The sequence below is a fragment of the Humulus lupulus genome, chromosome X, assembly GCF_963169125.1.
Source record: "Humulus lupulus chromosome X, drHumLupu1.1, whole genome shotgun sequence".
Lineage (NCBI taxonomy): Eukaryota > Viridiplantae > Streptophyta > Magnoliopsida > Rosales > Cannabaceae > Humulus > Humulus lupulus.
Genome location: NC_084802.1, coordinates 132948095 through 133020183, shown reverse-complemented (window position 1 = coordinate 133020183; position 72089 = coordinate 132948095). Strand labels below are relative to the sequence as shown.

Genomic DNA, 72089 nt, shown 5'->3' with positions numbered 1-72089 from the left:
CTTCCCAATTAGGTCCGAGTACTCCAGCAGCCTGGTCACGGGTGTTTAGGAAAATTCTTCGGAGTACCAGATCTCCAACGTTGAATTTTCTTTCACGTACTTTAGAGTTGAAATACCAGGCGACTATTTGCTGGTACGTAGCTACTCGGAGTTGGGCTTGTTCACGTTTCTCATCGATCATGTCTAGGGATTCCATCAATAGTTGGCTGTTAGAGCCTTGATCGTATGTTATTCTACGATGCGAAGGCGGATCTAACTCAACTGGAAACATAGCTTCATACCCATAAGCCAGGGAAAACGGGGTATGACCTGTTGCTGTTCGGTGGGAAGTTCTGTACGACCAAAGGACTTCAGGAAATTGTTTTGGCCATGCCCCCTTAGCTTCTTCAAGTCTTTTCTTCAGAGTATCCCTTAGCATTTTATTGACTACTTCAACTTGTCCATTTGCTTGAGGATGAGCAACTGGAGAAAAGCTCTTGATAATCCCTGTCGTTCGCAAAAATTCGTAAACAGATCGCTATCAAAATGCATGTCATTGTCTGAGACGATTTTCCTTGGCAATCCATAGCGACATATGATGTTTTTGACCACAAAGTCCAGCACTTTCTTGGTCATTATGGTTGCAAGTGGCTCGGCTTCGGCCCATTTAGTGAAGTAATCAACGGAAACTACAGCGTACTTGACGCCGCCCTTCCCAGTGGGCAAAGAGTCGATCAAATCTATACCCCAAACGGCAAACGGCCACAGACTTTGCATCTATTTAAGCTCATTAGGGGCTGCTCGTGGGATTTTGGAGAACCTCTGGCACTTGTCACACCTCCATACAAACTCCATTGAGTCTTCATTCATCCTTGGCCAGAAGTATCCTTGCCTCAGGATCTTTTTCGAAAAGCTTTGCCCACCAGCGTGGTCCCCGCAAAAGCCTTCGTGTACCTCTTTCATCAATTCTTTGGCCTTTTATTTTGAAATACACCTGAGGAGTGGCATTGAGTATCCCCTTGGTACAAGATTCCATCGATCAGGATATACCTAGCAGCCTCTAGCTGGAGGGTCCTAGCTTTGTTTTTGTCCGTTGGTAATACGCCTTGTGTCAGATACTCTATATATGGTGCCATCCATGTATTTGCCATCTGGATCACCATAGTGGTCTCCTCTGCTCGGATGCTTGGCACAGACAGCCGCTCAACTGGTACTATGTTCAGAGTATCAGCATCCTTCGCGCTTGCTAACTTGACCAAAGCATCAGCATTGGAATTCTGGTCATGAGGTACTTGCTAGAGCGTGTACTTGTTAAACTTAGCCGATAGATCTTTTGTTTTGTTTAAATAGGCAACCTTCTTTAAACCTCGTGCCTAGTACTCTCCCATGACTTGATTCACCACCAGCTAAGAATCACTGTAGATGTCGAGTACCTTTATATTCATCTCCCTGGCTAATCGTAACCCAACGAGCAATGCTTTATACTCGGCTTCGTTGTTAGAAGCAGTGAAGTCAAACCTGATTGCGCAGTGAAATCGATGCCCTTCAGGCGTTATCAATATCACTCGTGCTCCTGCGTGGCACTCGTTAGAAGAACCATCTGTAAATAATTTCCACGAGGGAGCTTTGTTTTGAGACTCAGGCTCTTCGGTCTGCTCGCTATCTATAAGTTTAGTGACCTCTGCAATAAAGTCAGCCAGGGCTTGCCCTTTTATCGCTGCTCGTGGAAAGTATGAGATATCGAACTGCCCAAGTTCAACTGCCCATTTTAACAATCTACCCGCAGCTTCTGGTTTTTGCAGAACTTGCCGTAGAGGCTGGTCAGTCAAAACCGTGATCGTGTGAGCTTGAAAGTAAGGCCGCAGCTTCCTTGAGGCCAAAATTAAGCAATAGGCTAACTTCTCAATTGGTGGATATCGCAACTCTGCTCCAATCAGCCTTTTGCTTACATAATAAACAGCCTTCTGCACGCCTTCTTCCTCCCTTACTAAAACAGCACTGGCAGCATATTCCGTGATTGCCAGGTAGATGAACAAAGTTTCCTTATCAACCAGTTTTGATAGGACTGGTGGTTGTGCCATATGAATCTTCAATGCTTGAAAAGCCTGCTCGCACTCCTCTGTCCATTCGAACTAAGTAGATTAAAAAATGGGACACATTTGTCGGTCGATTTGGAAATAAATCTACTGAGAGCAGCAATTCTACCGGTCAAGCTTTGAACATCCTTGATTTTTACTGGAGATTTCATATCGACTAGGGCCTTGATTTTCTTGGGATTGGCTTCGATTCCTCGTGAGTTCACTATGAATCCCAAGAACTTCCCTAATCCTACTCCGAAGGAGCACTTGAGGGGATTGAGCTTCATCTGATATTTATTCAAGACACTGAAGCATTCCTGCAAATCCTCGATGTGCCCTTCTGCCTTCTTCGACTTAACCAGCATGTCATCGACATATACTTCCATGTTTATACCGATCAGCTCCTTAAACATGTGGTTGACAAGTCGCTGGTAAGTCGCACCAGCGTTTTTCAAACCGAAAGGCATTACTTTGTAACATTAAAGCCCTGCATCAGTTCGAAAGCTAGTGTGATCCTCATCAGGAGGATGCATACTAATCTGATTATACCCGGAGTATGCATCCATAAAAGAGAGAATCTCATGCCCTGCAATGGCATCGACCAGTTGGTCGATCCTAGGGAGTGGGAAACAATCCTTGGGGCAGCCTTTATTAAGGTCTGTGAAATCCACGCATGTTCGCCATTTGCCATTCGGCTTGGGAACTAGCACGGGATTAGAGACCCACGATGGATAAAATCCCACCCAGATGAACCCATTCTCCTTCAGCTTCTTGACTTCTTCTTTTAAGGCCTTTGATCTATCTTTGTCGAGCAGGCTTCTTTTCTATTGCACCGGTGGAAAACTCTTCTCGATGTTCAGGACATGGCTAATGACTGCAGGGTCTATCCCAACCATATCTTTGTGCGACCATGCCAAGACTTCCTGGTTCCTCCTCAAAAACTCCACCAATGCTTGTTTTGTTGTTGTCTCTAAGTTTTTACCGACTTTCACAACCCTGGTCGAATTTTCTTCATCAAGTTGGACCTCTTCAAGGTCCTCGATGGGTCCTATTTCCTCCTCAAAATCCCTAAAGCGAGGATCCAAGTCTCTATCCTCACTTTGGGCAACGCCCTATTTGGTGACATTATCACCTGACTGGGCCTGAGCATCAACTGCCATTTGCAATTCTTTTCCGGGAACATCTCTCGACACACCTTTCTTTGCTTTGGTTATCGAGGCATTGTAGCACTCCCTTGCTTCCCGCTGATTTCCCAATATGCATCCTACCCCTGCGTCTATTGGGAATTTCATGGCAAGGTGCCATATTGAAGTGACGGCTCGTAGGTCGACCAGAATTGGCCTCCCAATTACAGCATTGTATGCCGAAGGACAATCAACTACTATGAAAGTAGTGAGTAATGTCCTCTTAGCAGGTGCAGTACCTGCTGTAACTGGAAGCCTAATCTACCCAGTTGGGGCGAGCCCTTCGCCGAAAAAACCATAGATGGTTTAGTTGCATGGCTCCAAGTCCTTGACGGACAACTTCATTCTCTCCAGTGAAGACTTGTATAGGATGTTGACCGAGCTTCCTGTGTTAACCAACACCCTCTTCACCATCATGTTGGCAATTTGCACGTCCACGACCAGCGGATCGGAGTGTGGGAATCGTACGTGCTGGGCATTGTCTTCAGAGAAGGTTATTAATTCCTCCTCTGTTCGAGCCTTCTTTGGTGCTTGATCCTCCACACTCATCATCTCGATGTCCTGGTCGTGGCGTAGGGTTCGAGCGTATTGTTCCCTTGCCTTCCCACTGTCCCCTGCAAGGTGTGGGCCTCCACAAATTGTGAGTAAAGTGCCTGCCACAGGAGCTGGTTGTAGGGGTGGGGAGTGTTGGCGTGCAGGCACCTGCTCGTTGCCACTTTGAGCCTCTCGGTGGGATCCTCCTGCGACTCACACATATCTCCTTAGATGTCCCTGCCTAATCAGGAACTTGATCTCATCTTTCAACTGGTTTCATTCGTTAGTATCGTTCCCGTAGTCATTGTGAAAACGACAGAACTTCATCGTATCTCTCTTGGAGATATCTTTCCTTATAGGTGCGGATCATTTGTAAGGCACTCTTGAGCTGGTTTCCTGGTAGACTTCCGCTCGGCTTTCGACAAAGGTCGTGTAGTTGGTGAATTTCGACTCGTATCGACTGTCTTTGGGGCATTTATTCTCAGAAGCTGAGGGTTCATTGTTCGCTTGTTTTCCACCGTTCCTACCATTACCATTCCCGTTGCCCTTGCCATTGCCATTGGGCTTTTCTGACCCGTTGGCGACCTTGGCGGGTTCTTCCTTTGGCCCCTTATCTTTTGTTGGTGATTTCCCTTCATTGGCAATCGCGTCCTCGAGCTTGATATATCTATCAGCTCGATCCAAAAACTCTTGGGTACTTCTAACTCCATTATTTCTGAGGCTACTCTAGAGGGGTGAATGGCGCCTAACCCCAGCAGTTAGGGCCATCATCTTGCTTTCATCACCCACTGTCTTAGCTCCAGCTGCTGCTCGCATGAAGCGTTGGACATATTCCTTTAAGGGCTCTCCCTCAATCTGGCGTATCTCGACCAGCTGGTTAGCCTCCGTGGGGTGTACACGACCCGTGTAGAATTGTCCGTAAAATTCCTTCACGAACATTTCCCTAGATACTATACTAGTAGGAGGGAACTTGAAGAACCACTCCTAGGCGATGTCAGACAGTGTCGCTGGGAAGATCCGGCAGCAAGCATCTTCCGACACTTTCTGTATATCCATTTGTATCTCAAACTTATTAACGTGAGATACTGGGTCTCCGTACCCATCAAAATTCGGCAATGTTGGCATTTTGAACTTACTGGGGGTTTCAGCCGCAGCAATCCTTTATACAAAGGGAGTGCCCCTCCTCCTATCGTACTCTATATGGGATGTTCGTCCCCCGACCAGCTGTTGTACTGCTTGGTTCAAAGCATCAATCTGAGCCTAAACCGCTTCTGGGACTGCTGGGGCAACCGGTGCTGGGGGAGCGTACTCGTCATGCCTTCACCGATGGTCATTGAGTACATCCCTTAAGTCATCATCCCTGCATCTCTGCTCGCTAACCCCTAACCGATCAAAGATGTTTTGTTGCCTGGGTTGCCCCCCAGCGTTCTGGCTAGCTGGCCTCTTATCCCTTGGTGGGGGGCTTCTGCCTCCACCTCTCTCCTCATTTCTCCGACCAACATTTCCTCTGTCGGAATCGGCCTCATTATAGTCATGGCCATCTCTAAACTATGGCTGACTACGACGTGACCGGCTGTTCACACTATTTCCTCCTCGGGCTGGCATTTCTCGAGCGTCGGGGGGAGGCCTGCGCTGGTCCTTGGGTCCCCGTGCATTGTTATGCCGTGGGGGGCCCCTGACCGCAGATCCTGACTCAGTGTTCCTTCTGTTGGCAGAAGGACGCTGTCCCCTACTCGGCAGATTTGGCTCTTCATCCCCTGGGCAATAGGGCTGCAGGGCGGCTGCCTGGCCCTATTCTGCCTCGGGCGTTGGGGATTACCCCGACTAGCCTAAGATGGAGGCTGCTACTCAGGATCCCTAGCTAGGACATCATCCTGAGCCACAGGTGGCTGCTCCGGCCTTTGAGGGCTTGCTGGCTAGAGCAGAGGGCTAGGATTGGGAGCCCTCTATGGCGGCACACTCGGCGGATGATCTGGCTGAGAGGCTGGCACAACTTGACTCCGAGCCAATTGGATGGCTGCTTCGAGAGTGGCCATGGCATCCCTCTGCCGATGGTCCATGTCCGCCTACCGCTCACTCAGCTCCTGGCGCTGACGTTCAATTTCCCTCTGCTGCATCGCCATTGTCTCCGCAGCATTCTCCTGATTGGCCCTCAGATTAGCCAACTCGTCCTGCAGCACTCCCAGTGTTGCCCTCAGTGTTTCAGAATCTAACTCCTCCTCTTCAAACTCTAAATGTGGTTCATTTTCAGCCACATTTGGGGGAGGAGGCTGGGATGATGCAGCGCCAGCGGTCTGTCCAGTCTTCTTGGATGTCTTCGCCATTAGATTTTCTCACAGTTTTTTATCAGCTCTCAATGGAAGCACCAGAATGTTGACCATCAATTTGGCCAACGACACAGAGTCAAATATACGACAGAAAATGAGATGACAATTAAGAGTTTAATCTAATGGAAAAGAATAAAACACCAACGATTTATAGTGGTTCGGCCCCAAAAATGGTAATGACCTACATCCACTTAGTGCTATTATTAATATTGAATTTCAAAGCCGTGATCAAAGAACTATGGTTCTTGAGTTTCACAAACCTTGGGAGAATTACAATGAAACGATGGATAATCGCACTATAGCTCTCTCTCTCTCTCAATATTCAAGAAAAAGATCCAGAGATCAAAATTCCCTTCCTTGAGCTATTTCATGCATATTTATAGGCTCAAGGAGGGTTACATGGGCCAATGGGCCTTAACTTTCCTTAATAACCATGTATCAAGGTAATAAAGAGGAAATATTCAATGCAATTATTATAGGATTACAATCTTAGAAGGAAATAAATCAAATTATACAACCAGCCTGGTCGTATCTAATAGTTAAGCCTGACGAAGCGATGTGCCTATGGTCGATAGTCGAACAGCACTTCCGCCACGTGTCAACCACGTGTGAGAAATCTTTGCCATGTCATCAGCAGCCGTTTTTTTGGGTAAACAACATTCATAAAAACTTTCCTTAAATAAATGTATTAACCAAATCACTATAGAATATCACTGCTTTATTACACATTTATATTCCCCTAGATTATTGTTTTAATTCACATCTTATATAATATTTGAATTAAACATACGATGAATGTATAAACAAGACACAAATCACTATTACATATTGTTTGGCTATTAGCAACACAACTCCATTGTTGTACTAGTAACCAACCTGAAAAGTAGTATAAAAAGTGAAGATCATAAGGTGCCACCAACTACGTAGTCCAATATCGAGAAAAGCAATAATTTTGGGTACCATTTGGTAGGTATGTAATGTTTCTATTACTTTTATTTTTTATTTTTCATCCAATCTAATACAAAAATTACAGACCTTACCCATTTTTTATATTTCTTGAAATTGGTTTTAATGATAACATTTGTTATATGAATAGTATATTACACTTTGATTGTTTGTTGTATATATTTTTATGGTTGTTGAATATGTTCTTTCACATAAATCCTATTTGTTATAGTGGCTACACCATCAAACTTATTTGGTGTCATTTTTAATTAGAATATGTTTATACAACAATATCGTTTGATACTCGATAGTTGAATAATTATAATGATATGTTTGTTTAAATTAGTAATGACATTTGATACTAGTAAGTATATAATTATAAAATATAATGTTATATACATCATTTCTACCTTGGTATAGTTTATTAGTTATGTGGTTTGATACTAGTAGGTATATAATTTTATGAAAATATATCATTAAGTATATAAATAAATTGATATATTTTTAAGTGTATAAAATGATTATGATTAAGGGTTTATCTTTATAGAAATAAGAGTAGTTATTTACATGATTTGATATTGATAACAATTATGTTTATTCAAGTCTTTTATTTGTTTTGTTGTGTATGACATGCAACTGATTTTGTATCAAGTTTTGTTAAGGGAAAGATTCCACCGTTTTTTTTGTTAGATACTTGAAAGTAGTATTTTAATAGAGTTCGATTAATAGAATTTTCTACAAGTGCTGAAATGATAGAGCATATGATTTGATTATAAGTTGGATACCAAGAAGTATATTTGTATATTACACACCAAAAAGAATATAATTTTAAATAAGAATGGAAATTATTAGCATATCCTTCAGTTGTAGATTGGATACCAAGAGGTATACTTGTGTATTTTATACCACCAACTATATAATTTTAAATAAGAATCTAAATTATTTTTTAGAATTTGTTTATGGATACCAAATAGTATATTTCAAGCTAGAACACTAATCATATTTATACTATGTTTGCAAGTATAATTATATTCTAACGTATGTTGTATTTATATTGAATTTGTAGGAACAAGGACATAATTATGATAGTTGTGTACTACAATGGTATTTGGGAGGATAAATTTAATTATATGGATTATGAAGTGACTGGAATATTGATCCCAAATGGTAGCACATATGAGATTCTAAGGAGTTCAGTTTGTGATACTTTGGAATTGGCCAATGAAATAGATAGATTGGACCTGCAATTTCAAATAAAAGATGGAATCCCGCCAATGACAATAAAGGATGACAAAGGCTTGCATTTCTACCTTGAGATGAAGCACAATACTTCTAACAACACAGCATTTCCCTTGCTAGTAACAACCTGCAAAAGTGCACCAGTCGATAACACATAAAAGCTCTTGTTTGGAAGCAGTAGCAAAAATGCTACCACCCAAGAAAAAGAGTGCGAAGAAATCGAACAATTACATTCATGGAGTAAAATGGAGAATAATATGGCAGATTACATGTTTGAGCAGGAGCAACTAGCTTTGACAAATAATAGTGAACTACACAACACAGGTTTGATCACAAATCCCCATGTTGAAAAAATTTCAATGAAACAAGTATTTCGTGACAAAAGTGTGGTGGTGGATGTAATGAATATATGTTCAATAAAGCACAACTATCAGCACAATATCAAGCATTCATCAAAAATAGATTATGTCTTAGTTTATTTGGATGATGAGTGTAAGTGGTACTTTCGTGCATCATCAGTGGGGAAAACAGATATGTTTAAAGCCAGAAGTTTCGAGGAGACACACACTTGCTCGTTAAGTATTATCTGTGATAATCATCGTCAAGCTACTAGTACTTTAGTGGGGAATATATTAAAGAGAAGACTTATGAACCCAAAAAATATTCTTACGCCAAATGGCATTGTTGATGACATGATGGATGATTACAGTGTATCAATTTCGTATCAAAAGGCATGGCGAGGGAAAGAAAAGACATTAGAACTATCAAGAGGAAGACCAGATGAGTCATACCAAATTCTACATTCATTCTTATTCATGCTACAACCAAAAAATCCACATCATAATTACAAATATATAAAAAAAAAGTAGTTCATGTTTGATGTTAATTGTTTATATATTAATAAACTACCAAAATGTATCCTTTTAATACAGGTACAATAACTGACCTTGTTACGGATAGTGAAAATAGATTCAAATATCTATTTTTTGCAATTGGCATCTCTATTGAAAATTGGCAGAATTGTACACCTATTGTTATTGTAGATGGGATGTTCTTAAAATCAATGTATGGTGGGACTTTGTTATCAGCAAGTTTACAAAATGCAAATAGAAAGATATTCCCCCTAGCATTTGCAATAGTCGATTCCGAAAATGATGCCTCATGGGAATGGTTCATGCGTAAATTGAAAGAATCTTATGTTGAGCGTGAAGGACAATGCATAATTTCTGATAGGCATGAGAGTATCCAAAAAGCAACATTGAAAGTATATCTAGGAATTATGCATGGTTATTGTTGTTACCACCTACTACAAAACATCAAGAAAAAATAAAAAAAGGTGGTGAAGAGCTCAAAAATGCATTAGAAAGTGCTAGTAAGGCTTATAATATGGATGAGTTTGAAAGATACATGTATGATCTCGACAGAGTAGATGGTAGAATAAGATCATATCTGGCAAATGAAGTTGGCTTTGAGAAATGGACAAGAATTTTTAGCCCAAACAAACGATTTTCAACATTAACATCTAATATTACAGAATCAATAAATTATGCACTCAAAAGGGAATTATCAGTATCACTTTTGGTGGAGTCCATTAGATGCCTGGTTCAAAAATGACATTGGGCAACCAAACACCTGGCATCATCAACATTCACACATCTATCATTTGAAGCAGAGGAATCATTGAAGTACAATCGAGAATGGTCATGCAAACTAAAGGTAACAAACTTTGTGATTATATTTTATTTATTTGTTTAATGATAAATATTACTAATTATTTTTTATTTTTTAAAAGGTTGAAACATCGAACATTGTTGTTTACACAGTTTATGATTAAAAAAAAATCATATATCGAAGACTTGGAAAACAAAACTTGTACCAATTCCAATATGATGAAATGACATGTTCACATGCAATGGCAGTCATTGGAAGAAGAAATCTAGATTGTTATGATTACTGCTCATATTATTACACGAAACAATCATATATCGCAGCATATGAGGGTTCCTCTTGGTGACATGTCACCATGAGAAGTACCATCAGATATTTTAGCAATTGATGTACTACCACCTGCCACTAAACGACCTCCAGGTAGACCAAGGAAACAACGATATCGAGGTACCCATGAGAAAAAAGATCAATATAAATGTGGGCGGTGTCTGGAAAAAGGCCACAACTGGAAAACATGCAAAAATCCACCTATCATGCATTCTAGGAATATGAAGAGAAAGAAAAGTTATACTTTCATCATTTTGTATTTTAATTCTATTTACATTCAATTTTGAGGTTTTCAGTTGACGATTTGAACGATACATTAAAAAATGGTTTCGTATTTGATTAAATTAATCTTTGATAGATAATGTTTAAAATTAAAATTTATTATTTGATAATTGAAATAAAGTGTCATATTACTACCACATGGTATATAATAAAAATGAGAACTATATATAATAAAACATGTAAATACAATCAAGTATAAAACATGACTACCAAAGAAAATCAAACCCCATAACAATGTATTACATTGTTACATTGTAATACCAAAGAAAATTATGTCACTATTACCATAACAATGTAATACTAATTCTTCGAAGGATATTGCTTCACCTTTTTTCATTGGCTGACTATGTATTATTTGGTCTACTGCTTGTCTGTTTTCCATTTGGGCTCTGGGGTGTATTCCAGGCCTATACATTCTTCGACGAAATAGTTGTCGGTCCATCTGTATTATAAATTAATCGAGATAATACATCAGCATAATAATTATCTTTTCCTTTAATATGCTCAATAGTAGGATTATATCCTTTAATAATAAAATTATTAAGGAATTTTGTCCATCTATTAGTCATTAGTTTTTTTATTATTTTGCCTCATTTTTTCATAGAAGCTTACTATTGCTTGACAATCTGTTCTAATAGTAAATTATTTTTTATTAATTAAATAAAGATTGAAAGCATCTAAAGAATATTCGATTGTCATTATTTCGGCATCAATACTAGTAATACTTTTTTCTTTATACTGTCCTAGAGCATTTCTTGATATTTCTTCAGTATCTTTATTAGAATATTTACTAGGCTTTTTCTTTAATACTACTCCCCATCCCTTATCACATCCATCTGTTTCTATTATTAAATAGTCAGTTATTAATGGAAGGGATAATTTTTGTAAGGTTTTTACTACTTCTTTGATTTTCTTTACTAGTTTAATATCTTCAATATTGAAGTGTCTTTGACCATTAAGTTTGGTTTTATTATATAATGGCCCTAGTAATTTTGATAAATTCTTAATAAATGGACGGGCATAATTTAATAATCCAAGAAATTGCTGAATACTTTTTAAATCTTCAAACTTTTCAGGGAAATCTAGTATCTTTTTACTAATATGATCATGTAATATTATTTTCCCTTTTCCTATTTCGGATCCTAGAAATGTTATAAATTCTTTTCCTAATTCCATTTTCTTTTTGCTAATGATTAAACCATACTGTTCAAAAAAAATTTAAAACTTGCTTTAAATGATACTCATGTTCCTTATAATCTTTGCTAAATACTAGAATATCGTCAATGTATACTAAACAATAATTTAATTCATAAAATATTTTATCCATTCTTCTTTGAAATATTACTGGGGCATTTTTAAGTCCCATTGGCATTACTAACCATTCAAATAGTCCTTGTGGGCAGACAAAGGTTGTCCAGGGAATACTAGCTTCTGCCATCTTTATTTGGTAGAAGCCTGATTTTAAGTCAAATTTACTAAAAACTCTACAACCTTGTATTTTATTTATTAAAACATCTTTATCAGGAATATTATAAGAGTCGTCTTCAGTATTATCATTTAATCTTTTATAATTTATTACCATTCTACTTTTTCCTCTAACTATTTCACTATGGTTTCTTACTAGAAAAGCAGGACTCCTATGTGGTGAGTCATTATGTCTAATAAATTTATTTTTTAATAATTCGTCAATATGATCTTTAAAATGTTCTGTGTTTATAGGATTAAATTTTAGTGCTTGACTAGTTATTTTATAATCTGGATATTTTATTAATAATTTACATATTGGATTATCATTTTGTTTTAAATTTTTCATACTGTTTCTGATATTTCCTTGTTTTTGTAGTTTATATATTAAATGTTCTATATCGTTACTAAATATTAATTCGTATAATTCTTTTCATGTTATTACTTCTCTATCTAGTTTTATTTCTTTTATTATATCTACTAATTCATTTTCTTCTATATTTTCTTCTATTAAATTTTTACATGATCCTAATATTTTACAGTTACATTGGGTGTTTTCTAAATTACTAGGATAGCCACCACGCTTCCGCAGCAACTCTGATTGAATGGGTATAATACTAGCCATTTTATAAATATTAACATAGTCTTTAGTAATATTAATGCCTCCGTTTTGTTTTAATATAAAATCTAATCCTATAATAATATCTATATTATTCATTTTTAAGTCTCTGAGCCATACTTGGCCTGATTGATATTCGTTGCTATAATCATTACAATTTGTAAAGAATCTAAATTTACAAGTGTCAAGATAATATTTATATTCAAAAGTATTTGTATCCATTTGTTGGGCTATTCTTGGTGTACTAGATGTTTTCCAATATTTTCTAGGTATTAGTATCAATTTGTTAGTATTACATTGTTTCAATTTTTAAAAAGAATAGAAGTGCAGTTTATATTAATTTTTAATAATATAAAATTAATTTATGAAAACAGATACAAATAATATAATTAAAAAATATTTCTTACATGATAACAATAGTAAAGATTCTTCTAATAACTGTCATACTTATCATATTTCTAGTCAAGATTGTGAGATAAATAAGTTAGCTAAATCTCAAAATCTTATACAAGATAAGATCTATTATATTATAAGAATATTAAAAAGAAATTTTTTAAAGATTAATAAAACTATTAAACCTAGTCTTAAAGAACAAGAGTTTCAAAATAAAATATTAGATAATATAGACTATATTAAAAAACAAATAACTAATACAAATAATAAAATAGAAATTTTTTTAATAAATATTGAAAATTTTCCTAGTAAGAAAGAAATAAAAGATTTATTAGAATACGTTAACAAACAACCTAAAATAGTAGAAATAGAGACTAAACAATTAATAATAGATCAATATCTCTTATTTAAAAAGAATATAAAAGAATTAAAGACACACGTAGAAAATATTCGTAATATAGTTCTTTCTTAATTCATGCTTTATTTATGTCTTTCAATAACCCTGATTATATTGATGCATATAATCTAGTTAAAGATTTTGATGATAATAGAAATTTAGACGGCTTCAGTTCTTCTGCTACGTCTGGTCAAGATAAAGCTAGAAACCATCAACTTAATACTATAATTGAATTATTAATAAAATTGCATGAAAAAATAGATAAAATAAGTGAAAGAATAAATAGACAAGAACCACAAAAAAATAATAAAATTGAAATTGACATAGATCAGCTAGTAAAGCAGGTTAGTAAATTAAAAATTGAGAAAAACGTGGTAATAAAACATAAAAAAGTATTTAGTAATAAATTTGAAAGATATGTCGAACAAATCAAGCCAGCCAAGCCAGACACAAGTAAATAGTCATTTTAGTAATCTAAGGAATAGTAGATCCTTAAATACAAGATTTACTGGCATTTTAGATCGAATAACCAGTAATAATAACCAATAAATATTATCTTTAGATGAAGTAATAGATATTAATGAATCCTATGATAGATTTGCACAAGAAACATTAGTATTAAATAATGCCCGACAATTATACTATACTGGAAGATGGCAGCCTAATAGAGGCCTTTTCAGTCATCAAAGAGAAATACCAATAATAGTCAATGATAACAACTATCAAAATTTACAGATAATCCCTAACGAAACTATTATAAACCTCATAAAAGAAGACAAATATAAATATATTCATCAAGGTTTGTATATAATAGGAATAAAAGGACTAGTAAGGAAAAAATTAGGAGCAAAAGTTTTATTAATATTATATGATGAAAGTATAGAAGATGATAGAAAAAGTATTATCTCTATGATGGAAGTAGACATGAATAATAATTATGGATTATTCTTTGTAACTCCAGACTTTTTGATGATGATTAAAGATATGGGAAGTATTAAACTAAGAATTCAAAGTAGAGGATACGGAAATATAGACCGAGAAAACCTCATAATATGTACAGGATTTCAAGGAAAATTAATACATAATACTAGCATAAGATTTAATTTTAAAATAGAAAAAGTAATAGAAACCCTTCAAAGTAAAGGAATAAAAATGATAAAACCTCCCGAATACTCTTCACAACTATTAGAAGGAATAGAATGGGACGTAAAATTAAAAGAAAATATAAGTGTTCCCACCAATGGAAGTATCTATCAAAATAATAATAGACTTAGTATTTCTTTTTCAGATTATGGAGAACAAAGTAACAAAGAATTAGAAGAAGATGAAAAAGATAATATGGATAAAAATATAGATGAATTTAAAAATCAAATATTAAACATCAGAGAAAAATTGAAAAATGAAAATATTACAGAAGAAAATAATACTGAAGTATCTGATATTTCATATCAAAAAGATTTTATGGAGAATAGTTCAGGAGAAAGTAGTATGACTAATGCAAATAGTAATTTATTTTTAAGACCCCATACTAGAACAATTGAACCATTAAGCGGAGGAAATTTCCCTAGACAACATGTATATCCTTATAGTTACCAAGGAGAACCTAAGTATAAAAGTAGAGGTCAGAGAGAACCAGGAGATTTAAGTATAAATTGGAATAATAATAAACAATTAAATATAACAAATATTGACCCCCAACTATGGAATTCAGTAATAATGAGTTGGAAGGCAGAAATAATAAGAGAATATATAAAAAATGAGCATAATCACACTGGAGAAGAAATGTATGCTTATTTAGAAAATTATTTAGGAGAAACAGTAAAAGCACATTGGGAGAGGTATAAAGCTCAGTACCCTAATGAAATAAAAGAATTGATTGATTTAGGAAATAATCTTTATAATTTGGTTAATAAAATACATCTTTTAATAACAGGAGAAGATCCTAATAGTGGATTATTAAGTGTTCAACAAGATGCTATGAAAAAACTAGAACAAATATATATTAGGGATTGGAAATATATTAAAGTTTACATTAATGATTTTGTAAAATTAGGAAGTATTTCAAGAAACGCTATTAATAGTGAATTAGGAGACAAAATGCTAATAAAATTACCTGGAGCTTTAGGAACAGAAATAGTAAACTCATGGAATAATAACATGGCACACACTAGAAATACAGCGATGGATAGCTTAAGTATTAGAGGAAATTTTATCCTAAAATATTTAGTAGATAAATGTACTTTTATCCAAATACAAAAACAATTAAAAGGAGACAATTTTAGTTTTTATAGTAATATATTTACTCCACAACAATATGGAATAAAAGATAGAGAGTATAAACCAAGACATAATAAAAAATATAAAGGGAATAAAAAGTACTATCAATTAAGAAGAAGTAATGCTAAAAGACCCTTTCTTCAAAAAGGTAGACATGTAAGAAGATATAATGATAAAAGAGATTATCGAAATAAAATAACATGTTTTTCTTGTGGAGAGATAGGACACGTATCTACTAGTTGCAGAAAGAAAAATAATAATTTCAGTAGAGAAGCAATGCTAGTAGAATAATTTAATATGGATTTCCTTAATGTTAAAGACGATATGTCTGATACAGAAAGTATTTATAGTATAGAAGAAATAGACCTAGACCAAATTATAGAAGAACAAAATAATAGTTTAGATGAAGAAGAATACCCAGTTAATATAAATCCAGAATATGAAATATTAAATGAATTTATGGATATTGGAGAATGTATACATAACTGGGAAATAAATAAGGGAAGCTTAGGAAGAGCGTGTAGTAATTGTAAATTCTACCCCAGCTATAATAAAAGAGCAAAATGTAGTAACTGTTTTGAAGAAATGTGCATTAAGTGTATTAATAATTTATATCAAACTAATATAGGAGAAATTAGTCAAGTAAATAAAATTAATAGAAATTTAGTAATAGAAGAAAGAATTAGAACACATGAAAATAGAGTAGCACTATTAGAAGAAGAGATAATAAATTATCAACATATTAATAATGCCATAAATAATCAAGAAGAACAAACTGAACTAATAGATGCTATACCTTTAGTTTGTAATTTTAGTAATCTATACAGTCTAAAAATAAAAGGATTATTCATCCATAAAGATATAAAAATAGAAATAATCTATTTTATTGACACAGGATGTAGTTCCGTAGTAATGGATAGTACACTAATACCTAAAAAATATTGGAAAACATCTAGTACACCAAGAATAGCCCAACAAATGGATACAAATACTTTTGAATATAAATATTATCTTGACACTTGTAAATTTAGATTCTTTACAAATTGTAATGATTATAGCAACGAATATCAATCATGTCAAGTATGGCTCAGAGACTTAAAAATGAATAATATAGATATTATTATAGGATTAGATTTTCTATTAAAACAAAACGGAGGCATTAATATTACTAAAGTCTATGTTAATATTTATAAAATGGCTAGTATTATACCCATTCAATCAGAGTTGCTACGGAAGCGTTGTGGCTATCCTAGTAATTTAGAAAACACCCAATGTAACTGTAAAATATTAGGATCATGTAAAAATTTAATAGAAGAAAATATAGAAGAAAATGAATTAGTAGATATAATAAAAGAAATAAAACTAGATAGAGAAGTAATAATAGGAAAAGAATTATACGAATTAATATTTAGTAACGATATAGAACATTTAATATATAAACTACAAAAACAAGGAAATATCGGAGACAGTATGAAAAATTTAAAACAAAATAATAATCCAATATGTAAATTATTAATAAAAAATCCAGATTATAAAATAACTGATCAAGCACTAAAATTTAATCCTATAGACATAGAAGATTTTAAAGATCATATTAGCGAATTATTAAAAAATAAATTTATTAGACATAATGACTCACCACATAGGAGTCCTGCTTTTCTAGTAAGAAACCATAGTGAAATAGTTAGAGGAAAAAGTAGAATGGTAATAAATTATAAAAGATTAAATGATAATACTGAAGACGACTCTTATAATATTCCTGATAAAGATGTTTTAATAAATAAAATACAAGGTTGTAGAGTTTTTAGTAAATTTGACTTAAAATCAGACTTCTACCAAATAAAGATGGCAGAAGCTAGTATTCCCTGGACAGCCTTTGTCTGCCCACAAGGACTATTTGAATGGTTAGTAATGTCAATGGGACTTAAAAATGCCCCAGTAATATTTCAGAGAAGAATGGATAAAATATTTTATGAATTAAATTATTGTTTAGTATATATTGACGATATTCTAGTATTTAGCAAAGATTATAAGGAACATGAGTATCATTTAAAACAAGCTTTTAAAAAATTTGAACAGTATGGTTTAATTATTAGCAAAAATAAAATGGAATTAGGAAAAGAATATATAAAATTTCTAGGATCCGAAATAGAAAAAGGGAAAATAATATTACAAGATCATATTAGTAAAAAGATACTAGATTTCCCTGAAAAGTTTGAAGATTTAAAAAGTATTCAGCAATTTCTTGGATTATTAAATTATGCCCGTCCATATATTAAGAATTTATCAAAATTACTAGGGCTATTATATAATAAAACCAAACTTAATGGTCAAAGACACTTCAATATTGAAGATATTAAACTAGTAAAGAAAATCAAAGAAGTAGTAAAACCCTTACAAAAATTATCCCTTCCATTAATAACTGACTATTTAATAATAGAAATAGATGGATGTGATAAGGGATGGGGAGCAGTATTAAAGAAAATGCCTAGTAAATATTCTAATAAAGATACTGAAGAAATATCAAGATATGCTTCAGGACAGTATAAAGAAAAAAGTATTACTAGTATTGATGCCGAAATAATGGCAATCGAATATTCTTTAGATGCTTTCAATCTTTATTTAATTAATAAAAAAGAATTTACTATTAGAACAGATTGTTAAGCAATAGTAAGCTTCTATGAAAAAATGAGGCAAAATAATAAAAAACTAATGACTAATAGATGGACAAAATTCCTTAATAATTTTATTATTAAAGGATATAATCCTACTATTGAGCATATTAATGGAAAAGATAATTATTATGCTGATGTATTATCTCGATTAATTTATAATACAGATGGACCGACAACCATTTCGTCCAAGAATGTATAGGCTTGGAATACACCCCAGAGCCCAAATGGCAAACAGACAAGCAGTAGACCAAATAATACATAGTCAGCCAATGGAGAAAGGTGAAGCAATATCCTTCAGAGAATTAGTATTACATTGTTATGGTAATAGTGAAACCAAATATATCCCTCACAAAGCAATTAGTAAAGAACAACAATGTTTATTAGATAATCTTCATCACGCCTATCTATTTAATAATCCTAGATATTTCCAGGCAGTATTAAAAAACCTAGTAGAATACTTCCAAAGTATGAAAAATTATGATTATTATTTAGTATTTCGAGGGAAAAAACCAGGATTATATAAGTCATGGCAATCAGTAGCCGAAATAGTAGATAAATTTAATAATGCCCTTTGGAAAGGCCAAGTAAATTATGAAGAAGCTACTAAAGCTGCTATTATGTATTGGGGTCTCAATTATTATGATGAGACAAAAGATAAGGGGAAAGAAAAAGTAATTGAATTAAATTTCCCCAATTGTTTTATTATAATAAAACAATAATAGAGAAAGAATTAGTAAACAAAAATCAAAAGAAGAAAATGAAGCCTGCTGGGACCAAATTACTAGTCTTAAGCTTCAAGTGGATGCCTTTTGACATCAGCTTCAGCAGCAAAGCACTACATCTACCGCCAATCAAGTAACCATGTCCACTAAAGACATACAACTTCTTGTCAATAAAGCTGTCGAAGAAAAAATGGAGGAGTGGAATAGTCAATTTGATGGGACATATGATGCAGAAGACTCCGTCGACCGACTTGGACTTGAAGACCCTACTATGGGAAGCACTACAATTTAAAGTCTGATTTAAAGATAAGATGCTCTTTTCACAAAGACGAAAGGTAGCCGCCCATGTGCTACGCATCTTAACTTTTCAGATAAAACAAAATCCCATTAATACTTAACATTATCATCTTATCCTCATTTTAATAAAATAATAGAGGATACCTTTTTATTTCGGTATAAATAAGCTAAGGAGTCTGGCTTGTAGACTCACTTCTTTTCTTTTTAAATCTTATTCTCTAAACTCAGAGAAACCCCTAAATCTTGAAAACCATCAAACTTAGCTTTCTCTTCTATTGTATAATATTTTATAAGTTTATTAACAAAATGGGTTACCATTGCTAAAACACCTTGCGATAGTAGAAGGGGAAGGTGAATCTTTTTTCAGAAATTTCAAGTTTTCTCAAAGATCTTCTATCAGGTATTTAAATTATTTCAAAAGGATAAAAGCATTGGTTATTGCATATAATAGGATCTAGGCATTGTTTCATTAAACTTGTTTATGCCATTGATAGGCTTGTTAAAAGTTGTGTTGAAGTTCACCCTAGATATGAATATGCATAGATACGTCACCTTTTATATGAGAAAATAATAAATTTACATGATAAGAAGATTTTTCAGGAGAATTGCAGTTTCGGTAAAAATATTCCATCCACATTCTACTATCATATGAATATAAAGTTTATTCTCAAAACCTAAGTCTTTTTCATATCTATAAGAACAACTATTTTTATAATCAATTATAAACTATATATAAGAAGTTATTATAAACTAAAAATACCGGGAATCTATGAACGTACCTAGAGACATAGAAAAATATACCAATAAACTCTGTCAACTCAGTATAGATAGTAATAATATAGATATATTCATAAATGAACTAAAAGAAAGCTTAGATAATCAGTTTGATAATTTATCACAAAATATAGTAAACGCTTTTGACGAACATCATATCCAGTTATTAAACGAAGAATATAATATTAGCTATAAATTTATATCTGGTCAAATAACTTTATTAGAAAGTATTAAAAGTGACTTTTTCAAAAGTAGAAATCAGACAGCCATAAATATTACTGATTATTAACCTACAATAACTAACATCTTATATATACAACGTATTCAGCTACTAACATTATATTATAACATAACATTTATTATATCCTACTATATTTGACATTTGTAATTATATTTACTTGATTCATCTACTAACATAATATAATAACATAACATTTATTACAAGCCTACTATATTTGACATTTGTAAGTATATAATATATATGTTATCCCAAAAATTTGAAAAGAATGACGTGGCAATAAAATTGACACATGGCATGACTCAACGAGGTGATCTGGCTTAATAATGGCCCAATATGTCACTTAAGGAATTGGACAGATAGCCAAGCCAAATACGCCCGATCGAAGAGAATATTTGGACTGGGGGTTGCTTAGCTCAGACCTCAGTTTGAAGACCCTTGTAACAAAATTGGAGCCAAGTCCAAGAAGTTGAAGGGGAGGATTGAAGTTTGGTTCAAAGTATAAAAGCAATAGGTCCGAACGGACCTAAGCTTAGGGGACCTCTTGTTAAGCTTGGCTCGAATGAGTTCAAAGAGAATGACCAAGGCTCAAGTTTTACTCAAGGGGAAGGCCACATAGTGGCCGATCGGGTATGATGTGGAAGAGTTGCACTTGGGCTTGAATGAGGTGAGGAGGAAAAGTATACCTCGGACCACTTTGGTCCGAGGAGAAGGAAGTGATGTCCGATCGGACATGATGCGTATGAGGTACCTTGGACCATTTTGGTCCAAGGAGAGGACTATGTTCGATCGAGCATACTCATAAGAGGTACCTTGGACCATTTTGGTCCAAGGAGAAGTAGATGGTGGCTCGGACCACCTTGGTCCGAGGAGAAAAGTCCAATGCCCGATCGAGTATTGGTTAAACAAAGAAGGCTCGGACCATTTTGGTCCGAGGAGAGGAGTCGTGCCCGATCGGAGGTACCCATAGGAGAGCTACCTTGGGTCATTTGGATCCAAGGTGATGATATATAAAAGAAGGCTCGGACCGTGTTGGTCCGAGGAGAAGAAGAATGTGTCCGATCGGGCATGGTGCTTTTGGAGTACCTTGGACCATTTTGGTCCAAGGAGATGTAGACGGTGGCTCGGACCACCTTGATCCGAAGAGAAAGGACCAAGGTCCGATCGGACCTTGTTTGAACGAAGGAGGCTCGGACCATTTAGGTCCGAGGAGAGGGGCATTGTGCCCGATCGCACAAGACGCCTGAAAGAGTGCTTTGGACCATTTTGGTCCGAGGAGATGCTAGGAAGAAGATGGCTCGGACCACCTTGATCCGAGGAGAAAAATGCAAGGTCCGATCGGACCTTGATTGAAGGAGTCAAATAGGGTGGTTTGAACCACCTTAAGCCAAAGAAGACAACCATTGTGTCCGATCGGACACAATGAAGGAGTATACCTCGAATGTGCCCGAGGTAAGAAGCAAAGTAAGTACCCTCGGACGACCTTAGTCCGAGGAGAGCCAAATGTACCTGACCTTTGGTCCGATGAGAGCCATGCACATACCACCTTTGACCTACGTAAAGCTTGAATAGTAGTCAACATGCATGAGAAACTACGTCAAACTGCCCGAAACTACTTCAGTGAGAATTGGTCCAAGCATCCGGGAATCTTTCAATCCTCACTTGAATTTAGGGATCAGTTATATTTTGAATGTTTATTTTGTAATACAAATATTAGGTAAATAATGGAATATCCCTATCTAAAGGGGATATCAGTTGAGAATCCCAGGTCTATAAATAGAGACTTGGGAGGATCGTAAAGGGACTTTTGGCAAAATCAAGAGTGAACTTGTGTTCTAGAGAGAGAAAGTGTTTTCCCTGAGAGAACCCCTTTTTGTATTCTGAAATATTTCACACTGAAGAAACTCAGTTGACACGGTTCATCTGATCTTGAGTGTGATTACATAATAAAATCTCTAAGTGGATTAGGCTATTACCGATCATCGGGGCTGAACCACTATAAAATCTCGCGTTATTTACTTTCATTGATAAAAACTTTCTGTTGTCGTTTATAATTCTCTTGAAGGTTTGTCGTAGTTGACGTTCTTATGTCGTTGGCTAAATTTACAGTCAACATTTTGGTGCTTTCATTGAGAGCCTGAAGAGAAGACAGACAGTCCCTGAGGCATTATGGCGCCTAAGAACACCACCGCGGCCTCCAAGAGGGTAAGCACCTCCAAGGAGCATGCTAGATCAGAGAATCCCAGCGTTCAAGATCGTGAGAATGAGCCTAGAGTTGTGCTCGAGGATGCAGTTCCAGAAGTAGAGGAGCTCCAGGAGATTATGAGCGCACTCCAAGAGGAGCTAGCTCAGTTCAATGCTAGGCAGGAGGCCTTTGCTGAGGAAATGGCCAAGCAGAGGCAAGAGATGGATGCTAGGAGCGAGGAGATCCGTCGACAGCAGGAGGAGGCCGACAGGCGACATCGCGAAGCTGCGCTTGCTCTGGAGGCAGCTACGCAATTGACCCGAGCCAATGCTCAAGCTGCGCCTGGGGTGATACCCACTCCAGAAGCAAGGACCACAGAGGCTGGTCATAAGAAAGCTGATAGACCAAGAAGGGGTGGTGGTAACCCACCTGGTCATGAGGAGGAGGGAGTACGATCGCGCACTGCCTCTACCCAAAGGGGGAATTCTAAGACCCCCTCAAGGAGCCACAGATCAGAGACTTCCAGGTCAGGGAGTCATAAGTCTGGCAGTAAGAAAACACCTTCTGAGCAGGGGCACAACAAAGCCCCTCGTGGCAAGGAAACTTCACACTTCAAAGATGGACATGGGCGTGTTGAAGGTGACAGTTACCACACCAACCAGTCGAAGGAGAAGAATAATAACCGACGAGGAGGAGATGATCAACCAGCTCAAACGGGGAAGCCACCACGGCATCCCAACCAGCGTAATGGCAAGGAGCACGCTCCACCTAATAGGCCCTCCGAAAAGACTCGGAGTACGGTGTTCGACCGGTTGGGGAAGAACACTGCTCAGAAGGACCTAAGGGATGTCATTGATGACAGAAGGAGGACCGCTCCGGTCGAAGGGCAGGAGCCAATCCGTCCTACCAGTCGAGTAGAAATACTCGACGTGGATACGCCGGATAGGAGTGCCCGACCAAGCGGTCCCGAAGGTGCATCCCCAGCAGTGGCCCCAGCCATCCAAGCCCAGCTTGATGCTTTGACGGCGGCAGTACAAAGTTTATCCAAACAACCAGTTATTGATCCGGTAGACCACAGAAGTGGTAGCCCTTTTTGTGCTAGAATAAGAGCAGCCCAACCCCCAAGGAAATACAAAGCGCCGGTATTGCCAGTTTATACAGAAAAGGCAGACCCGGTGAGACACGTTGGAAAGTTCGAAGATCAGATGGAGCTGCTTGGGGTGAGTGATGACTACCGCTGCAGAGTCTTCCCCACCACCTTGTCAAACACTGCCCAGGAGTGGTACTGGAAGTTCAAACCCGACTCCATTACCTCTTGGGAGAGCTTTAGGAAGGAGTTCTGCAGGCAGTTCAGTACTGCCCGAACCCCTCCTGTTTATGCCAACCACTTGGTGGATATTAGGCAGGGTAAGGATGAGTCTCTCAAGAACTACATTCAAAGGTTTATGAGAGAAGCCAATCGGGCTACCGCTGTTGGAGATGAAGGGAAGATGGTTGCAATCTCCTCGAGTATTATTTATCGAAGTCCTTTGTGGGACAGCATTCACCGCCATCCGATTTCAACTTTACAATAGTTCTTGGACCGTGCAGATAAGTACATGAAGTTGGATGATGCCATTGAGAAAGGAGAGAACGGGTTGAACAACCCAAGTGGATCGGAGGATACTCCAAAGGATAGCGGAAATGATCAAGGCGGTAGTAAGAAACGTGGGAATAACGGGTCTGACCGCCGCAGTGAGAAAAAAGCTAAGTCTGGGTCGAATGACAAACCTACGAAGTATGAACCTCGATTCACCAATTACACCACTCTTTCGGCAACCCGAGCGGAGATCTATCTAGCCAGCCATCAGGAGGTCCCTTACCGGAGACCCCCTCCAATCAAAAAGGAAATGAGTAAGAGGGATAAGAACAAGTTCTGTCGTTTCCATGGAGACTATGGTCACGACACGAATGAGTGTAATCACCTTAAGGATGAGATAGAGTTTCTCCTCCGGTCGGGGAAACTAAAAAAGTATAAGGCAGAGAAGACCCAGGGAGAGGGAAGCAACAATAATCCTGGGTTCAAGCGGAAACGGTCCCCACCTTTGCAACCTAAACCTGTGGACTTCACACTAGATACAATATGTGGAGGACCACATCTTGCTGGGGATAGCAACAAGGCGAGGGAGAGGTATGCTCGTACCCTTCGTCATGAGTTGGAGGCAACGTCCAATCCGAGGTTATGACGGTGGAGGAGAGACCATCAAAGAACCCAAGGTATGAAAGTGAGTCCCTCACTTTCACTGAGGAGGATGCTAAACACGTGAGGTATCCTCACAATGACCCTCTTGTAGTGACAGTTCAAATCGCTAACATGAAGGTGAAAAGATGTCTGGTTGATACGGGAAGCTCCGTAAACATTATTTATAAGTCCTCTTTTGACAAAATGAAGCTATCCATCAATGACTTGAAGCCATGCTCTCACGTCATTTATGGGTTTACTGGAGAGGGACTATCACCAGCTGGGACAATAAAGTTACCAGTCACCACGGGGGAAGCCCCCAAGCATGAAACCGTGATGACTGAGTTCTTGATTGTTGACTGCCCGTCTGCCTACAATGTGGTTATTGGTCGACCGTTACTCACCAACTTGCATGCGGTAGTTTCAATTTGGCACCTCTCTATGAAGTTCCCGACCAGCGCTGGCATAGGTTGCGTCCAAGGAGACCAAAGGGAAGCTAGGGAGTGTTATAATGCCTCCATAGCTAAGGCAAAGAAAGGTGCCAAGGAAAACAACATGATTGTATGCGTTGAAAGAGAGGAGATGGATGAGATGGATGTAGACCATAATCTTGTAACAATGAACGATGAAGAAATGTTGAAGGAGTGTGGCCAGGAGAGCACTCCTAGTTTGAAAGAGCAGAAGACCTCATCAGGTGATGAAGTCACCAAATAGGGCGTTGCCCAAAGCGAGGGAAGAGATATTGATCCTCGCTTTGGGGATTATGAGAGTGATGTGGGACCGTCCGAGGAGTTAGAGGAGGTCCCTATAGATGAGAATGACCCGACAAGAGGGGTCAAGATTGGGAAGAAGTTGAAAGCTGAGGTGAGAGTACAGCTGATAGAGTTCTTGCGAAGGAATCAAGATGTCTTCTCCTGGTCTCACAAGGATATGGTGGGTATCTCACCAACTGTGATCAGCCACGTGCTCAACATGGATGAGAGGTATCCAGCGGTACAGCAGAAGAGGAGGTTGCTTGACAAGGATCGAGCAAAGGCTCTTAAGGAGGAGGTAGAGCGATTGAAGGAGAACGGGTTTATTAGAGAGGCATACTACCCAGCTTGGGTTTCAAACCCAGTCTTGGTGCCTAAACCCAATGGAAAGTGGAGGACTTGTGTAGATTTTACAGATCTAAACAAAGCGTGCCCGAAGGATTGTTTTCCTTTACCAAGAATAGACCAGTTGGTGGATGCAACCTCTGGTCACGAGACCTTGTCCTTCATGGACGCATATTCAGGATACAACCAAATCAGCAGGCATCCTCCTGATGAAGAGCATACCAGCTTCCGAACGGATATAGGACTCTATTGCTATAGAGTGATGCCCTTCGGGTTAAAGAATGCAGGAGCTACCTACCAGCGCTTGGTGAATGGCATGTTTCGTGACTTAATCGGCAAGAGCATGGAGGTATACGTAGATTATATGCTGGTGAAGTCGAAGGAAGCTGGGGGGCACGCGGGAGACTTAGAGGAGTGCTTTGCAATCTTGAGGAAGTATAACATGAAGTTAAACCCCCTCAAGTGTTCATTTGGAGTGGGTTCTGGGAAATTCCTTGGGTTTATTGTCAACTCCCGAGGAATAGAGGCAAACCCAGAGAAGATCAAGGCTCTCATAGAGATGAAGTCTCCGACAAGAATTAAGGAGGTGCAAAGCTTGACTGGGCGGATTGCGGCTCTAAGCAGGTTCGTTTCAAAATCAACGGACAAGTGCGTCCCGTTTTTTAACCTGCTTAAAGGAGGCAAGAAGTTCGAGTGGACCGCAGAGTGTGAACAAGCTTTCCAAGCGATAAAGGAACATTTGGCTCAACCTCCTGTTCTTTCTAAGCCAGTTGATGGAGAGGACCTATTTATATATCTAGCAGTCACGGAACACGCTGTTAGTACTGCCTTAGTACATGAGGAGGATAAGGTGCAGCACCCAGTGTATTACGTTAGCAAACGTTTGATAGGAGCGGAGTCCCGATATCCCATGATTGAGAAGTTGGCTTACTGCTTGGTACTTGCATCACGAAAGTTGAGGCCGTATTTCCAAGCACACCCCATCAAGGTCCTCACTGACCAGCCTCTTCGCCAAGTTTTGCAAAAGCCAGAGTCGTCTGGTCGGCTACTTAAATGGGCGGTTGAGCTAGGCCAGTTTGAAATCAAGTACCAACCAAGGACTGCTATTAAAGGTCAAGCCTTGGCAGATTTCATAGCTGAGTGTACCGGAATCGTTGAGGTCCCTGACCAGCAGGAGAATGTTACTGGGTTAAAAGAAGAACCCCCTGCTTGGCAACTTTTCGTTGATGGATCATCAAACGAGCACCATTCAGGAGCTGGGATTATACTAGTCACACCAGAGAAGCACCGAATTCATTGTGCACTGAGATTCGGATTCAATGGTTCTAATAACAAAGCGGAGTATGAGGCCCTCTTAGCAGGCTTGCGATTAGCTAAAGATGTGCGTGCCCGATCGGTGGAGATAAACAGTGATTCTCAATTGGTGGTTTATCAAGTATTGGGGGAGTATCAGGCAAGGGGCCTACGCATGGTGGCATACTTAAACAAAACTAAAGATTTGCTAGCCCAGTTCGAGGAATATACCATCAAACTAGTACCAAGGGAGCAGAATTCCAATGTTGATGCTCTAGCAAAGCTTGCAAGTGCGAAAGATGCCGAAACACTGAATATAGTTCCAGTAGAGTACTTGGCAGAGCCAAGCATTGATAGACAAGAGGCCATGCCGATTACAATAGTCGACACCTGGATGACTCCCATCATTGCTTACCTTGAACAAGGGACACTCCCAGATGGTCGTAATGAAGCAAGGAAAGTTATGAGGCAAGCTGCTAGATACACCATGGTGGATGGAGTGTTATATAGGAGAGGATACTCCTTACCTCTCCTCAGGTGCATAACTCCCGACCAGTCAAAAAATTTATTAGCTGAGGTGCATGAGGGGTTTTGTGGAGATCATGCTGGGGGGCAGAGTCTATCTAAAAAGATCTTAAGGCAAGGATTTTTCTGGCCTACTATGAACGAGGACTCTATGGAATATGTGAAAAGGTGTGACAAGTGCCAAAGATTTTCTAAAGTACCCAGAGCACCCCCAAATCTTTTGAAGCAAATGCAAAGTCCGTGGCCTTTTGCAGTGTGGGGCATTGATCTGATCGGAAAGTTACCCAAAGGAAAGGGAGGAGTGCAGTTTGCAGTGGTCGCGGTAGATTATTTTACTAAATGGACTGAAACCGAGCCATTAGCCACGATCACATCGAAGAAAGTATTAGACTTTGTAGTTAAAAACATAATATGTCGTTATGGTCTACCTAAGAAAATAGTGTCTGACAATGGCACTCAGTTTGATAGCGACATATTTACCGATTTTTGCACTCGACATGGCATCACCAAAAGTTTCTCCTCGGTTTCCCATCCTCAAGCCAATGGGCAGGTTGAAGCAGTGAACAAAACATTGAAGGACACTTTAAAGAAGCGCCTGGAGCAAGCTAAGGGTGCTTGGGCAGATGAGTTACCAGAGGTCCTTTGGTCATATAGGACTACCGCTCGGACGGCAACTGGCCATACCCCATTCTCTTTAGCATATGGGTATGAAGCCATGTTACCTGTGGAGATAGACCCACCCTCTCATAGAAGGACCGTTTACAACCAAGAGGAGAACCATCAGTTGTTGGCAGAATCATTGGACTTCCTCGAAGAGATGAGAGAGGAAGCAAGCCTCAGAGTAGCAGCTCATCAGCAAAAAGTGGCACGCTACTTCAATTCCAGAGTACGGGACCGAAAGTTCCAGGTTGGAGATTTGGTCCTAAGGAAGGTATTTGTTAGAGACCCAGCAGCTGGTGTGCTAGGACCAAACTGGGAAGGACCGTATCAAATTGAACAAGTCTTACCGCCCGGCACTTACAAGCTTGCTCGGTTGAATGGGGAGCTGATCAGAAACTACTGGAATGGCGAGCACTTGAGAAAATATTATCAATAAATACTACTTGCAGAGTAGTAGCTTTGTATCAAGTGCTTAACTTGTTATTTAAGTTTTTGTTTGTGAACTAGTTATTTGCTACCCAGTCACATTATTTTGAACAATGTTAATTTGTTTGGAACTCGTTGTTAAACACGTTATGTCATTTATTATTACGATTAATAAAAGAGACCACGCGCAGCGTGGTCGCACCTTGCTACAAACTTTGCATATGTGTTGATTATTTTCGCTTGGCAGTGTTCAACTGTCATAATGATTTAAACAAAACAGGTCTTCTAAAAACTAAGTGTAAATATATACTGGACAGTGTTCAACTGGTCATATCATAACATGAAGGACCAACGTTTAAATAATATTTTGTAGTGGTCAACTACTGATATATGTTCGTATATTTTATGTGTTTCACGAGTAGTAACTACTCGAACAAATTCGATCAAGTAGTAAGTGATCAAGGATTTATCAACCCTCAATCACTTGGGGGGCCCATAGGGTATACTGGTATGTATTTCAACACAGGCAATAAGAGCACGAGCAAATATGTTTGTTTTTGGGCTGACTTGTAAGTTTAGAAGTCTAAAATAGCCGTTAAGCTAACTTGTTTTACAAAGCTTAAGTAACTTAGAATTTTTCAAATTTTAAGTTAGAAACTGATATTCGTGTAATAAGAAATTTATGCTCATAAAAAGTTAGAGCAATAAGAGCATGAGGAAGTATATTTAGTGTGAACTTATGGAATGGTAAAAATTTCTAAGTTAAAAAACTAAATTCTCATGTGAAACTAAAGGCATCTAAAAACTTTGCTATGCACAATAAAAACTTAAAAGTTTGAAATTGTCAACAAGGAAAGAGTAAAGTGCTAAATGTCAAAATAGCTCACTAGTTCGAGCAACAAAATACAAAGTAAAGTAGACTGTGATGAACTGCGAGAGGGAGTCACAGGCGAGCTCCTCTAGAGGGTTGATCGACTCCCTCCTCTGCATCAGCTGCTCCTCTCGCTCGAAATGATATAGCAGAGCAGGCGGGGGTGAGTGCAGGAGGATTGGCAGCTTCTTCAGCGGCCCTTGCTTCACATCTGGCAAGATCCTCTGCCTGGGCCTCCTTGGAGAAACAATCAAGATTAAGAGGCTTGTTCAGCTTCCAGACCTTATAAAAGCAGTCAAAACTGGCCTCCTCAAAGCGAATCAAGTCAAGCTCTTTTTCTTGCCTCAGCTCTTCGTTCTCGCTGATCAACCTCTCATTGTCTCGAACTAACTCTTTAATATCGAGGGATTGCTTCTCTAATTGAGTTGTCAAGGAAGCATTGTTTTGAGCCTGCTTTTTGAGAGACTCGTCCCGTTCAGCTACAGTTCTCTCTGCTTGCTCCAGCTTGGACTTGGCCTCCACCAGTTGATCGTCCTGCACCTTGATCAACTCCCTGTAGTCTACGGCTCGAAGCTGAGCATGACCAATGGTGACAAGTGACTGCATGGAAGACAAAAGGTTAGTACAAGTAAAAATACTAATAACAAAGTATCTCAAGAAAAAATGCTTACCTTCATCAATTGAGCGAGTCCTCTCTTCAAGACAACTTCGACACTAAGTCGAGGGTAGGAGTCTAGGCTTTGAAGCGTCGATGCATCACGGCCAATATCCTCAAGAAGCCCCTTGCCCAGGTCGCTAACATCACGAAAAAGCTCGCTGGAACTACCCTGGTGAGTAGGAGTTAGGCTCGCAGAAGGAGGAAGGGAAGAGGGGGTCAATGGCGGAAGTGTAGTCGGTCCCCCAGGTTGCCTCCCTTGACTTGGCGGTGCTACCTTCTGAATCTTCTGTGGAGGCATAGAGCCACTTCCATCACCAGTTTTCCTCTTTGAAGCAACGCAATCTCTGAACATGTCTGAATCTGCAAAGGATGAAAAAACAAGATTGTTAGAGAAATAAACATAATGAAACGTGTACAAGTGTATGCTACAATTGTGTTATTCTCTAATTACCGATTATCGAAAATATTCCTATTTACACTAGACATGTGTTACCTGCGTTGAGGATTTGATCAAGGAACTCATCCTCGTCGTCCGAGGATGAGCTAAGTTCCCCATCAACCTGGATAGCTTTTCCTTTCCCAGGATGAGTAGGAACAGTAGATCTGCGCTGAGGATCAGGCTCTCTAATGACTAGGTCGCCAGGTCTACGGGAAAGCGGAGAAGGCCCAGGAGAGGGCCGATCAGTCATTTGCTCCGTGCCCTCATTAGACTGACCAGGCGTGTCGTTCTCCCCGGTGGTACTTTCCACCGCCAGATCCAGATCCTGCTCACATGGCACCAGACCCACCATCTGGAGAAAGTCCAGCGTGACCAACCTTTTCACATCCTTCTCTTTAAGACTCATGTTAGCCAACTTTTTGGCCCGCCTAAACATCTCTTCAGTAGGCAATGGTCGCTCAAATGGACCCGAGCGCGTAAAATCCAAGTTGTTGGCCTCAATATCCAATGTGAGGAAGTATTCCTTATGATACTTCCCGGCGTTTGATTTGTGGGAAATGTCGTTGAGATATGTAATCCCCCTGTGCCTGTAATAGAAGTGGAAGAAGCCTGAGTTGTTGTGGGAAGGATTGGTCCGAAGATCAAACAGGTAATGCACCTCATGAGGGGTGGGTTCGTCCCAACCATGCAGGAAGTAAAGGATGTACAGCGCAGAGAGTGCCTGGATCCCATTCGGTGTGATCTGAAATGGGGAGACGTTGAAGTAGTCTGCTACAGACCAGAAATAGATGTGCAGTGGGAGTGTTGCTCCAGCATGCACATGATGCCTGGACCAGGCACAGTACCTTCCCCCGGGCCTATTGGCTCTTTGATGCGGGCCCGGACACGTCACGTTTGCCCCGCTCAAGCCTAAAGCTTCAAGGTGTTCTGGAATAGCGCGGGAGTAAGTTTGGAAGCTTCGGCAACGAACCAGGAGGGTTCTTCTTCTCCCTCATCACGTGGTTTCTGGACAGCCAAATCCTGAATCGCGGTAGCAAATTTCAGAGAAGGCTTTCTTGAAGCTATGGTAGTGCGGGTTTGATTGCGCTGTACCACCTTCTATACTGCTATGCGGGCAACCTGCGGATCGTGTTCCTAAGGGAGCCTGTTAGATTGCTTCACCCTCATCGTCGAATCAGAAGCTTGTCGAAGAAACTGTTCCTCGTGGAGAAGGTATAAGGCTGAGCGAGGGAGGATCTGTTTGAAGCGGCGAAGACGATCCTCTGGAGTGTAACCGGTAGACGAGCCTGGTGAGGAATCGCTATTCAAGGGAGTCTCGATTGTTTGCGGGGCGGATGATTCGGAGTCCGTATGATTGTCACCTCCCCTATAGTCAGAGCGATTCATCTACAAAAATAAAAAATGGGGAGGTGAGTAACCATACAGAAAAAATTCATCAAAAATAAGAGTTATTTTTATACTTGGAAAATTTTGTCTAAGATATAAAAATATAACGCATATGGAAAAAATAATTTTAATGCTCAAAAGTGCCTAAAAAGTACTTAAAGTATTGAACTTATTAAACTTTGTAGAAGGAGGCATTTTTGGGATTTTCCTATAAGGCTAAGTTCCTTAGGCGTGTAAGTAACACAAGAGGTTGGTTATGCATTTGGAAGGAAAGAGGCCAAGGTCTAAGGAATTAGATGTGGTCCGATCGGACCACATTTTAGGCTCAAAGGAATGGTTCTATACCTCCGATCGGATGCTTAGATCCACTAAGTGGGCATGACCACAAGGGTGTACAGGCCAAGGGAGTTTGAAGACAGTCCGATCGGACCGTATGCTTATTATAGGGGATAACTTAGCATTCGGTCGAATGCCATGAAGGGTTGGATACTCATGACCAAAAGAGGCGTTCAGAGCCCATGGGTCAGAGAGCCGTGCATCCACGCGAGCCCAGAACAAAATGCAATTGGTCCGATCGGACACATTCCAGCCAGGAGACGTCCTGCCTCACCATCGCACGAACCTCAAACGAAGTCCCCAGGACGTCCGATCGGGCGTAGCGTGCCCGAGGAGAAGGTGTGCACCCAGGTTCTGAGAGTTCGCCTGGTGTGCCTCGTGCCTCCAAAGCTTCTAGCCAGCAGCAACAAGTCAGGTTCGATCGGGCATAGGTGTCTAGGGAGGTTCGAAATTAGCTATTAAAAATTTGGGCACTTAAAAGCAAAGGGAGGAGCGTGTGGTCCGATCGGACCACACACTTATCTGAAGCTTTTCAAGGTCCGATCGGAGGTGGTTATCTCACCTCATTCAGAAGAGACACACGCCTCAAGCTCGACCATACTTCATCATCCCCGATCGAGCATGGGCTCACGATGAAGACAAAGTGTGGTTCGATCGGACCACACGCTTATGCCCAGAATTTCTGGGCGAAACTAAGTAAAAAATGGTCACTAAATGGCATACTTTGCCTACCCCGAATCCGAACCAAATAGACAGCCCTAAAAATCCCTAGCCTCAAACACATTCCATCATTTACACAAACAAAAAACAAGATCAAAACATGAAAATGAAAGGTTTTCTTCATGTTCTTAAAAACCCATTACACTATCAAAACCCTCAAAACCCATATTCATGTTTATGTCAAAATATCAAAAATGTCTTGAAATTCCTATGAAATCAAGACAACAAGCAAACACATTGAACAAAACATTTTCAAGAACTTCAAGAACATTCAAGGCACAAGCATATTCGGCCATGGCATCTTTTTTAGAATTTCTGAAAAAAAAAATGTAGAAATCTAAGAGGCATGGAGAAGGAGGCTTACCCAAGGTTGGAGAACTTTGAGTTTGCTTGGAGGATGCTTGAAGATGAAGAGCTCTCTTTGAAGCTTGTGAAATCGGCAAGATGGGGAATCCTTGAGAGGGTTTCGGCCAAGAGAGAATATGGAGGGTTTTTGAGAGTGATTTTTGTATATGTGAAGAAGAGAGTGTAGAGTGGGGATATTTAAAGGGAAAAAAGTGGGTTTTTCATTTACTTTTGGACTTTTGGTATTCTGGGATTATTTTTCCTCCACGATCATGGGTGGATTTTTGCAATGATCGTGGGTCTGCTGCATGAAGATGAACAGTTATTATTTTTTATAATGACGTCAGCCGGAGAAAAAGTTTATTACGTGAATGAATCATATAATAAACTTGGGGGGCAAATGTTATCCCAAAAATTTGAAAAGAATGACGTGGCAATAAAATTGACACATGGCATGACTCAGCGAGGTGATCTAGCTTAATAATGGCCCAATATGTCACTTAAGGAATTGGACAGATAGCCAAGCCAAATACGCTCGATCGAAGAGAATATTTGGACTGGGGGTTGCTTGGCTCAGACCTCAGTTTGAAGACCCTTGTAACAAAATTGGAGCCAAGTCCAAGAATTTGAAGGGGAGGATTGAAGTTTGGTTCAAAGTATAAAAGCAATAGGTCCGATCGGACCTAAGCTTAGGGGACCTCTTGTTAAGCTTGGCTCGAATGAGTTCAAAGAGAATGACCAAGGCTCAAGTTTTACTCAAGGGGAAGGCCACATAGTGACCGATCGGGTATGATGTGGAAGAGTTGCACTTGGGCTTGAATGAGGTGAGGAGGAAAAGTATACCTCGGACCACTTTGGTTCGAGGAGAAGGAAGTGATGTCCGATCGGACATGATGCGTATGAGGTACCTTGGACCATTTTGGTCCAAGGAGAGGACTATGTTCGATCGAGCATACTCATAAGAGGTACCTTGGACCATTTTGGTCCAAGGAGAAGTAGATGGTGGCTCGGACCACCTTGGTCCGAGGAGAAAAGTCCAATGCCCGATCGAGTATTGGTTAAACAAAGAAGGCTCGGACCATTTTGGTCCGAGGAGAGGAGTCGTGCCCGATCGGAGGTACCCATAGGAGAGCTACCTTGGGTCATTTGGATCCAAGGTGATGATATATAAAAGAAGGCTCAGACCGTGTTGGTCCGAGGAGAAGAAGAATGTGTCCGATCGGACATGGTGCTTTTGGAGTACCTTGGACCATTTTGGTCCAAGGAGATGTAGACGGTGGCTCGGACCACCTTGATCCGAAGAGAAAGGACCAAGGTCCGATCGGACCTTGTTTGAACGAAGGAGGCTCGGACCATTTAGGTCCGAGGAGAGGGGCATTGTGCCCGATCGCACAAGACGCCTGAAAGAGTGCTTTGGACCATTTTGGTCCGAGGAGATGCTAGGAAGAAGATGGCTCGGACCACCTTGATCCGAGGAGCAAAATGCAAGGTCCGATCGGACCTTGATTGAAGGAGTCAAATAGGGTGGTTTGAACCACCTTAAGCCAAAGAAGACAACCATTGTGTCCGATCGGACACAATGAAGGAGTATACCTCGAATGTGCCCGAGGTAAGAAGCAAAGTAAGTACCCTCGGACGACCTTAGTCCGAGGAGAGCCAAATGTACCTGACCTTTGGTCCGATGAGAGCCATGCACATACCACCTTTGACCTACGTAAAGCTTAAAGAGTAGTCAACATGCATGAGAAACTACGTCAAACTGCCCGAAACTACTTCAGTGAGAATTGGTCCAAGCATCCGGGAATCACTCAATCCTCACTTGAATTTAGGGATCAGTTATATTTTGAATGTTTATTTTGTAATACAAATATTAGGTAAATAATGGAATATCCCTATCTAAAGGGGATATCAGTTGAGAATCCCAGGTCTATAAATAGAGACTTGGGAGGATCGTAAAGGGACTTTTGGCAAAATCAAGAGTGAACTTGTGTTCTAGAGAGAGAAAGTGTTTTCCCTGAGAGAACCCCTTTTTGTATTCTGAAATATTTCACACTGAAGAAACTCAGTTGACACGGTTCATCTGATCTTGAGTGTGATTACATAATAAAATCTCTAAGTGGATTAGGCTATTACCGATCATCGGGGCTGAACCACTATAAAATCTCGTGTTATTTACTTTCATTGATAAAAACTGTCTGTTGTCGTTTATAATTCTCTTGAAGGTTTGTCGTAGTTGACGTTCTTATGTCGTTGGCTAAATTTACAGTCAACAATATATATACTAACATTTGATATATATAACGTATTAATTTTCTAACATTATAACATAACATTTATTATAAGTCTACTATATTTGACATTTCTAACTATATAATATATATTATTATACACATATTTCACTTATATGTATTAATCTTCTAATATTATAACATAACATTTATTATAAGTCTACTATATTTGACATTTCTAACTATATAATATATATTATTATATACATATTTAACTTTACATTGTTATGAAAATCAAACATGTAAATACAAGGTTGTTGATGACATGATGGATGATTACAATGTATCAATTTCGTATCAAAAGGCATGGCGAGGGAAAGATAAGGCATTAGAACTATCAAGAGGAAGACCAGATGAGTCGTACCAAATTCTACCTTCATTCTTATTCATGCTACAACAAAAAAATCCACGTAATAATTACAAATATATAAAAAAAAGTGGTTCATTTTTTATGTTAATTGTTTATATATTAATAAACTACCAAAATGTATCCTTTTAATACAGGTACAATAACTGACCTTGTTACGGATAGTGAAAATAGATTCAAATATCTATTTTTTGCAATTGGCATCTCTATTGAAAATTGGCAGAATTGTACACCTATTGTTATTGTAGATGGGATGTTCTTAAAATCAATGTATGGTGGGACTTTGTTATCAGCAAGTTTACAAAATGCAAATAGAAAGATATTCCCCCTAGCATTTGCAATAGTCGATTCCGAAAGTGATGCCTCATGGGAATGGTTCATGCGTAAATTGAAAGAATCTTATGTTGAGCGTGAAGGACAATGCATAATTTCTGATAGGCATGAGAGTATCCAAAAAGCAACATTGAAAGTATATCTAGGAATTATGCATGGTTATTGTTGTTACCACCTACTACAAAACATCAAGAAAAAATAAAAAAGGGTGGTGAAGAGCTCAAAAATGCATTAGAAAGTGCTAGTAAGGCTTATAATATGGATGAGTTTGAAAGATACATGTGTGATCTCGACAGAGTAGATGGTAGAATAAGATCATATCTGGCAAATGAAGTTGGCTTTGAGAAATGGACAAGAATTTTTAGCCCAAACAAACGATTTTCAACATTAACATCTAATATTACAGAATCAATAAATTCTGCACTCAAAAGGGAATTATCAGTATCACTTTTGGTGGAGTCCATTAGATGCCTGGTTCAAAAATGACATTGGGCAACCAAACACCTGGCATCATCAACATTCACACATCTATCATTTGAAGCAGAAGAATCATTGAAGGACAATCGAGAATGGTCATGCAAACTAAAGGTAACAAACTTTGTGATTATATTTTATTTATTTGTTTAATGATAAATATTACTAATTATTTTTTATTTTTTAAAAGGTTGAAACATCGAACATTGTTGTTTACACAGTTTATGATTCAAAAAAATCATATATCGAAGACTTGGAAAACAAAACTTGTACCAATTCCAATATGATGAAATGACATGTTCACATGCAATGGCAGTCATTGGAAGAAGAAATCTAGATTGTTATGATTACTGCTCATATTATTAAACGAAACAATCATATATCACAGCATATAAGGGTTCCTCTTGGTGACATGTCAACATGAGAAGTACCATCAGATATTTTAGCAATTGATGTACTACCACCTGCCACTAAACGACCTCCAGGTAGACCAAGGAAACAACAATATCGAGGTACCCATGAGAAAAAAGATTAATATAAATGTGGGCGGTGTCTGGAAAAAGGCCACAACTGGAAAACATGCAAAAATCCACCTATCATGCATTCTAGGAATATGAAGAGAAAGTAAAGTTATACTTTCATTATTTTGTATTTTAATTCTATTTACATTCAATTTTGAGGTTTTCAGTTGACGATTTGAACGATGCATTAAAAAATGGTTTCGTATTTGATTAAATTAATCTTTGATAGATAATGTTTAAAATTAAAATTTATTATTTGATAATTGAAATAAAGTGTCATATTACTACCACATGGTATATAATAAAAATGAGAACTATATATAATGAAACATATATGAAATTCCGTTTTTTATGATTACCAACTTAATTATTCAAATTAAATAATTAATTATTGAATTGTTACAGAAATGTTTAAACAGACACAAAGACTGTTTGAACAAAAACCAGATATATTTAAACAGTTTGTGACCAGAAGATAAAAACGAACATAAGGAAAAGAACACACGAATTTTTACGTGGTATCAGCAATCTTTGCAAATTGCTACTAGTCCACGAGGCCACGCCCAGAGAATGAAATTTATTAGAAGAATATCTAAACGATTACAAAACCAAATTGACTTATACAAATAAAGACTCACTCTTGAATTTGTCGCAACTGTTGTAATCTAAACTCCTAATCAAATTTCTGAAGTGCTAAGATCTTGAACTCCCTTCAAATCATAACACTTGCACTTTTCCTCCCGAAAAGTGACTCACGAACAAGACTTCTCCTGAAGCTTGATGACCAATGTCCAAGTGTGTTCAACCTGCACAATTAACACAAAGAAAACAATACAGAAGTACACTGTAATAAACCACTAAGAACTTGCTGGACTCAAGTTCTTCACATAATAAAAAGTCTCTCTAAAACTTGAAAATATTTGGAAAATAATACACCAAGCGAGATAATCAAAAACCAACGACCTAAGGATGTGTAGAGTCCAAGAACTTTACTTAGCTAGTTAGATAGTAGTATTATAGTATTTATAGTATTATCTTTATGACTGTGGATTTTTGGTTCAGACCGGGAATTATTTGGACACTCATAGTAGTACTTGTAGATTTTCTAAGTTTAACCTATAGTTTAAGAATATTAATGTTAACCTAAGGTTTGATTAATATGGCTGATATTAAGGATAATATTTATTATACTATAAGGTTTAGATAAGAACCAATAGGATTTTAAGCACATGTTATGTATGGGTGATTAAGGATTAAGTATTTTGAGGATTAAATTTAATCAGGGTAAAGTTTGAATGCTCTAAGGTCAGACAACTGCTTTGAATACGTTTGAGGGCTTAGTCAAGGCTGTTTACTCATTTTGAATTAAGCTAAAAATGTGTAATTTCGTGTTTAAATAATCAGCGAATGTCGATATATCGCAGCTATAGGGGGCGATATATCGCAGCACGTAGATACGGAAAACACGAAACGATGCACGTTTGCCTCGGGCATATTGGTCCAGGTGATATATCGCCTATAGGGGGCAATATATCGCCTCCTTCAGCATAATTTGAATGTTTTTGAATTTGTTTTCCATTCAGCCATTCAACCTCTTGATAAGTCCAGCTCCTTTTTGAACGAGTCTTCAGCCTCTGCTGAACGATTATTCAAATTATTTTCACCTAAAAAGCCATTATTTTTATTCAAGTTAAATTAAGATCCTTTCATTCCTAAACTCTATAAATAGGACCTAGTACCCAGCCATTATTCACCTTTTACTCTAAGTTCAGAGGCTGCAAGTTGCTAGGTGAGTGTGAGAGTGTGAACACTTGGGTGGGGAAATCATAAGCTTGATCATCATAAGCTTATCAAACACTTGGGGAAGTAAGGTCTCATAGTATTTCGGTTCGAGGCTTAGATTGGTCTACAAGTCTTCAAGGTATTTCTACACCTTAGTTCATTGGTATTATCTTATTTTAAGTTCTCATAGTCTTCTACTCAGCCTCTAACCTTAATCTTTATTTTGGTTAGGAAATCTAAGTTCTTAAGCAAAAAGGTTTTGGTAAGTATTTTTCTCAATGGTTTAGTCCTTCCATTCCTTTCATTTCTCTTCTTCTCTATACTCACTCTTTTTCAAATGGTTCTTAGGAGTGTTCCAAAGTCCCACCTCTGTCCTCTTATCCCGGTATTTTGGTAAGGAAAATAGGATAGAATCTATATGTTATATGCTTATGTTATCTTATGTTTCTTATGTTATGATAAGTGTTATGATATGTATGTTTGTAGGCTTGGGCATATGACCCATATGACTAACAAGACCCAAATAGATTATGGGCATATGACCTACTTAGCTAGTAGGACCCCACTAATCTAATGGGCATATAACTTGTTTAGTCTATGGGACCCCAAGTAATAATGGCCATTATAGTATGTGTATGATATAAGTGTTATATTATGTTTTTATGTTTCTTATGAAATTTATGTATATGAACTATGTGGTAGATTTTCCTTGCTGGGCATTAAGCTCATTCCTTTTTGTTTATATGTGCAGGAAAATAGCTATAGTGGCGGGAATGATTCATGGATGCTTGGGAGAATGTGTATCGGTGATGAATGGATTCAAGGAGTCGAGAGTTCGATTTTCGAGGATGTAATCTTGTTTTTATGGTTTTACATGTATTTTTTCCGCACTTGCTATGTAACTCATTTTTATTTTAAATTATGTTTTGTTTTTAAAACAATGGGATCCCATATCCTACTTGACATTTTATGTAAGTAACTCTTATTTTTACAAGTTTCCTAATAAAGTTATGGTATTTTCACAATGTAAGTTTTATTAAGGATTAGTATGTTTAGTTTTCGTTAATGGTCCAAAAGTCTAGAGTAGTTGGGTCATTACAGGATGATTATATACTTTTTTAGAATCCCTTTAGGTCGTGGAAAACAAATCAGAAAATAATCAGCCAATAAATGGAAATTCTTCCAAAACAGGAAAGTCAGAATCTATTCAAACAGACTGGCAATCCGTTCAAACAGATTCATTGAACCTGGACAGATTTTAAACTCAGTTTCCTTAAATAAATAAGGAAACAATATATATATTATCACTGCAAGCTGTACACGATTTCTGGGCAAAATAAATCAGATCAAAAAATAAAATAAATACCAATAATTTCCATTTCAAGAAAAGATATTCTTTTATAGGAAATTATATATTTATTTTATTATCATATATATATATAATAATCTGATTATAAAAAGACACATTTCAACAAAATAGGAAACTACCCATTTTCAAAATTTTACCACTCAATATTACAAAACAAGAAACTACCCATTTCAAAAATACTCCTTTAATTAATTTTGTCTATATTGTCAAATAAGCCAATAAAGGATTTTACAATCTCCCCCTTTGGCAATTTGATAGACAAAATTAATTCAAAAACCTACAACACAAATGTTAGTGATAAGTAAAGAGAAAGAACTCCCCCTGAAAACATGCATTAACTTATAACAAACATGTAAAGAAACTAGACTTAACTCCCCCTCAAAATAAGAAGGTCCAAAGTTAAACAAAACAACAAACAAGCAGGTTTTGGAAAGTATATACTCTCCCCCTTTGTGTCTTTCAAAGAAGCCAAAGAACAATAAACCATAAAACAAAAGAGAGTGTCAAAGTTTAATGGACAAAGACAAAAATAAAACTAAACAACTGGATCTTTGGACAGAGATTGAACAGCCTCCAACACAGAACGTTGCAGCCCTTCAATTGACATCACTCGAGCAGCCAAAGAATCAACAGAGGCTCGAACAGCGGCTATTTCTGTTGCAACAAGTTCAGAATCTGTGGCAACAAAGGAGGGCGCATGAGGAATGTCATCCGAGGCAAACTTCAGAGATTGGGGTTTGACTTTCTTGGTTGATGGAACAACAGTGGCTTCAGAAGGAGGAACAGAGGCCTTGTAGGAAGCAGCAGTAGTGGGTGCCACCAAGTCTTCTTGATCACGTTGGAGATCTTTTTTCTGCATTCTCAACACTTTATAAATAACTTGAGGAAAAGGAAGATTCAAGTTTTTCCTATTACCTTTGCGAAACCCAATGATTTGATCATGAATAACCAAAGCCAAATTTATATCAAGACCGGTCCCCACCTTGTACAAAAATGAAGCCATATCAAAAGAGATAGTGGCGGTGTGAGAAGTGGGCTTCCAATTCTTTGTGGCAAACTTATGGAGGACAGCATAAGTGTAGGTGAGATTTGAGACCGAGATGACTGTATTAGATGGCCATACCATTTTTTGCCCTATCAATTCAGTGATAACCATGTCCTTGTCAAGAGAGGCAACATCATCATCATCCTCGACATCAAGGGGAAGATGCAAAGCAAGGGCAATGTCTTGAGGAGAAAAAGAGAACCAATGGCCCCTAACAAACACTTTATTATACAGAGAAGATTTAGGTTCAATAATTTCATTAGTAAGATTGGCATAGAATTCCTTGACTATTCTATCCACAAAACCAGTAAATTTGACCAAAGAACCTGTCCATTTTCGATCTTGAAGCATTGTTAGCACACCATAAGGTCGATGATCACTCAAGACATAATTTCTCTCAATGATAAATTTCCTTTGAGCATAGAGAACCATATCACGAGCATTATCATTATAACAAAAAGTTGAAGAATAAGGTTTGAAATTTACACCTGAACGTTTTGGAGAAGGTGTAGGATCAGAAATAGGTCTCTTCCCTTTAGCTTTGGATGACAAAGGAGTTGCAATTGGGTCTGAGTCAGATTCGGCTTCTTGTTCAGAGGGGACAATGTCTTCTTTTTCTGGCTCATCAGACTCAGCCTCTGATTCTGCATTGTCAGGAACCGTTTCATCAGATAAGGTGGTATCATGGGTTGTTTTAGATTCAGACTTTTCTTCCTTAGGGTCAGATTCGGAGGAAGACAGAGATGGGGGATGAGCCTTCAATCCTTTCTTGGCAGCAGTCAAGGGGGAAGAAGACGTGTCCAGCCCCAATTTCCTTTTGGGAGTTACAGAATTTTTCTTGGACTGGCTCGGCTTCAAGGGCAATTTGAGCAACCCAGCAGCAGCAGCTTTGGAAGAAGATGAAACAGATTTTGATTTTGCCCTAACCGCCAGAGAAGAATCAATCAGAAGAGGAGATGGGTCTTTGGCTCGAGAGGGCACCACCACTTCAGATGGTGGTGCAACATCGACAATATCAGCTGAGATATCTGGAAACACCATGGGGTGTTCTTGAGAGGGGGAGAATACCTTCTTGCGCGCCTTGGATTTGCAAGTCTTTCCAACAAACGAGGCAGGTGCTGGAACAGATGGAGCCGTCGTTGACACAGATGGAGGTGGCGATGGAGAGGGCACCTTCCTGGATTGAGAAGCAGGAGTCCTCTTAGAGGAAGCACCACGAGTTCTCACCATTTTTTCTTCTCTGAAAAACAGAAAGCACTTACAAAAAAAAATGAGAGAATAAAAATAGAAGAAGAAGAAGTGACTTGGAGAGATCGTGGGTGAGAAGAAAAAGGGTAATGGCAAGCTTTTTAAACACAACACTTACCCAATTTGGACACCCACGGCAAAAAGAGGTTTCCCTTTTTTTTTATTAAAAAATTGTTTTAATTAAACAAGAAAAGGAAATAATCTTGAAGACACACGATCTACATAAAACCTTACCCTTTTTTTTTATGTTATAAAAGGAAATAGATATAAAATGACAATCCAAAAAAGGTAACCAAAAAAAAATACCCCACACGATCTTCTTATTGACCTTTTCCCCCCCTTTTTTTTTATTAACAATTCTAAACAAGGTACAAGACAATAAAGATACAAATCATGGTATTCCAAATTGAGAAAGATGACAAAAATAAATTCCTTGGAGACAAAGAATATATTAAATCACACAAAATAAATGCATAATTTCACAAAATTTCCACAATGATTCGGTCCACCATGAATTTCCTTGTCAAATTTTTTATTTTATTATTATTATTTTATTTTCATTTTTTTATATATAAAAACTCAACCCAAAAAAAAATCTGCTTTGATCAATGTGAGTCATCCTGATAAGAATAAAATCAAGCAAATGAAAATAAGTGTTAGTGTATACCATGGATAAGAACACTTGTGAAAACAAAAAAATAGAAAGAATATTCGAGATAAATAAACCACAATTCAGTCACAAGCACATATTCTTAAGTGAATCAATCAACATGTATGAGACTTACACACATTTTTTTTTAATTTTTATAAACTGTGTACAACTTTTTTTTTATTGCATTGTTTCAAGCATAAGTGTGTGACAGTGTAAGCAAGAGAACATTGCCCAATGACAAATAAGTCTTTTTCGAAATTAAAAATAATTGTAACCTATGAAGACCCTGTCACACTATACCAGTGGTAGCCCTTTTCTATGGTAGCGTATCCTCTTCATAACTCTGAATTACAAAGTTCCAACTTACTCAAAAGACGGCTTTCACACACTGATGTAGGTAGCTCTATTCTTTCATAGGAGCTTGAAACAATGCTGCACAAAAGGAAGCTCAAACATTAAACATTGATTAATTTACTCGAATATGCCTAGGAGGAATTGATTAAATTTCTCTCAAGAATATACAACCAAATGTTCATAAACACAAGTCATATTATCCAGCTTGACACACAACAAAATTTTCAAATTGATTGACAATTTTCTTAACCTTAAATAACACACATTTGATCAAGCGGATAACACCATAACAAGACAATTTAAAGAGAACAAACCCCCAAAGATTTTTGGAGGAAATCAAAGCGAACCGAATCAAGAGCTTTAGTGAAAATATCAGCAATTTGTTTATGTGTTTCAATATATTCCAAGACAAGAACTTTATTTTCAACTAATTCTCTTATGAAATGATGACAAATATCAATATGTTAAGTACGGGAATGTTGCACAGGATTTTTTAAAATATTAATTGCACTTGTATTATCACAAAAAATAGTTAAAGTGTCAAGATCAAACCCATAATCCATCATCATTTGCTTCATCCACAAAAGTTGTGCACAACAACTTCCTGTTACAATGTATTCAGCCTCAGCTGTTGAGAGAGAAATAGAATTCTGTTTCTTGCTGTGCCAAGAGACTAGATTATTTCTCAAGAAGAAACATCCTCCACTAGTGCTTTTTCTGTCATCAGTGTTACCTGCCCAATCAGCATCACTAAAACACACTAGATTAGGGTTAGTTTCTTTTGAATACCAAATACCATAATTAGCAGTCCCATGAACATATCGAATGATTCTTTTGACAGCTGTAACATGAGACTCCATGGGATTTCCTTGGTACCTGGCACACACACCAACACTATAACTTAAATCAGGTCGACTAGCAGTGAGATAAAGAGACTACCAATCATGCTCCTATACAGTATAGGATCAACTTTTACACCATTTTCATCTTTGGATAGCTTCACAGTCGTTCCCATTGGTGTTTTGGCAATCTTTGAACTTTCAAGTCCAAACTTTTTGACCAGGTTCTTAGCATATTTGCTTTGAGAAACAAATGTGCCTTCATCTAACTGTTTGACTAGCAAACCTAAGAAATAAGTCAATTCTCCCACCATGCTCATTTCAAATTCCTCTTTCATTTGTTTCACAAATACCTGCACCTCATTGTCAGAAGTAGATCCAAATACAATATCATCAACATAAATATGAGCAATGATTATGTTGGATTTAATATTTTTGATAAACAAAGTTTTATCTACTCCACCCCTTTTGTATCCATGAGAAACAAGAAATTGAGTGAGTCTCTCATACCAAGCCCGAGGGGCTTGTTTCAAACCGTAAAGAGCTTTCTCCAACTTGTACACATGATCAGGTGCATGGGGATCTTCAAACCCTTTAGGTTGTTCAACATATACTTCCTCATTCAAGTTCCCATTGAGAAATGCAAATTTGACATCCATTTGGAACAACCTGAAACCAATCAAACAAGCAATAGACAATAATAATCTAATTGATTCAAGTCTTGCAACAGGTGCAAATGTTTCATCAAAGTCTATTCCTTCCACTTGTGTGTACCCTTGTGCCACTAATCTTGCTTTATTTCGCACAATTGTACCAAATTCATCAGATTTATTCTTGAAAATCCATTTTGTACCAATAATATTGGTATTTAAAGGTCTTGGCACAAGAATCCACACTTTGTTTCTAAAAAATTGTTCTAATTCCTCCTGCATAGCTTTAATCCAATTTTCATCAGTTAAAGCTTCTTTCACATTTTTAGGCTCAAATAGAGATAAGAAACAAACAAATTGAACAACATTACTAAACCTTCTTCGTGTTACCATACTGTCTTTTGGATTTCCAAGTATTAAATCTGCTGGATGATTTAACTTAACTCTGGTTGATGGCTCCTTTTCGACTTCATCCAAAATAATATCTGGAAATTTCTTTTCTGTCTGTCCAGAATCTGTTTCATCGGATTCGCGATCTGTTTGAACAGATGGACCAGACGTTGCAACAGTAGTATCACTGACACAAGCTTCTTCGTGTTTTTCAGTAGGTTCTTCAATAAACCTTTCAATTTCTTCCTTAGTAGAAAACTCAGAAAAATCCCTGGTATCATCAATAACAACGTTAGCCGACTCCATTACAGTTTGGGTTCTCATGTTATACACACGATAAGCCCTACTGTTAGTGGAGTATCAAATAAAAACACCTTCATCACTCTTAGCATCAAATTTACCAAGATTTTCTCTATCTCTCAAAATGTAACAAACACATCCAAAAACATGAAAGTAAGCCACACTTGGTTTCTTACCTTTCCAAATTTCATAAGATGTTTTAGATGTACCAGGACGAAGAAAAACACGATTTATGATATAGCAAGCAGTGTTAATTGCTTCTACCCATAACCGTTTGGTCAATTTTTTGTTGTTTAGCATCACTCTAGCCATTTCTTGAAGAGTGCGGTTTTTCCTTTCTACAACTCCATTCTATTGAGGAGTTTTGGGAGCTGAAAACTCATGAGAGATACCTGCACACTTACAAAAATCATCATAGACAGAATTCTCAAATTCTTTACCAAGATCACTTCTTGTACGAACAATTTTTCCAATGGTGCAATCTTTTTCAACTTTTAATTTTAAGCAAAGAGTTTTAAAGGCATCAAAAGTGTCAGATTTTTCTTTCAAGAAATCCACCCAAGTATATCTAGAAAAATCATCCACACAAACAAAAATATACCTTTTCCCATTTAAACTCTCGATTTGAATTGGATCCATAAGATCCATGTGAAGCAATTCTAAAACTTACGAAGTGTTTATGTCAGAAACACTTTTATGTGTAATTTTTAATTGCTTACCAAGTTAACAACTCTTGCACTTACCATCAGATTCTTTACCTAGCTTAGGTAAACCACGAACACTCCCTGCATGTGACAATTTTTTTAAGGTTTTGAAATTTATGTGACCAAGTTTAGCATGCCACATATCAGTGTTATTACTCACAACAGATTGACACATAATAGATGGCAGAAGAGTGTAGCAATTGTCATTAGATCTATAACCTTCAAGAACATTCTCACCATTCTTGTTTAAAACAAAACAATTCTCTTTATCAAAGTTAACAGTATAACCTTGATCACAAATTTGACTTATGCTTAGAAGATTAGCTTTAAGACCTTCCACAAGTAACACTCTTTTGATTCTAGGCAACCCTTCAAAGTTAAGAGTGCCCATACCAAGGACATTACCTTCAATTCCATTGCCAAAAGTAACAGATCCACAATGCATAGGTTTTATGTCTGTAAGAATAGACTTATCACCTGTCATATGTCTTGAACAACCACTGTCAAAATACCAAAAATATGAAGAAGCAGATCTATCATATTCACTAGTAAAACCAGCAAAACAATTATTCTTTTTGATCCATATTTTCTTTGATTCAACATTTTCCTTTTTTACTCTTTTGAAATTATCAAAATAATTGAATTTTTCAAAATATTCATTTCTGGCAAAATTCATAAGAGTAAAACACTTAGGATGAATATGACCCTTCCTACCACAAAAATGACAGATTGGAATGAATTTTTCGAACTTACCATTGGATTTACCTGTTGACTGTGTCCTTTCTATTGGAACAATCCGAGTACCGGATACAATAGATTTCAGTGAGGATGACACAGGAACATCAGACGATAGCATCCCAGCCGAGAGAAAGACAGTTTTCTTTGATTTTTGAGAACTTGAAGCACCAAGTCCCACATGACTTCTTTGACCTGAATTATGTATATTCTCAAAAACAGTTGAACCAGGGTTAAGCATTCTAACATTTTTCTCAAGAGTATCCAAATCTTTAGACAACTTATTAATTTCGACATTTTTTGAAATTATTTCTTTTTCAAAATTTTCATTTAAATCAGTAAGTTGTTTAATTTCAAAGGATAAATCTTTATTTTTGCTTACCAATGACTGATTTTCAGAACACACTTTTACCCATGATTGATACATCTTTTTGTAAGATTCACTCAAGGACTCATCATTCAATTCAGATTCATCACTATCAGAATTTTCTTCATCTTTTGAAACATTATTCAAGCAAACAATTTTTTCATTTTCAGATTTAGAAACAGGTAAAATAGAAGTGAGAGCGACATTACCTTCCTCATCTTCACTACTTTCAGAGTCATTATCACTCCAAGTAGCAATCATACCTTTTTTTTTCTTTTTCAAAGTGTTTGCACACTCAGACTGGATGTGACCAAATCCCTCACATTCCCTGCACTGAATACCCTTTTTATTAGTTTGAAAAGGTTTAAGAAAAGAAGGATTACCTTTTGACATCTTGCCATTGAATTTCTTGTTTCCTATCTTATTCATATATTTTCGAAAATTCTTTGCAAGCATTTCCATTTCATTATCACCATCTTCATCATCTGAGACTTCCTTTTCAGTGCTCTTGAAAGCTATGGTTTTCTCCTTTTCTTTGGAAGTACTTGGCTTGTCTTTTTGACGAATCTTTTTATTTAACTCAAAGGTACGAAGTGACCCCATCAATTCTTCTACCTTCATAGTACTGAAGTTTTTTGCCTCTTCCATAGCAGTGAGCTTAACATTGAACCTGTCAGGAAGAACTCGAACGATTTTTCTAACAAGAACAGAATCATCAAGTTTCTCACCAAGTGCAAAATACTTATTAGAAATATCAAATAATCTCTCATAAAATTCAGATAGTGTTTCAGAATCAGACATTCTGAGGTCATCAAACCTAGTTTGTAACATAATAAATCTAGACCTTTTAACATCTACAGTTCCTTCAAACTGAGTTTGAAGAATTGTCCAAGCATCTTTAGCCGAGACACATGTGGAAACAAGTTTTATAAAACTTTCTCCAACACCATTAAATATGGCGTGAAGAGCTTTATTATTATAGTTGGATAATTTTTCTTCTTCTGTATCCCAAATAAGTTCAGATTTTACAATTGTGCTTTCATCTTCACCTTTTTCAGTAGGAGGTGACCATCCAGACAAAATTGCTCTCCATGCTTTCTCATCTTGAGCTTTTATGAAAGCTCTCATCCTAACTTTCCAATATGGATAGTTTGAGTCATTTAGCAATGGAGGTCGAGACACCGAACTACCTTCTGCAAAGAAAGACATTTCTCACAAAACAAATCAAACGGAAAATAACCACAAGATCTCACTAAGAGTTTAGTGAACCGCTCTGATACCATTTGAAATTCCGTTTTTTATGATTACCAACTTAATTATTCAAATTAAATAATTAATTGTTGAATTGTTACAGAAATGTTTAAACAGACACAAAGACTGTTTGAACAGAAACCAGATATGTTTAAACAGTTTGTGACCAGAAGATAAAAACGAACATAAGGTAAAGAACACACGAATTTTTACGTGGTATCAGCAATCTTTGCAGATTGCTACTAGTCCACGAGGCCACGCCCAGAGAATGAAATTTATTAGAAGAATATCTAAACGATTACAAAACCAAATTGACTTATACAAATAAAGACTCACTCTTGAATTTGTCGCAACTGTTGTAATCTAAACTCCTAATCAAATTTCTGAAGTGCTAAGATCTTGAACTCCCTTCAAATCATAACACTTGCACTTTTCCTCCCGAAAAGTGACTCACGAACAAGACTTCTCCTGAAGCTTGATGACCAATGTCCAAGTGTGTTCAACCTGCACAATTAACACAAAGAAAACAATACAGAAGTACACTGTAATAAACCACTAAGAACTTGCTGGACTCAAGTTCTTCACATAATAAAAAGTCTCTCTAAAACTTGAAAATATTTGGAAAATAATACACCAAGAGAGATAATCAAAAACCAACGACCTAAGGATGATTATATACTTTTTAGAATCCCTTTAGGTCGTGGAAAACAAATCAGAAACCAATCAGCCAATAAATGGAAAGTCTTCCAAAACAGGATAGTCAGAATCTGTTCAAACAGACTGGCAATCCGTTCAAACAGATTCATTGAACCTGGATAGATTTTAAACTCATTTTTCTTAAATAAATAAGGAAACAATATATACATTATCACTGCAAGCTATACACAATTTTTGGGCAAAATAAATCAGATCAAAAAATAAAATAAATACCAAAATTTCCATTTCAAAAAACGATATTCTTTTATAGGAAATTATATATTTATTTTATTATCATATATATAATAATCTGATTATAAAAAGACACTTTTCAACAAAATAAGAAACTACCCATTTCGAAAATACTCCTTTAATTAATTTTGTCTATATTATCAAATAAGCCAATAAAGAATTTTACAATGTAAATACAATCAAGTATAAAACATGACTACCAAAGAAAATCAAACCCATTAAATATGAATTTGTCACAAAATGATTACACCAATAGTTACTATAATACCTCATTGTTTATGTCATTTTATAAATGAAACATATTTATATAACACTACTACAAAACTGTACTTAGATGACACACATGAGACGACGGTTTTAGTAGACCTGTCTTCTTATGTTAAAAATAAACATATGACGACTGACTCTCTAGAACCGTCATGCCATGCACAACAAAACTTACATTAGACAACAGTTCTTAGAAGAATGCCGTCACGTGTTTATTTTTAACACAATTAGACAGTTCTACTTAGACTGTTGTCTTATGTGCGTCGTCTTATTATTATTATTATTATTTAAGGCTTATTGAGATTTTTTTCCCCCGAACTATTACCGATCCAAATCGTGCTCCCCGAATTTTTGAACTGGTTAAAAATTCCCCCTTAATTATTCACGTTACTGAAATGTGGGACTTCCTTCCAATTTCGCTAATGGAATGGTGATGTGGTAGTTTGGTGGCCGATGTGGTATTGCCACGTCAATGCTTCATTTATAATATAAATAATAAATAGTATTCTTGCCCCCGAACTATTACCATTACTAAATTGTGCCCCCTGATTTTTAAAAATTTACAATTAAACAATCTTTTGAATATTAAAAAAAATGAAAAAATCATTAAAATTAAAAAAAAAATTGATGGTGACAAAAAATTGGCTTGGGTGTTGGGCATGCGTCAGAATGAGGGTAGTGACATCGTCGACAGACTGGGCTCATGCGGGTCCCTTGCGACATTCAACTTTGGTGTCGCCTATATCGCTTTAAGTTTTTATTTTGTATGATTTAATTTTAAAAAAATGATTTTTTAGTTTAATGTTTTTAATATTTTCTTTTAAATATTCAAAATATTGTTTTAATTTTAAATTTTAGAATTCGATGGGCATAATTTGGTAACTGTAATAGTTTAGGGGGTAAAAGCCTATCTATTTTTTAAATTATACAAGTAGCAATCTACATCAGCACTCCAGTGTCGCCATATCACTATTATGTTAGCAAAATTGGACGGAAGTCCCTCATTTCAATAACATGAATAGTTCAGGGGGAATTTTTAACAGGCCGAAAAATTCAGGAGGCACGATTTGGTAGTCGTAATAGTCCGGAAAAAAATCCTAATAAGCCTTTTTTTAAAAGGGTATTAATATATTTAATATTATTGGATCACATATATATTTTAATATTTATAAAAAATATTGTCTAGACATATCTATTAATACTTTAATTAGTTGTTAAATTTTTATATATAATATTATACTTTTAATTAATTATATTATATTAATAATACTTAAAACTTAAATCAAATATTCAAAATATCCTTTTAATTTTAAATTTTAGAATTCGATGGGCATAATTTGGTAACTGTAATAGTTTGGGGGGTAAAAGCCTATCTATTTTTTAAATTATACAAGTAGCAATCTACATCAGCACTCCAGTGTCGCCATATCACTATTCTGTTAGCAAAATTGGACGAAAGTCCCTCATTTCAATAACATGAATAGTTCAGGGGGAATTTTTAACAGGCCAAAAAATTCAGGAGGCACGATTTGGTAGTCGTAATAGTCCGGAAAAAAATCCTAATAAGCCTTTTTTTAAAAGGGTATTAATATATTTAATATTATTGGATCACATATATATTTTAATATTTATAAAAAATATTGTCTTGACATATCTATTAATACTTTAATTAGTTGTTAAATTTTTATATATAATAGTATACTTTTAATTAATTATATTATATTAATAATACTTAAAACTTAATTCAAATAAAATCATGCATATGTCTAATATTAAGATATATTACTCATGCATATGTTTCTTATTTTTTTTAAACTAAAAATAATTTATATAAAAAAAAATTTAATCCACTTGTAAAAAAAAGATTATTCCTTAAAAAAGAAAAAAAAAATGTTTGCATGTTTAATATGTGATATAATTTTTTTTTTTAAAAGTAATGAGTCATATACACGAAATTAATAAAACAAAACAATAAGAGACTCACTCAAAATAGCCCTCAATTGTCAAAAATAGCCCCAAATGAAATTTAACAAAACAAGAAAAATCCCTAATCTTTTAATTCTACCAGTTGGCTTCTCTTGAACTCACTCAAAATAGCCTCAATCGTTTTTCTCTCACGCTCACCAGATCACCCGCTCACTCGCTCGATCTATTCTCTCTCACACTCAGCCCTCTCGATTCGTTCTCTCACTCAGCCTCTGCAAGAACTCAGATCTCGTCTCTCTCCATAACGTCGAGCTGCTCTCTTTCACACTCAGCCTCGGCAAGAACCAGGCGACCCCCCTGTCGACGCAAGAACTAGGCGACCCCCCCGTCGACGCAAGAACCAGGCCACCCTGGGGTAAACTAAGCAGACCTCCAATTGTTTATGAGGTAATTTTTTTTTAGATTCAATTTAATATGGAGAAAATACTTTAAATATAGTCACTGTATTTTTTTGTGTTGGAATTATTTTTAATTAAGAGAATCACTCTGCAACCAAGAGTTTTATGTGTACATAAAGGATTGAAGTGCTGGTTTTTGTTGAGTTTTAAAGTACTTGTTTGAAGAGTTGTTGTTCTTAATTCTTTCATGTGCATACCAGTTGTTTGTTTCATTGTTTGTACTGAGTTTGAGTGCATAAATGTTTATTATTGGTGCTAAGGTGTCATTACAGGATCTTGATATTGTGTAGGAATTATTTTTGGGTGTTCAAGGTGTCATTACAGCTAAGAGTTGTCTTGACAACACCAAGATTGATTTTTTTCTTCACTGTTTTGGAACAAATGTTTTTTTTCAAAAATTCAGAGCAAAGGGATCAAAGCTGATACAATAAGAGAGACAATCTTGTTCTTTTTGGATTTTAAGGCATTTGCTAGAGGAAAAGTGAGAGGGAGAGGGGAGATAAAGAAATGAAGTCTCCATTTTAATCCTCCAAATTAATCTTTCCTATGATAGGATGGAAGAAGGATTGGATGGATGGAGAGTTTTGGAAGGATGTGAAGTATGATGGAAGGAGATGGATATCGGGATAAGAGTAGAAGAGATGGATGGCAAGTATATATATAAACTTACTACATTACCTATTATAAAATAGATATTAATTTTTTAGAATAATTTTGTAATTTACATTTTTTGTTTTGTTCTCTCATCCTCCCATTTTTTGAGGGATTGATTTTGGAGGATTAGGAGGGAGACCTCATCCCTCCATCTCTCATCTCCCTCCCACTTTCCCTCTTGCCAAACAATTGATTTTGCTCGCCTTCTACCCTTCTCTCCTACCATCTCCATCCTTTCAAAAACCGATTGATGGGGAATGTGGCCTGGTCAAGTGACAGTTCATTATGATCTGAATGAACATAAAGCTTTATCTTTCTATTGTAAAAGTCTGCAAAGTGTTCAGTGAAGTAAATCGATTATGAGAACCTTTTTGGATTTGAAATAAAATGAAAATAATTTTGTGAACCACATAATACTAATTTAAAGCTTAAAAATAGTGTCAAATGGTATTTTTTGAAGTCACATCCCTCAAATGGATTAGACTAACTCTTCTGTCTTCTGTGAGTCTACACCCAAGAGAATATACTAGAGGAATTTCATCAAACATGTTAATAGACACTGCTTTGAAGGGAATATATCAAAAAAAAAAATTATCAAACATATTCAAAGTAATATCTATGGTGTTTACCACCAATATTGACAATAAACAAACTATTATTTATTATTCTCTTCCATGGGCGCATAGTTTGTTTAATTATTTTCCGTTTTTATTAGAATTTTAGCATACTTATTACTTGATTATGAATATCAGGTGGAGGACAATGTTTGGAATTTCAGCTATACCCTCTATTCTACTGGCAGTTGGAATGTGTTTCTCTCCAGAAAGTCCTCGATGGCTTTTTCAGGTTTTTCTCTCAGAAGTTCTTTTCTGATGCTAGTGGAGTTGTTAATGGCTTTGATGGGTTCCTTAAGTTGTTGATAAGTACATATCATTTGTATTAGTTGTTCATTTAATGAATATATATATATGTATATATATTATATTTTTTCCTTTGGCAGCAAGGGAAGATTCCTCAAGCTGAAAAGGCTATCAAAACATTAAATGGAAAGGAGAGAGTTGCTGAGGTTATCCGAGATTTATCAACTGGAAGCCAAGGCTCGACTGAACCTGACGTAGGCTGGTTTGATCTGTTTAGTACCCGTTATTGGAAAGGTAGAAACATAAGTTGATTGAATTCTTTTGTCAAATATTGTGAAGAGATGAATATGTGCTTTAGATAATAAGATGATTTGTCAAGTTCATAATTCTTGAAGACCAAAACTAGAGTAATTCCCATTGATTGACGGGGCACATATTGTACAAATTTTCAAAGTTCCATCAAAGTTGCCACCACATTCTGTGTTTGTTGAACATTGTTGCATTGCAATTAATTTCGTGGTCACGACTGAAAAATTTCAAGTTCTTCTGGTAGTAAATATTTTGATACTTTAAGAAAAGTAAAATCTCAATATAATGTGAAACTGGGTTTGAATCAACATAAATATACTAGGAAGAAAAGGTTGCAAGGCAATAAGTAAGGAAATATAACTTTCAATAAAGAAACCATTATTACATAAATTGATCTCCATCTTGCATTCTGCTACCAGAATATGATTGCATATATAGGCTGAAGAGAGACTAAGCTGAGAATTAATGTTGTTAATCTTTTTCCTTTCTTTCTTTTTCCATGACAACTATTTCTTGTTGCAGTTGTTAGCGTTGGTGCAGCACTTTTCTTGTTTCAACAGTTGGCTGGGATCAATGCTGTTGTATACTATTCAACTTCTGTATTCCGTAGTGTGGGGATTGCCTCTGATGTTGCAGCAAGTGCTCTTGTTGGAGCCGCAAATGTCTTTGGTTAGTTTCTGTGTCTTTTGTACTTGGTTTTCTAAATTCTGGTTTCACTTTGCATCATGCCATAAAGACTTCCAACTGATTCTCTTTCAGGCACAGCTGTTGCATCATCCTTGATGGATAGACAAGGAAGAAAGAGTCTTCTAATCACAAGCTTTGGTGGAATGGTACTGTGTTTTTTCCCCATGAACATTTATTTGTATATAGATATACGTATTTATACTTTCATCAACTGATGTAAAAAAATTATCTTTTCTTGTATTCCACTATATTCAAGAATATAGTGATAAGCTTTGTATATGTTAAAGGGTTGTTAAAGCTCTGTTTTTCTGTTAAGAATTTAATTGTAGGATTTTTTTAAGTTGTTGCTAGGTTAGTTACATTAGGGATGAATCTGTATTTAAGAACTAAGATTGAAAGGAGACTCAAACAGAAAGTAGACAATTTTCTTGTTTAGGGAGAGGAAGCTTCTAGAACTAATCCAATATGTACTTGGGATTGCTTAGTCTTGCTCTCTTGATCCAATATTAGACTAGTGCACTGACAAGAGTCTAATCATGTAGCTTGTGAACTTGGACACTGAATCTACATAGATTATAAAGAGAAGAAAATTCTATTTTACTACCAATCAACGACTAATGAATTTATGTAGTAATCAAGAGTAAAGTTTGTACCTATCCAATAAGGCAGTGCTTGAATTAGACATGTATTGATGGTACTACTTTCACCTGTTGATGTGTTCCCAATTACATAAAATATGTTTTGACAGAAGTGTGATATCTCTGAAACCTTGCAAGTAGTGTGTGGGATGTTCTGTTTTCGAGTCTTTCAATGTGAAACTTTCTCAGTTTATGGTATTATTAAAACTAATAACGCTCTTGCTGACTTGTTTAGGCTGCCTCTATGATGCTGCTTTCTCTGTCCTTTACTTGGAAGGTTCTGGCACCATATTCTAGCCCCCTTGCTGTTCTTGGGACTGTTCTGTAAGTTTTTACTTTTCATGGCAGCCTTTGAAAAGCTTTTTTTCCTTCAAAAATAAATATAATGTAGTAGTACTCTGACTCAGAGAGTCCCTTCACATAGTGACCATTTTATCACCGTGAATTCCTGAACTTGGCCTTTTGTTTCATTAATAGCTATGTCTTGTCATTTTCACTTGGTGCTAGTTCTGTGCCTGCTCTTCTTCTACCAGAGATATTTGCTTCAAGAATCAGAGCAAAAGCAGTTGCTTTGTCATTAGGAATGCATTGGGTGAGTGACTTTTTGTTCTGTTTTTTATGTTATGCACCAGTGTTTTCGTACCTATATAATCAAATTTCTTTGAACTTGTGTACTTTCCACTTGATGAATAATTCAGAGAATGCTTTCCTTAGCTGTACTATATTCAAGGCAAGGGAAAAAAATGAAATATTTATAGATAAAAAGAAAATAATGCCTAAAAGGTGAACTATTATTTTTCTTATCATATAGTTTTGAGACAATACATACTGCTTTAGTTTCGTGCTGAAACAATGGCATTGTGTATTGGCAGCACTGCCTTTCTTCCTACAAGTCAAATGAAGTGAAGGAAAATTTCTTACATTTATTTTCAGTACTCTTGAGGAGTACCTAGAGGGTGATGATGAGCAAGCTGATGTTGATTCCATCGATGAGCAGACTAATGGTGCTTCCATGGATGTTGACCACGAGGAGGAGGATAATAATAAAGAGAACGCGGAAGATAAAAAGAAAACACATAAGCGGACACGAGGCATAGTGCGAATGACGAAGATCATAGCAGATAAAATTAAAGGAATCAAACGCCATTTGAGGTTCAATAGCAGGGGCAATCAATCGGGACCCCAAACAGAGAGCTTCAATGTTATTTAGGAATGCAAGCCAAAAGTATGGTGCCAATTAACATTGACAATTGGCGCAAAGTTCCTAAATCTATATTGGACAGCTTATGGAAGGATGTCAATGTAAGACATTTTACTATGTTTTGAAATAAATTGATGAGTTTTATATTTTCTTTTGCTTACAAAGTTTCTTAAACTATTTGCAGCTAGCTTTCCACCTAGATGAGAATATGCGAAAAAATATTATTGGCTCAGTGGGTAATAAGTGGAGACAATTCAAATGTAATTTGAACAAGAAGTTTATAGTCCCTTACCTTAATGACCCATCTCTTTTGGAAGCAAACCCTCGTGGTCTCGATAAACCTCCACCAAGCTATCATATAGAAGAAACACATTGGAAAGAATTCGTCAAGAGAAGGACATCCAAAGAGTTTCAAGATTTTAGAAAATTACAACAAGAAAGGCGTAATCATTTACAATACCCTCATAGGACTTCACGCCATAGCTATACTGAATTGGAAGCTGATTTAGTAAGTACATATATAGAACGTATTATGCCTGATTTTATGTTTTCTTCATTTGATGTTAAAATTGACCTAATTTTATTACATGCAGCAAGCTAAGTGGGGCACAACAGAGTAAATAGATCGATCTATACTCTGGAAGGAGGCCAGAAAAGATTCTTCTGGCAACTATGTCACCGAGCGTGACAAGGTCAAGGGAGAGGCCATCGTAAGTTGTAAAATGTTAAATGACTTTTGGTAATTGTTTTATATTTTAGTAACAAACATATAATTGATTAAATTTTGTATAGGAAGACACGCTTGAGCAAAGAAAAGAGGGAAAACTGATTGAAATCGGAACAAATGACATCCTAACACAAGTGTTAGGTACTGCTGAGCACCCCGGTCGAGTTCGAGGCCAGAGTTGAGGTGTCACACAAAGAGACTACTTTCATAAGCCTGATGGGGGGGGGGGGGGGGGGGGGGGGGTCTAAGAGGCTTGCAGAAAAAACAAATTGAGTTCGAACGACAATCCAACATACGACATAGGGAAGAGATTGAAAAGTTGAAAGAATCATTCATGTCCAAGCTTGAAGAATTATCAACCAAGATGGCACATATGCAAGCTAACTTTGATAGTCATTCTAGCTTTGGCAGCCATTCTAGAGTCAATACAATAGAAGTTGAGGCCCCAATTGACACTGCTCCAGAAGTTGAGGCACCGATGGACACTACTCCAGATGTTGAGGCACCAATTGACACTACTCCAGAAGTTGAGGTACTAATGGACCCTACTCCAGGAGTTGAGGCACCTGTTGACACTGGTACTTTGTATGAGACACCTACACCTTCACCTTCTATTCATCCTGAGCCACTAAAGGTAAATTCTCTTATATTTTTTAAGAAATGATTATTTAACTTATACTAACTATAACATCATTGCAGAAAGATGTTAAGTGCAAATTATACATTGAGCAAGGTGGTGATGTTGTGGCTCTTGGACGGGTGGTGGCTACCAAAGGCAATGTACATGGAAAAAGTTTAGCACCTGGTAACTATCGCGTGGTTGTTGATAGATGTCTAGATGGGAGTGCAAAACTACCTGTCTCAGTTGGGGATGAGATGACTCTTGTGGTTCATGCGGTCAACAGTTATGTTGCTTGGTCATCGCATCTGATCATTACTTATGACATGAACAGGTAACTTTTAGTGTGCTGTAAAAAATTTCATCTTGAAAGATCCATAAATGTTTAATTTCATGGAGAGAGAGGGAGTAAATTGTGTAATAGATGGGGATTTTGACAAAGAAATATATGGTGTGGTACTGGTGAGGAGCCATGTGCCAAAGGAATTGACATAGCATACTTAATTAGTCTCTTAAATTATATATTTACATTATTGGTTTTGGTTGAAATACAACCTATAAATTGCAAGTGCTGCTGTAGACAGATAATAAAATAGTGTGTTAGAAACTTCTCTTTTGCGATATTTTCAAAATGTCTTTCTCATTATGCCTCCCATGTACAACCATATATGTTCACACTCCTAAATTCTTACATTTTTTAATACATTTGTTCTCACTTACTACAACTAAAAGAATTATAGCCCTCCATGAAGAATATTATATATATAAATTTATACATGTATATATGAAAGGAAGAGATCAATTTTGGACGGGCATTTGCATTGATAATAAATTGAATGTATTTTGTGATTTTTTTATCTAATTTTTCTATGTTAATTGTGAAGGAACCCAAGAGACTAAAGAGAAAGAGGATTTCAGCAGCTTGTCCGCCAACACAAGACCTAAAACATCCTCCACAACATCTTCCCACTACTCAAGAAGAGGCAGGATCAAGTATGGCTAGTACGTCCGATTATCTTCAAGGTTCCCACTGGACTTCCCATGTTTTTGAAGATACTTCTAGGTTCAGTTAAGTACGTAGAACCAGGATTTATGATTGACATTCTTATGGAGACCAATATTATGGGCGAACAATATACCTTATATATCTCACATGAGGATATAGTACACTTTGGACTTATGGAAGAAATCGGGGCGTCTTGCATTTCATTCTATATTAGGTAAATTTTAAATTAATAAACATTATATATTTTAGTTTCATTTTAAGTATAACTATAATATCATTAACTTTTATGTATGTAGTATAATATATTCCGAGTTGTGCGATAGAGAGATATCACACTTTTTTGGTTTCATTAAGCCATCGTGGTCATCGAGAATTGGGACAAATATGGATAATCGGGCTAAAATTATCTCAGAGTGTATCAATAACACAGTAATGGGTCAAACTTGGTTAATGCCATATCATTTCTTGTAAGTAAATTTTTCATTTAATATTAATTTTACTTATACCTTATGATGTTTATTTTAATAACTTTGTTTAAATGCAGACGTCACTGGATGTTAGTGATCATTGATCCAGATGACCATACATGTTACTATCTTGATCCACTTAGAAAATCTCCTCCAAATGATTTGAAGAACCTTATGAACAAGTAATACATTTGAAACTCATTTTAGAATATAATATGGTTATTTGATATGGAAATAAAAAATTAATATGCTCTTCATATTGATGTATATATAGTGTCTCTTCACACATTAAGCGAAAGACAGGAAGGAATGAAAAAAATTACAAGTATAAAATAGTCAATTGCCCTCGTCAAACATCGTCAGTAGAATGCGGCTTTTATATCATAAGGATGATGAAGGACTATTGATTGAATGAGACACAAATGCGATGGCTAACTAGTAATGTAAGTGTATTTATTAGTATTGAACTACAATTCTATTGGATTTAATTTCTGACTTAGTTTTTATTTTGTGTTTTGTAGTGTGGTGGAAATAATACATATACACTTGGTGAAATTAATGAAACTCGAAATGAATGGGCAGCCAAGCTTCTTGAGCGGATGAGTCATAGTTAGAGTAACTTTTGAAATCAGAATTAAAAAATATACTAATTGTAGTATTTAGTTAGTACTTACATAGTTATTCCAAGTGTATATTTTGATATTGTAATTTTAGATTTGGAACATGTTCTATTGATTTTGTCTGCCTATTGATTATGTTTGAACTATGTTATAATTACACAGGAAATTATGAATGAATATAGTGGTTGAAAATAGAGAAATGAAAAAATTCTCATATTCTACATGAGACGTCGGTCTCCATGAACTTGTCGTCTTATGTATTGCAGGGGACGATGCTTGCACATAAATTGTCATCTCATGTACTGCAGGAAGATGACGCTTTAGTACGAACTGTCATCTCATTTATTACAGTAGATGACGCTTGCACAGAAATTGTCGTCTCATGTACCACAAGAGACAACATTTGTATAGGACCCATCATCTCATGTACGACAGGAGATGACACTTTTATTTCAACTGTCGTTTTATGCTTTACATGGCATGACATTGCATGGGACGACGGTATTAGAACCGACGTATGAGAGTTCATACGACGGTTTAAAACTATCGTCCCATGTCAATTTTGTAGTAGTGTAAATATATATATACAAAAATTACAAGTTGAGAGGCTTGTCTTAGTAGCATGTTGTTTTATTCATAAGGTGAGTAATTGCATGTTTATTCCCCCACATAATATTGGATACTTTTAAAATCTATTACCACGTAGTATCTACTCTGAATGATGCATGTAATTATTCCCTTGAATAATTAATAATATTATATATGACCACAAAAGTGCATAATATATGAATATAACTAAGAATTATATATAATATAACACATGGCTACAATAAGATACCTAATAAAAAATGCTTCACGAAATGTTATACTACTAACTATAATTAAACTAGAATAATTAAAATCACTACTAAATAGAATTAAAACCGATTAATGAAAACCAATGAATAGAATTTCTGTCAATGTATCAAAGAACATCGAATATAAAATAAAATATATTTAAATACGAATAGCTATTTTATTGTCAATAGCCCTTATCTCTCATATCTGCCCGGAAATTCATATTCAGAAAGGTAGCCTTCAAATATGAATAGTTATTTTATTATCAACAACCCTTGATCTCTCATATCTGCCAGGAAATTCAGATTCAGAAAGGTAGTATTCAACTTGTTTCTTTTTTGCATAGACATACAACTCAACACAAATTTTATTTCGAAACATATCCACCGGCATCGGATTAGGCAACTTTTTAATTTCACCACGCAAAAAACAACTCAGCGAATTTGATGATAAAAATCCCAGTCACTATTGAAACAAAAAAAAATCAGGTTATATTTTAAAAAAATAAATTTTAAAAATTAAACCAATGAATGAATACAATTAAATACCTATCCGTTTTTTCTGGAAGGTCAGGCACCACAAAAACTTCAAGAGGATCTGTTCCTTTCTTGTTAGCAAACTCATAAGCATTTGGCAAAATATTCATTATACTCGTAAAACATTGAATCCTAACAAGTAATATAGGCAACAACATTGCATAGGGTCTCATTGCTTTCGATACTTTCCTCATAGATGCATTTGTTCACACTATACAGTGGTACACCTCAAGATCGCTTATGAATATTAAATATACATAAAACCCAATGTGGCAAATCCTCAATGAGCACATGCATCAAAATAAAATCAACTGCATTCCATCGAACATTACAATGCAAGTGCAACCCATCAATGTACTCACTTATTGCATTATTGTACCGTATTTATGTTGCATTATTTCCATAATTCACATATTTTTTATATAATGAGTTAATCCGCTGACTAAAAAAAGAATCTGTTGTTGTTGCTGAAATACTAATACTCTCGTCGTATCTAATTTGCTTCCTCAGGTAGTGAAATGCGATATTTATATGCTGCATATTAATTAATATACTAATTAGTATCAAGAAAAAAAATTATGAAAAGTATGCAAAAATCAAAATCTCTAACCATTATATCGAGATTTCTTCATAGAGTCAACAAATCATAAAACCATTGTTTGTTATCCACCTCACCAACACTGAAATGGAGAGGAGGCTTTATTTTCTCATCTAGAAACAACTTATTCCTGCGTTCATCAAAAATTATATTTAAAAATAATCATTCAAATAATTATGTAAATTAATAATGTTGTTTGGCACTACCTATTATTTTCTCTATATCCAAAACAATACCATTGGTCAAAAGCCAATTGCTAAGAAAAATGAGTATGCTCCAAGTCAGAAGAAAAAGGATACAATCCCTTGATAGTTTTAATTGCTGGATTGGACTTGGACAAAGTAGTCTTCTTGGCAAAACCAAACTCAGATGTAAATGGATCTTGAGTATGAACTCCTGTCTTGGCACTACGCTTACGAGAAACCAATCCAGCCTCATTAACAGCTAGATTGGAGTATTCCTATTACAAAAAACTATTAATCAGTAAAAAAAAACATTATATCGCTATTACATTATATGATTGAAAATAACAAGAAAAAAAACAAATATTGAATAGAATTTTTTAAAGCGAACCTCTTTTCTCTTATCTGCATAACGCTTAATGACTTCATCAGCTGTTTCACCAAGTGCCTTGACAAATCCAACATCATCGTCATCATCATGCCCACTTACAACATCAGCAGCTTCATTTTGAATTGACTTATCAGCAACAATATTGTCTTTTTTTTCTTCAAGATTATCATTAGAGTTAACTATGGCATCCTTGTACGCACTTTTACCATCCATACCATATCATTGAAATACATCAACAATGCAAACTCATATTTCAAACGTGTTAGTATGTACAAAACATGTAAAAATATATATAATGAAAAGGCTTACCTTGTCATCACTGCAACCATCATCCTTATGATCTGGTTGTGGTCCTCGTGGTTTTTGGTATATGATTGACCAACTTTTTTATTTTGAATTGATGGGGTGTGAACAATATCATTGTTATGCATAAATTCAAGATCCACAATGTTCTGACTCATTATATCAAAACTTGGGAGATCATTATACTCAATTTGCAAATATTCAAAGAAAAATGGTTAATATGATGATCACAAAAAAAAACTCTAAATTCCAAATATAGAACCATAACAATACATTGTTAAAAAACACACTTATTCAATTTATACCTTAAATTCTTCCTTGCCCTAATCTTGAATAACGTTAGCTTGCTCACCAACCTATTTGGTCAGCTACCATTCAGTATCCACTCACTATAACTCATATAATAAAACATGACCTCTAAGCTCCCCCCACCCGAAAAAAAAACAGAAAAATACCTTATTCTCTTCTTTCTGATTTTGTAACTTAGCATTAATTTCAATTTCTCCATCAATCTGAAATGACAAGCAAAAAAAAGCATATTAGTGGCTAACCATTGTGTTCACAATATACTAAAAATCAATATCTAAAATCAAATAAATGAGTTTAATATGAAAAATATTTAACAAAGAAGATACCTTACTGACTTATATTTGTTTTTCCTGGTGAACACCAATATTAACATCAAAAACTTCAGCTAGCTGAAATATAAATATGAATACAATATAGACACAAATATAAGTACAACATATAACAAAATTACATCAAAAGCTACCTTATTGTCTTCTTTTTCAAGTTGAACGCTAATAATCATTTCAATTTGATCATGGAACTGGAATTGGAAAATATACATCAATTATTGTTAAACTATCAAACAAAATTAAAAATGCACAAAAACATCAAACCTTAATATGTACCGTATATTGCTTAATTTCCTTCAATGCTTCGACAAAAACATCCATCTTAGCATCATTATTCTTCATGATATTCTCCAACACATCAAACCTCACATCAATATGTGATTTGTACTTGTCGATTTTTAGATCTAATTGGTCTTGCTTAATAAGAACACCCCTGATGCGATCAATCAAATCAGTAAATTGAGGTCTGTACTTGTCAATCGATATTGGTGGTGGCATAGACGAGCATTCCCCGACATGAGTCATTTTCCCCTTCACATGCAATGGTTGAAAGTCATCATTCATTTCTGAATCCGACATTGACAAAACATTGAAATTTTTTATGTTTAACAACATAGCCTCTTCTTCTGAAGGGATAATGTGATTTATCTGAAGCTAAAAAAATAAGGAACGCACTTATAAGAGCTTATACAATAGATACAAAAAAAGTATCTAAAGTGTTAAAAATCTAAGAAATAGTAAACTTACCACAGACGAAACAAATACTTTCTTTTATAGCATACTATATTCAAGCTTTGATGTGCTACTCCATTCGTCATAAAAACACAATCCTTCATCCTTGAGATTGGTTATCGTCTCATACACCCAACACTGGAATGCTAATGGGAACCCACCCAACTTGTATGTTTTGAAGATGGGCAAGTAGGGTTACCAGCAACCCTAATCACTGATTTCTCTTTTTCTCCAACTTTCTTTTTCTGCATGCCCTTAAAACTCGCTTGCAACTCTTTCAACGTTAGATCGAACACTAGCTTACCCCATGGAAATGTTTCAAACTCATCAGAACCCACTAGATTCAAGATATTGTCATCAACAAGTTTACCACCATGTTTAGACATCAAATAGTTAGACAAGAAATACAGAGCAGCCAACTTAACAGCAAAAATATCATCATCTACAAATTTTATTGACCCAAATCGTGTTTGTATAACTGCTCGACATACATTTTGATTGCTGAAACATTTATCAACAAATTTATTGCTGACGTTAAATCTTTCTAGACTATAATCACCGTAGCATTTCAAACCAGTTATTATGGCAAACTCGCCTAATCCAAATCTAACTCTCTTGCCTACAAAATCAAACCACATCTCATCATCATTGGTTTGATAAAGTTCCCTCATCAAAGCACGATGAATTACCTGAGCTTGCATGTTGTAAGAGTTAAGATCCAATAATTGCCCAAAACAGGTAGGCATCAACATATTCCATTGATTATTTTATATTTTTTTCTTAATCTCATTAATAATATTAATTTTCCCCCAAAAATATATTTTACCACCAATTCTATCCTCGGGTTTGAAATATAAGTCCCATATCTGAAAATGAAAAATGATGTAAAAAAAAGTGATTACTACTATTACTAAAATGTGCCACATAAGATAATACTAATTGGTATGCGATAACAAACACACAAGTAATATTAACTACTATAAAGTATATAAAATCATTTTGAATGACATGTTACGGTAGCACTAAGTATTGAGAATTGAAACCTTTAAAAGAAAAATGACCCATTAAGTTACTACAACATATATGAGGTTATCATAATACATACATTTAACTACTCCCAAGTAGCTACTAATATGTATCCAGAACTGGAACTCTGAAAGCAACATGTCACATTTAGATACTATCATATAAATAAACATTCAAAAACAATTATAGATTTAGATACTATTGAGTATTTATCTTGTAACTTGATACACATAAAGTGTCAAAAAATAATCAATACATTAATAAACAACAAATTTTTGGAAACTGTAATAACTTACAAGCAAATAATATCGCATTTATCAACTAAATTGATACATACATGTATGGAAAAGAACTCCTTAGGATTGGTACTAATATAAAAGAGAAAGGGGCAATGTTTAAAAAGAATAAAAGTGTTATTTAGCTACTAAGTTGGTACATACGGTTATCCAAAACAACACCCAAATTACCCAATTACTAAGCATGGAAAATGATAATGTTGAAAACATGGGAAAGATTATACATTTGTATGAGAATCCAAAAAATATATATTTAAATTTTTTTTTAAAAAAGTCATATAAACATTAACAATGTGAATTTTTCATATAGCTAGTTAAATGACAAAAACAATCATATAATTTTTCTTGTCAGAGTACCACAAGATAAAAATTATTGATAAACTCAAATTCCAGTTTTATTAAGTTTAAAAACAAGAATGATTCATGTAATTTGGCCAAAATCGAAAAAAAATTATGGCTATTCAATAATAAGTCATTTCAGCAGTCGCAATTTCCTTTTACGCAAGACAATTATAAGTCTATCTTTATAGTCAAACAAACTAATGGTTTTTCAATAAAGGTGTCGTGCCCATTACATTTACCACATCATTAGAGTAGTAAAAAAAATTCAACACATAAGTCAACTTAAATCACAAAACCAACCGACCAAAATTAATGTGCAGTACAAAAATCAACCAAAATAAATACCCAAACATACTGTTAAATATAGTAAATATTTTGTAAAGTCAATGTATATTGTTAGCCGTATAATTAGCCTCCTATTCTCTAGCCTAAAATCAGTCAATGTATATTATTAGTTTCCTGTTATGTAGCCTAGGATTATGCTACAATCTTGTGTATATATTCTGACGATTGATAATGAGAAAGGCAACCAAAACATTCTTTCATGGTATCAGTAGTATAGGGTTTTTATTCTCGATCTCTTTCTGCTGCACCCTAGCTGTGATTTCCGCCCCTCTTCTCCTTCTTTTCTTTCTTCCCTGTCGTTTGTCTTTCTCCGGAAACGATGTCTCAATCTAGAAATTTTCACCCAGCTCTTACTGTCTCCAACGTTAGGAATCATGTTCCTATTATTCTCGAGATGGAAAACGTGCAATACTCAACATGGGCGGAGTTGTTCAAGGTTTATGCACATTCGAACAAGGTTCTCCATCACATCATACCTCCTCCAGAAGACAAAGCGAAGGCCACGGTCGAGGAGGAAGATGTCGACATGTGGGCTACTCTTGATGCCACGGTCTTGTCGTGGATTTATGCCACGATATCTAATGACCTTCTACACACCATCCTTGAACCCGATGCTACGGCAATGGAGGCTTGGAACCGTTTGCGTGACATTTTCCAAGACAATAAGCATTCCCGTGCGGTCACTCTTGAGCAACATTTTTCAACCACCAAGATGGAAAATTACCCCAATGTATCGGCATACTGTCAACGGCTAAAGTCCTTGGGCGATCAATTGAAGAACGTCGGGGCTCCGGTGTCTGAGAGTCGTTTGGTGCTTCAACTTGTCTCTGGTCTCACTACTCCGTACCGTGGTGTGGGTACAATGATCCGACAAAGTGATCCCCTCCCTCCTTTTAATCAAGCCAGGTCCATGCTTACTCTTGAGGAATCGGGCTTAGCTAAGGAGGCGACAATGGCGTCTGATTCTGCCATGGTCGTTGCTCCAAATGAGGACGATGGCTCCTCCTTTGTTCCCTCTCATTCGGGACAGGGGAGGGTGCCGCAACATTCTGGCCGAAAACAGCAACAGAATGGCCGAAAAAATTCAGGCAGCCGCGGCAATGGCAAGCAGAACAAGGGCGGCAATGGTGATCGTTCCGGCAAGGCTGGCCCGCAAGGACGGCCACAGCAACAGAGTCCATTCTAGGGGTGGGGTCCGTTTCCTAACTGGGGGTGGTCTCAGTGGGCTCCTCCCCCCTGCCCTATGCCTACCCAAGGATGGGCTCGCCCACCTACTGCCACCTTTGGACGTGGGGTGTTGGGCCCACGCCCCCAGCAGCAAGCATATCAGGCTTTCACTGCTCCTGTGGCTCCTTCTTTCAATGGTCAGACTAGTTCATATGTGCCTACAGACATTGCTTCGGCTATGCACACCATGACTCTAAATCCACCCGATCATACTTGGTATATGGACACCGGCGCTACATCACATATGACCTCGTCAAATGGTAATCTCTCGTCTTATTTTAATTTGAGCAATCATAATTCTGGTATTATTGTTGGAAATGGTCATTCAATTCCTATTAGTGGCTATGGTCATACATGTTTTCCCTCTCCTAATCCTCCCTTGTCATTAAAAAATGTTCTTCATGCTCCCAAAATAATCAAAAATCTAATTTCTGTTAGGAAATTCACTACTGATAATTCTGTTTCGGTTGAATTTGATCCATTCGGTTTTTCTGTGAAGGATTTTCAGACGGGGATGCCTCTACTGAGGTGTGATAGTCAGGGTGACCTATATCCTCTCAAATCTATCCACAATCAAACTACTCCATCAACCTTTGCAGCCATCTCTTTCTCACTTTGGCATGATCGACTGGGTCATCCGGGTGCTCCTGTGTTAGATGCTCTTAGGGTCAATAAAAGCAGTGATTGTAATCGAAACTCTAATTCTAGTATTTGTCGTTCTTGTGTGTTCGGAAAACATATTAAGTTGCCTTTTGCTTCTTCTACTTCGAGTACTTCTTTACCTTTTGATATTATTCATTGTGAAATTTGGACTTCACCTATTCTGAGTTCTGCAGGGCATAGATATTACGTGTTATTATTGGATGATTTTTCTAATTTTTTGTGGACATTTCCTTTGGGTCAAAAATCAGAGGTTTATGAGAAGTTTATGATTTTTAGGGCTCATATTGTTACCCAATTTGAACATAATATTAAAACTATGCAATGTGATAATGGGAGGGAATTTGACAATGGACCTTTTTGGGATTTCTGTAAGGAAAATGGTATGTCATTCCGTCTCTCTTATCCTCACACCTCTCCTCAAAATGGGAAGGCCGAACGGAAAATTTGGTCTATCAATAATATCACTCGTACTCTTCTCTCTCATGCATCCCTTCCCCCTTCTTTTTGGCATCATGCATTACAAATGGCAACATATCTTCTTAATATTCTTCCGAGCAAACTTTTGGGTAATAAGTCTCCTCTTCAAATTTTATATCAAAGGGTTCCCTCATATTCTCATCTTCGGGTTTTTGGGTGTCTATGTTATCCTCTTATTCCTTCCACTAAAATCCATAAATTGCAGGCTCGATCTACTCCTTGTGTCTTTTTGGGTTTTCCACCTAATCATCGTGGTTATAAATGCTATGTTTTGTCATCCCTTCAAATTATCATTAGTCGCCATGTCATTTTTTATGAGAATGTCTTTCCCTTTGCATCACTGCATTCCCCTTCGTCACATACATATGATTTTTTGGATAGTGGTCTCTCTTCTTATGTATTAGATCACCTTCAACAATCTGCTGCTCCTCTTCCCACATCGCCAGCCCAGGCCCACACTCCTCCCCAACCGAATCCACATCCGGTCTTCCCTGGCCCAGGCCCAGCAGCTCCCCCCTCCCCAACCACTCCTCCTTCCGCATCTCCCATCTCTCCTCCTACAATTCCTACTCCCCTTTATGCCTCACGCACGACCCAACCTTCACCAGGCCCAGTCATTGCTCCTCCTTCCAATACTCCTCTTCCTAAGCCTACTATGGTCACTATAAGTCAGCATGGTATTTACAAACCCAACCCAAAATACCAAGCATTACACACCACAATTTCGAAGTCCCCCTTGCCTCGAAACCCAATAGCTGCGCTTCGTGATCCAAATTGGAAAATGGCCATGGATGATGAATATCATGCTCTTATGAAAAATAAGATGTGGGATTTGGTGCCCCGACCTCCTGGTGTTAATGTTATTCGGTCTATGTGGATTTGTACTCATAAATTTAAATCTAACGGTGATTTTGAGAGGCATAAAGCCCGTCTTGTAGGTGATGGGAAAACTCAACAAGTTGGCATTGATTGTGGGGAAACTTTTAGTCCGGTTGTCAAACCAGCAACTATTCGCACTGTTCTTAGTCTTTCTCTTTCTAAGGCATGGCCAATTCATCAATTGGATGTCAAGAATGCCTTCCTTCATGGTGAGCTTCAAGAAACAGTATATATGCATCAACCGGTGGGGTATAGGGATCGTACCCATCCAGATTATGTTTGCCTCTTGCGTAAGTCTTTGTATGGGCTTAAGCAAGCTCCCAGAGCTTGGTATAAGCGCTTTGCTAATTTTGTAATGTCTATCAGTTTCACTAATAGTCGGTGTGACAACTCATTGTTCATTTACAGCAATGGGTCAGAAATGGCTTATATTTTATTATATGTTGATGACATTATTCTTACTGCTTCATCTCATGCTCCCCGGTGCTCTATTATGGATCTTCTTAGTTCTGAATTTGCTATGAAGGATCTTGGTCCATTGAATTATTTTTTGGGTATTGCGGTGACTCGACATAAGGGTGGTATGTTCCTTTCTCAACGCAAATATGCCGAAGAAATAATTGAACGTGCCGGAATGACCTATTGTAAATCATCGGCTACTCCGGTTGACACCAAATCAAAGGTTAGTGCTACATCTAGTGCTCCCTTTGATGATCCTACTCTGTATCGGAGTCTTGCAAGGGCTCTACAATACCTTACCTTCACGAGGCCGGATATCTCGTATGCCATCCAACAGATTTGTCTCCATATGCATGATCCAAGGATGGACCATATGTCTGCTCTCAAACGGATTATTCGGTATGTTCAGGGTACATTAGATCATGGCCTACATTTGTATCCATCGTCTTTTTCCTCTCTGGTATCTTACACTGATGCAGATTGGGGTGGGTGCCCTGATACGAGGAGATCTACATCTGGTTATTGTGTATTTTTAGGGGACAACTTGGTCTCTTGGTCGTCTAAGCGTCAACCCACATTATCTCGTTCTAGTGCTGAGGTCGAGTATCGTGGGGTGGCGAATGTGGTTTCTGAATCATGTTGGCTTCGAAACCTTCTCTTAGAGTTGCATTGTCCGATTAAGAAGCTACTTTGGTGTATTGTGACAATGTCAGTGCTATTTATTTGTCGGGTAATCCAGTTCAACATCAACGTACAAAGCATATAGAAATGGATATCCATTTTGTCCGAGAGAAGGTTGCACGTGGACACGTCCGCGTTCTCCATGTCCCCTCCCATTATCAAATAGCCGATATTTTCACTAAGGGTTTGCCACAGGTGTTATTTGAAGATTTTCGGGACAGTCTCAGCGTTCATAAACCTCCCGTTTCAACTGCGGGGGAGTGTTAAATATAGTAAATATTTTGTAAAGTCAATGTATAATGAGAAAGGCAACCAAAACATTCTTTCACATACAACTAAATATATTCCGCAATACATAAAAATCCATGAAAAAAGAGAACTGGAGATATAACTTGAATAGCATCTTCATCAAATGAATGCCCCAAAACACCATGGGTGTAAAAAAAACAACAAACAATAGATCAAACCTTTAACTTTTTGGTTGGAAAGAATGTTTCGGGTGAAGAACTTCTCTCAGCTTTCATGTGTTTCTGCTTCTTGTCCGGTCGTTCAACAGCTCTGCCGGTGACCGTCGACAACTTCCGCTTCCCTGACTTATCTTCGGCAAGTGACTGCATATTCTCCTCTCAGTGGCAAAAGGTGGCTTCTGCATCGATACCCAAGTTTTAACCATCTCAGATATTCAATTTTATCCTCAAATGGATTTTCCAAACTTCAATCAAACTCCAAAAAATTAGGGATTCAACACACACTCTCTTTCTCTCTCGATATACCGAAAGTAAAGAAACAAACGAAAAAAATGATTTAGACTTAACATAAAATCAACTCAATAAGGATATA

At 36.7% G+C, this 72089-nt stretch overlaps 5 protein-coding genes across 5 annotated transcripts; 4 read left to right on the top strand and 1 right to left on the bottom strand.

Annotated features, from left to right (window-relative positions):
• Positions 1–41250: 41250 nt before the first annotated feature.
• On the bottom strand, positions 41251–42990 carry LOC133806286 (uncharacterized). Its single transcript, XM_062244405.1, has 2 exons — positions 42249–42990; positions 41251–42047 (listed from the first exon to the last, which is right to left on the bottom strand). Exons 1-2 carry the CDS (start codon positions 42988–42990, stop codon positions 41251–41253), a joined length of 1539 nt encoding a protein of 512 aa, XP_062100389.1.
• Positions 42991–52599: 9609 nt separating this feature from the next.
• LOC133804990 (plastidic glucose transporter 4-like) lies at positions 52600–54971 on the top strand. Its single transcript, XM_062243090.1, has 3 exons — positions 52600–52838; positions 54256–54349; positions 54504–54971. Exons 1-3 carry the CDS (start codon positions 52834–52836, stop codon positions 54672–54674), a joined length of 270 nt encoding a protein of 89 aa, XP_062099074.1. The 5' UTR covers positions 52600–52833; the 3' UTR covers positions 54675–54971.
• A 217-nt stretch (positions 54972–55188) lies between these two features.
• On the top strand, positions 55189–57207 carry LOC133806285 (putative polyol transporter 2). Its single transcript, XM_062244404.1, has 6 exons — positions 55189–55341; positions 55432–55505; positions 56233–56321; positions 56475–56589; positions 56835–56899; positions 56931–57207. The coding sequence occupies exons 2-6, from the start codon at positions 55455–55457 to the stop codon at positions 57205–57207; spliced, it is 597 nt and encodes a 198-aa protein (XP_062100388.1). The 5' UTR covers positions 55189–55341; positions 55432–55454.
• Positions 57208–58259: 1052 nt separating this feature from the next.
• LOC133806284 (uncharacterized) lies at positions 58260–58882 on the top strand. Its single transcript, XM_062244403.1, has 2 exons — positions 58260–58559; positions 58625–58882. The coding sequence occupies exons 1-2, from the start codon at positions 58260–58262 to the stop codon at positions 58880–58882; spliced, it is 558 nt and encodes a 185-aa protein (XP_062100387.1).
• An 8300-nt stretch (positions 58883–67182) lies between these two features.
• Positions 67183–68049, top strand: LOC133806282 (uncharacterized). Its single transcript, XM_062244402.1, has one exon. The coding sequence runs from the start codon at positions 67183–67185 to the stop codon at positions 68047–68049; it is 867 nt and encodes a 288-aa protein (XP_062100386.1).
• Positions 68050–72089: the final 4040 nt, after the last annotated feature.

Coding starts and splice junctions, on each gene's coding strand:
- LOC133806284 (XM_062244403.1), top strand. CDS start 58,260: ATGTCCAAGCTTGAAGAATTATCAACCAAGATGGCACATATGCAAGCT. Junction 58,560..58,624: donor TTCATCCTGAGCCACTAAAG/GTAAATTCTCTT, acceptor ACATCATTGCAG/AAAGATGTTAAGTGCAAATT.
- LOC133806285 (XM_062244404.1), top strand. CDS start 55,455: ATGGATAGACAAGGAAGAAAGAGTCTTCTAATCACAAGCTTTGGTGGA. Junction 55,506..56,232: donor TCACAAGCTTTGGTGGAATG/GTACTGTGTTTT, acceptor TGACTTGTTTAG/GCTGCCTCTATGATGCTGCT. Junction 56,322..56,474: donor GCTGTTCTTGGGACTGTTCT/GTAAGTTTTTAC, acceptor TTTCATTAATAG/CTATGTCTTGTCATTTTCAC.
- LOC133806286 (XM_062244405.1), bottom strand. CDS start 42,990: ATGGTGAGAACTCGTGGTGCTTCCTCTAAGAGGACTCCTGCTTCTCAA. Junction 42,048..42,248: donor ACCTTCTCCAAAACGTTCAG/GTGTAAATTTCA, acceptor TGGATAGAATAG/TCAAGGAATTCTATGCCAAT.
- LOC133806282 (XM_062244402.1), top strand. CDS start 67,183: ATGTCTCAATCTAGAAATTTTCACCCAGCTCTTACTGTCTCCAACGTT.
- LOC133804990 (XM_062243090.1), top strand. Junction 54,350..54,503: donor GTCCTCGATGGCTTTTTCAG/GTTTTTCTCTCA, acceptor TTCCTTTGGCAG/CAAGGGAAGATTCCTCAAGC.